This window comes from Dipodomys spectabilis, unplaced genomic scaffold (assembly GCF_019054845.1).
Source record: "Dipodomys spectabilis isolate Male_0828 unplaced genomic scaffold, ASM1905484v1 ptg000048l, whole genome shotgun sequence".
Taxonomy (NCBI): domain Eukaryota; kingdom Metazoa; phylum Chordata; class Mammalia; order Rodentia; family Heteromyidae; genus Dipodomys; species Dipodomys spectabilis.
In genome coordinates, this window is record NW_024870725.1 from 1,084,427 (window position 1) to 1,156,515 (window position 72,089).

Sequence of the window (72,089 nt, forward strand, 5' to 3'; positions counted from 1 at the left end):
TTTGAGTCCTTATCTCGGGGTTCATTTTACTCTATACCATTTATACTAATATTCATCCTTTTGTATTCCACCTTTCAAATTTCTAATATTCATATTTCTATAAAACTTTATGCCTGGAAGTTAACTAAAAATAATTAACACACTTTCATCTAGGAGCTGGTGGCTCACATTTATAATCTTAGCTACCTAGGAGTTTGAGATCTAAGGATTACCATTAAGAAGTCCAATTGGACCCTTATCTCCAATAAACTCCCTGCAAAAAAGTCAGAAGTGGAGATGAGGCTCAAGTGGTTGAGCACTACCTTGAGCAAAAGAAGCTCAGGGCCTGGGTGCCAGTGGATCATATCTATAATCCTAGCTACTCAGGAGTCTGAGACCTGAGATTCATGGTTCAAAGTCACCCAAGGCAGGAAAGTCCATGAGACTTTTATTTCCCATTAACCACCACAAAACTGGAAGTGGCACTGTGCTTCAAAGTTGTAGATTGCTAGCCTGCAGCAAAAAAGCTCAGGGACAGCACCCAGGTCCTGAGTTCAAGTTCTACAACATAGAAAGAAAGAAAGAAAGAAAGAAAGAAAGAAAGAAAGAAAGAAAGAAAGAAAGAAAGAAAGAAAGAAAGAAAGAAAGAAAGAAAGAAAGAAAGAAAGAAAGAAAGAAAGAAAGAAAGAAAGAGAGAGAAAGAAAGGAAGGAAGGAAGGAAAGAAGAAAGGAAGGAAGGAAGGAAGGAAGGAAGGAAGGAAGAAAGAAAGAAAGAAAGAGAAAGAAAGAAAGGAAGGATGGAAGGAAGGAAGGAAAGAGAGAAAAGGAAGGGAAAGAAACGGAAAGGAAAGGAAACAAAAGAAAAGAAGTTCAGGGACAGTTCCCATATCCTGATTTCAAGCTCCAGGACCAACACACACACACATGCACATACACACATGCTACATTTTACATATTTCTTTAATATCTCTTCACACATATATAATATATATAAAAGCATATATATGTATGTGTATATATATATGTGTGTGTGAAAATTGAAAAGATTTCATATGGTGCCGTGGTATCACTAGCTAAATCTTTTCTAAAAAATTTAATGTAGCGGTAATTTACATGAATCAGGTGATTAGTTCAATTATTTTTGCACCATGTCCCCTCTTGCCTCGGTTTCTTCCAGTTTTTTCCTCCTGCCCCTCCCACAAGATCAACAGTTCATTTTCCACATAATGTCTAGTAAGTATTTTTTCATCCTTTTTCTACCTTTCTGTAACCCCACTTACCCTCTCAAATAGAAACAAGATAGCAAATGATAAAAGGAAAAGAAAACAAAAGCAATAACATCAACAAATTAAAAAATACCTCTTGCTGGGTGCACGTCGCTCACGCCTGTAATCCTAGATACTCAGGATTCTGAGATCTGAGGATAGCAGTTCAAAGGCAGACTGGGAAGGACCATCTGTGAGACTCATCTCCAATACACCACCAGAAAACCAGAAGTGGCACTATGGGTCAAGTGGTAGAGCACTAACCTTGAGCTGAAGAACTGAGGAACAGCTTCCTGACCCAGAGTTCAAGTCCCATGACCGACGAAAAAAATCTCTTGCTTCTCTTGGAGTTCATTTCATGAAATAATATTTTATATAATCACATGCACATGGCTATTGAGCCTTTGTCATCTGCTCCTATTCATATCCTTCTTTGGCCTCAATGTGTGAATATCTAGAGACCTGTATCAATTTTACATATTGTTTATATTTTGATTAGAATTTATGTCCAACTTTAGCACAGTAAAACAGTCTAAAATATAGTTATATGCATACTGAAGTGTTCTATCCAGTTAATATCCAAATAATGAATCAATTCATTCTAACTGAAAAGTCCAATTAGGTTGCATAAACAACACAATTGAAAGTTGTATAAGTAGATTACACTAGTAAGGGAATTGTTTAATTCATGTAAGTGAAGCAGTCTATTTATAAAAGATCACCTATTTCTTGCTTAAGTATAAAACAGGTAACAGTAGAGAATTAAGTGAAATTCTCTTAAAAACTCATATCCATCTATTTCTTGAAATTAATTTCCAATTTATTTTTTTCTCAGTTTTGAGGCTTGAACTTGGGGCCTGGGTACTGTCCTTGAGATTTTCTGGTTAAGGCTAGTGTTCTTCCATTTTGAGCCACAGCTCCATTTACAGTTTTCTGGTGGTGAATTGGAGATGAGCGGCTGATGCTGAAAATCTAGTACCTGCATACGGAACTTGTTCATTGTAATATGAACCACATGATGAAATCACCTGCAGATTCTTAAGAATACTAACATAATAATTAAAATAATTCTAATTGAAAATCTTTTCAAAAGCAAAAAATTAACTGATTTTACTAGAGTATAAGTATTTAAAAAACAAATGATAAATACATTAGTCTATATAAAATTCTTTTTCAGAAAAGATGATCTTAAAATTTTGGTGCTAGTAATGGAGCTTTAGCTCAGGGCCTTTCCCTCTTGCTTGGCTCTTTCACTCAAGACTATTGCTTTTCTACTTGAGTCATATCTCTGGTTCTAGATTTTTTTCTGGATAAGTGGAGATAAATCACTCAGCTTTGTCTTCACAGGCTGGCTTTGAACAGCAATCCTCAGATCTCAGCTCAGATATGCCATTACACTAATTCTTGCTTTATCCTCACTGATTAACAAATTCATTTTCAATTGTGTTGATGAGCAGGTAGAACTTTGGGTTAAATAAATAAGTATGGGCAACATATTAAAATGATTTTGAATAGTTTGACAATTATCAAAGTCAATGTATCCGTAACAGTAACTCATTACATGATTAATGACCCTTTCACTCTCATCACTGAAAGGGAAATGAGAAGTCAAATATTTAAATACAAAATACATGCTATTTACTGTTTTAAATATAAAATTTAGGAATCAAACAAGTTTATTTTATTTTATTTTCCTATACAAAGAAATGGTAAGATCAAATAATGTACAAAGATTTCCATCATGATTCCAAAGACTCCCTAGCTCCTTTAATTTAAAATATAACTCACTTCCTTCTATGATATGGATTACCATAAAGAGAACTACTGTGTACACTAATTGACAGTTTGTCAAAGTACATCAAGGTTTCAAGATTCATTTTCAATAGTTTTTATTAACCTTTTAAGGAAAAGTATCTAAAATGACATTAATTTATTAGGATTAAAAAATAATCTCTTATTATAACTTCACTTGCCAGTTAGTCTTCATTCTCCCAAATTTCTATCTTGTTTGAAGGTGTAAAATTATTTAGCTAATAGAAGAATTAAAATTCAGAAATATTGAAGATATGGACAGTCAAGAAAGATTCAACTTTTGTACACTTTTCTTCATTGCAAGTAATTTTCACATGTGAGATTTCTAAAAGAACATGTTTCCTTTTCCTTATCTAGAATTTATATAAATTAAATCTATCTTATTTGAAATTATAAGGCAGCAGTATAATTTTTGCAGATTCAATAAAAATAATTTCAATTCTGTAAAATAATCCAACCGAAAGATTCAGCAGGCACATTATCCTTCTTTAATGTGGGAAAAAGACAGATAAGTATTAATTATATTATAAGGTACCCAGGCTCAAGGAGGGATGTGATTTCATATCTCTTAATTCTCTACTTGTGCTGTCTCTAAAATATTTCACCTGAAAAAATTTGTTTTTTAAATTCTTAGGTAAAATGCAGAAGAAATACTTCTTTAAATGTAGATGAGATACAGATTATGGTAAATGGAAAAAAATAGCATTCTAAAATTAATTTTATGAGGAACTTGAATAAAATGTACATGATCTAGCCTAACATGTTTAGAATTTATTTATCATTCACACAATAAAAATTGAGTTGACGCATCAATCCTGCTATAATTCTTAAGCTCATTTGACTTAGCCTATTGTCTAAATCCCATGTCCAATAATGCAAGAATGAAATAAAAAGGTCTGTTTATAGGCTTATTTGCCAATCATAATTATTGAACTCTGCTTGTCCTACACAGAAACATAAAATTCTGCTTGTCCTACATCGAAATATCATCTGATCCTAAAAATTAATTTTTTCTGTTGTTTTTGGGGCTTTCACTGAACCTGGATGATGTCTCTAAACCCTTCAGCTCAAGACAAGTGCTCTACTACTTAAGCCACAGCTACACTTCTGCTGGTTAATTAAAGATAAGGGTTTTACATACTTTTCTGTCAGGCTACCTTTGATCTGTGATCCTCAGCTTTTCTGAGTACCTAGGAATGCAGGCATGAGCCACCGACACCCACTAACTTATAACTTAATAGCCACATGGTTTTTCTTGGAGCCGGAATGAAAACCATACCTACATTAAGAATAAAATAGAAAGCTGGGCTCTGGTGGCTCACGCCTGTAATCCTAGCTACTCAGGATGCTGAGATCTGAGGATCGTGGTTCAAAGCCAGCCCGGGTAAGAAAGTCTGTGAAACTCTTATCTCCAATAAACCACCTGAAAACCAGAAGTGGCACTGTAGCTCAAGTGGTAAAGCACAAGCCTTGAGCTGAAGAGCTGAGGGACAGCGCTCAGGCACAGAGTTCAAGCTCTATGACTGACAAAAAAAAAAAAAAAAGAATAGAAATAGGTGGAGCAAGTTATGCCTTAGATGATTATGTTTAACTGTGTGCCTACGGTACTTCTTCATGCACTTTATAAAATACTATATTAAATACTTCCAATAATAATGATATCAGTATTCTTATTATCCTCATTTTATAGACATTTCCAAAAACAAAACAACTTAATTTCTATGACATTAAAAATACATTTCGAATCTAAATTATTTGACTTGAGATTTAGTTTTATCCATTATGGGTCACCATCTTCTTTGAAGTTATTTCAATATAAGGTGGGATATCTCCATATTTACAATTTCCATTACATTAAGTATAAGTCTATTTCTTTTTTCTTTTTTCTTTAAATATTTTTCTTGTGTGCTTATTCTGGGCTTGAATTCAGGTCCTGGGCACTTTCCATAAGCATTGTGCTCAAGCATAGTATTCTACCATTTGAGTTACAGGCTCCACTTTCAGTGTTTTGGTGATATATTGGAGATAAGAGACTCATGGACTTTTCTTTTTGGGCTAGCTGTAAACATTGGTCCTCGTATCACAGCATTCTGAATAGTTAGCATCACAGTCATGATCCAGCAATACCCAGATTGAATCTGTTTTACTAACATTTAAAATATAGTAAAACTGGAAGGTGGCGGAGGAGAAGCTGGAGGCTAAACAAGTTCTTGCATAGAAAGCAGTTGAACAGTCATAGGCTAGAGAATCACGCCAAGTGTGCCATCACAGTACAGAGAGTTTGAACAGAGAGGGAAAATCCAGGCAGCTTGGTCAAGGAAAAAGATCTGAGCGCTTGCCAGTAGCCACAGCTGTGGTGGTGGTGGCAGCAGAATTGGCTGCCATACCAACAGAGAGACTGGGACAAAGGTACCAGATGGCATGTGAGCAGATTCTACTCACCACTAGCAAGAACTGACAAGGAGCAGAAATCTTCATCCTACTGATTATAGACCTGGGACAACCCAGGAACCAAGAGTTTGGTGTGAGTAGGACCCTGACATTCTCACTCCTTCTCACAGAGCTGCAATGGGAAGGCAGCCCATCCCCCATCACCAGAGAAGAACTCCATCTTTGATATTGATAAAGACCCAGACAAGCAGCTAGCTCCAACTCAGGCCTTGGAAGGAAACAATTGAAGTCATTCAGCAGGTCACAAGAACCTAACCTGACCTGCCAGGCTCAGCTCCACTCAGGGAAAAGTAACCCCGCCTAGGCAGAGGAAACTCTCCACCAGGAGGAGTAACTTTCTTCACTGGTTAAACAGAGCTAGAGGATGCTCCTCCCTACTGCAACATAGACAAACAATTGAAACTCAGTAAACATAAACCCTGAGAATGGCTCCAAGCTGGGCTCTGTGAGTGTCTCAGGAGCTAACCCCTCAGGGAAAAGCTACTGATTGCTGATAGGCCTCAACACTACGAAGAACCTACCCTCACCACAGCAACTCCAAGCTAGAGGAACCAGCCATCTCCCTCTTTGGTGATATTCAAGGCAGATCTCTCTCCCACTGAACTAGCCTGAGAGGAAGATCACAAAGTGCTGTGTAACACAGAGCATTTCCTGCTTGCTCAAAAAAAAACCTGACTTTATAAACCAATCAAGCCACAGGAAAGCCAAACACCACAAGCAGACCAGAGACTACACCAAGAGACTGGTTACAGACATAGGGGATGTACAAGATCTTCCTCCCCTCCCCCCCACAAAAAAAAAAATCAGAGAACTCTTTTTTCTACCTATTTTTTATTATTAAAAAATTATTTTCTTTTTTTTTCAAAATTTTTATTTTAGGTGTGTGTGTGTGTGTGTGTGCTTTTTATTAATTTATTTATAATCTCTTTTGAGCTTTTGGTCCTCTTTTTTTTTTCTCTTTGTTTCTAATTTGCATGATTTAATTGCTGTTCTGCTCATCTCCAGATATATACTTGTTGTTGAATGTTAGACCTTATCCCTCATTGCATCCATACTTAATCCAGAAATTTATTACTCAAATTACAACCTCTTAGGCTTAACTTTAATAGGAGTATTATTTCTTTATAACTATATAATTTTCAAGTATTGCAATTTTAAGAAGTTTTATTTTTTATTTTTTCCTTTTCATCTCTCCCCTCCTCTCATCCTATCTTTTTCTTCTCTCAACATCATTTCTCTATACTTACATAATTTTTAAGTGTTTCATTGTTTAAATTTAAATTTTTGTTTGTCCATTTTCTCTCTTTTTTTTAAATCTCTTGCCTATCATTCTGTCCTATTCATTTCCTCTCTGAGATTAGGACTTGGTTGAAATCACTCATCTATTACCTCTCCACATCCCTCTAGTCTATTTCCCCCCACAATTCTCCCTAAACCTAATAATTTCTGGTTTGCTGAATTCCTTTGTTGTTCTTAGCCCATTAATCCATAGTTGTTTGATGTTGAATATATTGTATTTGTTGAACTAGATTATGTCTACAGCCATTGTTACTGTGCAACTGCTTTACTCTGGTTGATGATTGCCTTAAAATAGTGTTCTAGCACAAAATTGGTGTTACTTTCATAGTAATTGGGCAGAACAAGCTGGAGAACAACAAGAAAAATGGCAAGGCCAGGTATCTCAACTCCCACTCATGATAATCAGGTCAGGTGACAGAACACTTAATGAATAATCCAGGGGACACTTCCCATAAAGCTCTACAAACACTACTGATAAACATGGTGAATGAAAAGACTGAAAACCTGAAAAGGACTCCGTGTGAGCCAGACTAGGCAAACCAAAGATTAATACAGGAATTTCACAAGCATGATGAGGCTAACCAAAAATTAATACAGGAATCTGGTGAGCATGAAGAAGCTACTCAAAGATTAATACAGGAATTGTGTGAATAGACTGAGAACAGTCAAACAGAAACACAGGAATTGCATGAGCAGGCTGAGAACAGTCAAAGAGAAATACAGGAATTGCATGATCAGGCCGAGAACAGTCAAAGAAAAACCTAGGAATTGCGAGAGAAGGTTGAGAACAGTCAGAAAGAAACACAGGAATTGCGTAAGCAGGCAGAGAATTTTCAAAGAGAAAGACAGGAATTGTATGAGCAGGCAGAGAACAGTCAAAGAGAAGCACAGAAGTTGCATGAGCAGGCTGAGAACAGTCAAAGAGAAATACAAGAATTGTGTGATGGGGATGAGAATAGACAAATATCAATAGAGGCATACATGGAATCCAAAAACAGACAGCTGAAGGAAGCCAGGGAGACCACAAAGGGAATGCTGAATGTAGCCCGACAGAAGGCATAGTGTCCAAGGAAACCATAACCAATCAACTAAGTGATTTGAGAATAAACATTGAACATCAAATTAAGGAAGTAAAGAAGTTAATACAAGATCTAAAACAAAGCTCCAACAAAGAACTTGAATCCATCAAAACCAATGAACTAGAGGAAAGCAAATAAAAAACAAAGTAGAAAGTCTTGACAGTAGGTTAGACCATGCAAAGGATCAAATCTTGGGGATTGAAGACAGCCCAGATATTATAGAGAAAGAACATACAACTATTCAAGACGAAGCCAAGAAATATGATAGATCTATTTAACATTTGGAAGACACCATCGGAAGGCCTAATTTGCAGGTAATGGGGGCAGAGGAGCACCTAGAGACAGAAGTTAATGGCCTAGGAAATTTATTTAAAAGGATCCTAGCACAGAACTTCCAAAACCTGCAAAAAGATAGGCCTATTGAGATACAAGAAGCTTTTAGAACCCCAAATAGACCAGAACAGGACAGGACAACCCACCATCACATTATAATCCACACAGGATCAATTCAGACCAAGGAAAAGATCCTTAAATATGTCAAGCAGAAAAGATCAATCATCTATAAAGGGAAATCACCTCAGATTTCTCAGCAGAGACAATTAAAGCAAAAAGAGCCTGGAATGATGTATGCCATACCCTAAAGACAAACAACTATCAACCAAAAATACTGTAAATAGCTAAACTCTCCTTCATAACAGAAGGACAAATAAAAACCTTCCATAGCAAAGAAAAACTGAAAAAAATATATCTCCACCAAACCAGCCCTACAAAAGATACATGAAGATGTCCTAGACATAGAGAACCAACAAGACCACAATAAAGGCCAAGAAAATGCACCCAAACTGAGAATCCATAACCATAGGAAGAACACAGTTGTCACAGCCTCCAAGAAGGTGGATAACATGGCAGGAACTTCCAAATATCTCTCAGTCTTAACTCTCAACATTTATGGACTTAACTCTCCAATTAAGAGATAGACTGTCTAGTTGGATTAAAAAGCAAGATCTTTCTATCTGCTGCCTTCAAGAGTCACACCTTGCCCATAAAAACAAACACATTTTGAAAGTGAAAGGCTGGAATAAAATCTACCAAGCAAACGGCCCCATAAACAGGCAGGAGTGGCAATCCTAATATCAGATAAAATAGACTTCAAATTAGCATTAGTGAGAAGAGATAAAGAAGGTTGCAACATACTAATTAAGGGATATCTCCTTCAGGAGGATTTTAAAATTCTAAATATCTATTCACCGAACAACGAAGCACCCAAATTTATCCAAGAAACACTACTTTCTCTCAAATCTCACATAGATCCAAAGATAGTACTTGTTGGGGACTTTAACACACCACTAACCCATCCCCAATATATAGTTTTACTCGGCAAAAACTCAACAGAAACAGATCTAAACAACTGCATAGATCTTCTCGATTTCATAGACTTCTACCAAATATTTCACCCAGCTGCATCAGAATTCACATTTTTCTCATCAGCACACAAAACCTTTTCCAAACTAGTCCACATTTTAGGTCATAAAGCAAACTTGTCCAAATTCAGAAACATTGAAGTTATGTCCTGCATTCTCTCAGACAACGAGGGAATAAAATTAGAACTCAACACCAAAAGCCACCAAAGAATGTCCTTTAATATATAGAGGCTTAACAACACACTGTTGAATGACAAGTTGGTCATGGAAGAGATTAGAAAGGAAACTCAAATGTTCATGATATTCAACAAAAATGAACACACAAATTACCAGCTCCTCTGGGATACAGCATAAGCAGTACTCAGAGGAAAGTTTATAGCTCTGAGTTCCTACATCAACAAATTGGAGAGATCTGAAACCAACAATTTAATGAGACATCTGAACCTCCTTGAAAAAGAGCAGCAAGTTAAACCCCAATCCAGTAGATGGAAAGAAATAAAATTAAATCAGAATTAAACGAATTAGAATCCAAAAAAACCATAGAAAGAATAAACAAAACAAAGAGTTGGTTCTTCAAAAAAATTAACAAAATTTACAAACCCTTAGTAAATCTTATCAGAAAAAGAGAACACACTCAAATAAACAAATTCAGAGATGAGAATGGAAACATCACCACAGAAACAACCAAGATACAGAACATTATAAGGGAATACTTCTCAAACCTTTATGCTAGTAAGTTTGAGAACATGGAAATAATGGATGATTTCCTAGCAAATGTCGACATGCTGAAACTAAACCAAGATGAGTTAAACCAAATTAACAGGCCCATATTATGCAATGAAATAGAAACAGCAATAAAAGACCTCCCATCTAAGAAAAGCCCAGGACTGGATGGATTTACAGTGGAATTCTACAAGGCCTTCAAAGCAAAACTCATACCAATACTCTTCCAACTCTTCAATGAAATTGAAAGAGAAAGTTTGCCACCGAGCTCTTTCTATTAAACCATCATAACCCTTTTCCACAAACCAGGCAGGGACTCATCAAAGAAAGAGAAATATAGACCCATTTCTTTAATGAGCAGGCTCCCCATCAACATAGATTTTGAAGAATAAATGTTTCAAATGTACATTCTCCAAATGAAAGTACAATGGCACTTTTAAAAATGCCTTTCACAATCATAATAGAGTCAGCTGTGTACAGGTGATGTGTACAGAAAGCCTGTAAAAGCAGTTGTGCAGGTGCTTTCTAAATCATGGGATTTTGTCTTGCTATGCCTTCTTATTTTCAAATGGTTGCTCTATTTTATTTTTAAGATGAAAACTATATATGAAGTTGTATCTAAAAGGGAAGCAAAATGTAGAAATTCCAGGAATAGAAAGGTAAAATAATCTTTGGAATTTACAAAACCAAAGATAAATATCTTTGAGTAGAAAGAAAAACCATGAATACATTATTCAACACATATTGTAAATATAATACTGTAGCAGATATTCCTGTATGCTAAATATATACTGAAAATTTACTGCTCAATACTGTGAATTTTATTCTAAAGATCTTTCTTTACTTTCCTTCGTATATCTACAGTTTTTACTTATTTCCAACCATATATTAATTTCAAAGCTGTGAAAAATGTCCTGCTCAGATTTCTGGAGATAAATGGGATATTATTAAAATCTGTGACCAAGTTGGTAATGTGAGTACTTCTGACATGAAAATCGAATCAAATACAATCATATGGTATAAAAGAGCTTATTCCAGTAAATTCAAATAAATATATGTTGCTTAGATTTCCCCTAATGTCAATAATATAGTAAGATGATCAAAGTATCTAGGATGTGTTTTCTGCTTAAGAAAAATTTTAAACTAATTAACCATAAAACTTAAATTTATTCACATTGAACAGTATTTATGAGGTGCTTTATAGTGTGATACATAAATACTATTGCAATTGAATAGTATTTTCTGCTCAAAAAAACTTGTGCTTCCCTATCGTTTCACAAAATGAAACATTTTATTGCTTCAAAAATATCAGAAAATCCACATTAGATACCATACATTTCACATCCTTGCACCCCTCTGTAGTGTGTTGATAGTCATAGTGAACAGCACTGGAATCTCTTACATGCATACATGCTGAAGTGTTTCTTTTTTGTTCTTTGTTTCTCTTCAACATATTTAATAGTTAAAAACACTTTCCTCTAATTTTTTCTGAAATTTGAGTAGATAAACAAGGTTATAGGAAACTACAAACCATTCAGCTTGTTATTACTTTAAATTTGTGACTACAAACCTAAATGAGCTCACTGTAGATATTTAAGTTTTAAATATGGTGCCAAGAACCATAAAACACTTATGCTCTTAAAGAAGTAACTGCTAAAAGATTGAGTAAAATGTTTCTGCTTCTCAAGGCTTCAAATTTCCTTAAATGAATTTTTGTTTACATTGATAACTTTTCTATTATTTATAGAGATGGAAAATTTCTGTATATTTTTACCTTCTTATAAAAACACAAGCTATATTAAAATAATTCTAACACTGCAAAAATGACAGTCAAGGTCTTTCTTCAGTTTATAAGGCCAAGAGATTGAACAAGTTTTACATGAAGAAATATTAGGAATTTTATCATTCTTATCAAGCAATAAGCAATTTTTTCTTCTTTTTTATTGTGAAAATACTGTACAGAGGGATTACAATTACATGGGCAAGATAATGCGTACATTTCTTATCAAGCGTTGTAGCCTCCTCCTTTTTTCCCCTTCCCATCCCTTCCCATCCCTCCCCCAACTCCCCATCCAATCCTACCCCCCCGCCCCCAAAGTTATAAAGTTCGTTTTTTGACATAACGACTTGTACATCTCATTGTTGTAATGGGTCCACCTCTATCCCACCTCTATCCTTATTTAAACAATTTGGTTTTTTCCCTTCCCCTCCACAAATTATATCAACATCAAATACAGTGAAAGCAGGGCTTATACCATGGGGGAGGAACATACAAAGCAATAAAAATCATCTTATAAATAAGTTAGAAACATTCACATGAAAGAAAAACAAAACATTTGAATACATATCTTAGGGTTCATTTCCCTAACATTACCTTATCTGACTTTTTCTGCTTGACTCAGACATATACTAGTTATTGCAAATAAAGGAAACTATAGGACCTATGTTTCTTTGAGCCTGGCTTACTTCACTTAATATAATTTTTTCCAAGCCTTTCCATTTCCTAAAAAATGGGGCAAATGATCACAAACAAGATCACACTAAAGCTACCAGCACGACTATGTTTATTGCAGCATTATTTACCATAGCTAAGATATGGAACCAACCCAGATGCCCCTCAATAGATGAATGGATCAAGAAAATGTGGTATATATACACAATGGAATTCTATGCCTCCATCAGAAAGAATGACATTGCAATAAGCAGTTTTTTAATCTTATAGACTTTCAGATATTAGAGTTACCATTTATATCACATAGCCTGTACATTCCTTTTAATCTTTACCATATTTATACTGTATTTATTTGTACTATATGCCATTGTTGACTAGCTCCTATGGATCTATCCTATGTATATACATCTTTATAATTTAAATTTTATATAGATTATTTACAATAACTAACAAAATAGAAGTATTATATTATTAGATATAATATTTTAAGAAATATTGGCAAGAAAATGTGTTTTTTTGTTGAACATGTCATTTATTATTTTTCTTTTTTTATTGTGAAAATACCGTACAGAGGGGTTACAATTCCATGGGCAAGATTTACGGATAAAAAATTTCTGAATATTTTCAATCCATGTTTCATTCTTCACTTTGCAGATCCTGTAGAAATTGTGTCTATTGTGTTTATATTAAAAAATGAAAAATACTTATATTTGGCTTGCATTATTATTATTGAATTTACTTGTATGAAATTATAGATAATAATATAAGTAAAACGAATACACAACAGAGAAAGAAAAAAGAACAAAATGAATATAATTAAAACTCTCCTTTTTACATTATGAAATCAAAATAATTTCAAAATTATCGTTTTTTGTCTTTTGTTATTTGTGTTGACTTACAGATTCTTATAACCAATGAGACTCTAGATCTTTTTACATCTTCTGACACAGACACTACTCAAAGAATATGAGCTCTATGAGGTTCACAGTTATGTCTTCAGTATAAAGTGTGGTTATTCATTTATGTGCCTACAGTTATGTTTGTGGTTCCTTACAAGCATCTCTCTACTCTCTAGAAGAAAATAACAATAATTTTGAAAATAACTTCTTTCATTTTTTTGGAAATAAACCCACTAATAGTACAAAAGAAGAAAATGCAGTATCTGCACTATTCTACAATTTAAGAGTTACTTAATTCCTTCCATATACTAATGCCTTAATGAAAGTAACTTCTTGAAATATAAAAAATCAATCTCAATTTAATCTAGAAATGTTGATTATACACTCCTCATGGGTCTTTTATCTATTGAGAAGACAAAACACCATACTTAAGAATGCACACTCAAAAGTGACAAAATTTGGTTGATAAAGTATAATATTTTAAATGTGTTTAACATTTCTAAATTTGGTAGATGCCTTGAATGGGCATCAACTCCTCTCCTGGGGGAAAACAATTTTGAGGCCCTGTGGTAAACTCAAGTGTTTCTTAGGGATGATGGCTATTAAAGGAAGCAAGAAAACTAAAGTTTCTCTTAGTGTAGATTTTATATTCTTGTAGTTTCCAACATAATCTATATGCATTGTCTCATCTTAAAACAAAATTGCTGGAATTAAAAAAGTTACACAATGTCCCTAGAAGGTCTTGTAAATATTTACTTTAAAATTTTTCATTTATTAGACTCTCCACTCTAGAACACTTTTTTATGTTTGGATAATTATGCATAAATATAATATTTCCATATCCTGTGTGCCTGGGGACATGACTGAAGTGGTGATATGCTTGTCTAACAAGCACAAGTCTCTGACTTCATAACCAGTCTTGTCAAGAAATTTATAATTTTCTTAATTCATATTGTCCACTTGCCAGGCATTGTTAAATTTACCCATAAGAATTTATACACTCCAGAAAATAAAGATAAAACCAGGCATTAGTAGCCCATGCCTGTAATCCCAAATATTCAGGAAGCTGAGATACAAGGATCATGGTTTGATGCTAATTTGGATAGTAAAGTTTTTGAGACTCTTATTCCCAATTAAGTATCAAAAAATAAATAACCCTGAAAATGGAGTTGTGGCTTAAGTGGTAGACTGCTAGCCTTGAGAACAAAAGATAAGGAACAGTGCCCCCAATGTGAATTTAAAATTCAAGGGCCAAGAATGACATACATGCACAGACAGAGACAGAGACAGGTACGGGGGGGGGAGAGGGGGGGGGGGGAATTATCCCTATTTGGAGAAAAGCAATGGTACAAATTCACTTACCTAACTCACAAGTGATAACATTCAGATATAAATTAATGCTCTCAATATTCTATGCCCAATGGAGTATATTCCCCTTTGAGAAAGTTTCTATAATTGTGATCTGCTGCTTTTCTAAGTAATTTTATGATACTTATTATATTTATATTATACAGATTCTAGAGGGTATATTAAAATAGTCCTTTGAATTTATATATCAGAGTAACAGTCATTTTGCCTTTAAAAGATAAACAATGGAAAAGGATAACTATGCTTCAAGAGTAGCAGATATTTTAATAGCCCCTAGTGTTAGGGTAGAAAACCTGTTGGAACAACCAGAGACTTTTAATAAGAATGCTCTTAGGAGATTCTGACAGAAGGTAAAGCCACTTTGAAATGCCTTTGGTGAGGCACACTTTTGATTTGATTTAATGGTCTTCTTGAGTCTCTAACCCATGGGATAAAAATTATTTCTAGTGGCTTCTAAGTACAAAGAAAAATCATGCTTTACTTGTGGATCCAGAACAAACTCAATAAATATCCTTGCTAAAGATAGTATATATCTACATCATTTAAGACAAAAGTTGCACTGAACAAAGGCAAACATTAAGAGACAAAATACAATTTAACACATAACTTAATACTCAAACAAGTTTTCCTCCTTTTCCAAGCATATATTGGACAATCACTCTGTAACATGGTCTGCAAGAACATAGAATGTGATTTAGGAGAGGTAAGGACTTGTAACCTATGCACAAAGTAGAAATTAATTTTTGCCTCCCAGCCTCCACAATTAGTTTGTGAACCTACTCCAACCTCACATCTTTCTTCCAGAATCCTCCCCCAAGATTTAAAACATTTAACCTTCCACAATATGTTATTCTGAAAGCTTTGCCAAAAAGCCACTCAACTCAAAACAATTATCTCAATTGTGGACTCCTTAAAATCTCTTATTTCTTATTGGTTTAACTTCCTTTTATACTCTGTGACATATTCATAAATCCTGTTTTGTATTTATTGAAACTCATGTTTCCTTAATTTAGCTCAAAATTTTGAACGTAATGCCAATTGGTCAAAAATTCTACATATATTACCTACATGATTTTTGAATATATTTTTTTTCCAAAATCCATCTCTTCCACCAAACATATTTTGTATTTTAAGGCTCAACTAAAACTTGTCTCTTCATTGACATCCTTCCTTGCCCACAGAGCAAGAATCAGCCTATTTTCTTTTGAACTTGTACATTCTTTTTTCCATTAACTTTTAAAAACATTTTTATTGTTTTTATATCTTTATTATACAAGATAATTTCAAACAATGATGTTGTTACAATATCTAGTCAAATTCATCATTCTATTTATATTTCACTCAAACACAGTGTTATACATTTTAATTGTACCATAAATTGGCTGTTTGTACAATCTTGATTTTATTGATTAACCGTATATTTTCTAATTCTTGCTTCACTTAATTCACTGTTGTGCTGTACATTCTCCAGGCATTTCCCACATTTATAACCTTAACAGATAATCCAGCACCTTGTGCTTCATGATAAGTTTGGATAAACAAAAAACAGAGCTTCCCTATTACCCAGCAATCCCACTCCTCAACATTATTTTTTTTTTTGGGGGGGGGTTCTGGTCGTGGGGCCGGAACTCTGGGCCTGGGCACTATCCCTCAGCCCTTCAGCTCAAGGCTAACGCTCTACCACTTGAGCCACAGAGCCACTTTTGGCTTTTTTCTTTTTGCTTATGTGGTGCTGAGGAATCAAAACGAAGGCCTCATGCATGCAAGGCAAGTGCTCTACCACTGAGCCACCTCCCAGCCCCCCACTCCTCGATATTTATGCAACTGACCATAAACCAGGCCACACTAAAGGTACCAGCATAACCATATTCAATTCAGCCAAAATATGAAATCAACCCAGATGCCCCTCAGTGCACAAATGGATAAAGAAAATGTGGTCTATATATACAATGGAATTCTGTGCTTCCATCAGAAAGAATGGCCTTGCCCATTTCAAGGAAATAGAAATACTTGGGAAAAATTACTTTAACTGAAATAAACCAGACTCAAATAAACATAGGCTGAATGGGTTCTCTCATTTGTAATAGAATGTGTCTATAAATCCACAAGTAAACCCAGTGGACAGTAAAAGACAAATAATTACACTTGGACATAATTAATTAAACAGGACATCATACAGTGAGACCAAAGGAGGATATTCTTAGGAGAGGATCACAAAGGCTTAATTGCTATATGCATAAGATCACATGAAATGATGCTTATCAAAATGAACTCCAATAAATGGCAACAAGAGGTTTTTTTAGTGTAGTTTGTGGTTCTTTTTTATCCTTTTCATCTTTTTTCCCCCTGTGACTGTTTTTGCTTTCTGTACCTTCATCTTGTATTTGATTTGGGGAAAGTAAGGGGAAGCACAGAATGATGGGACAAATGGTGATCTAATTCCCAGTGATACTCACTGGACACTGTGTTGGAAATGAACTATACAAATTGGGGGAGAGAGGACTCAAGAGGGGAAAAACTGGGAGAAAATGAGGGAGGTTTTACACTGTTCAAAAAAAATATGCTCAATACCTGACTTATGTAACTTACCTGACTTATGTAACTTATGTAACATAACCCCTCTGAACATTACCTTTACAATAAAAAAAGAAATATTTGTGCAAGGTGAAAAAAAATCTCTAAGTTATAGCGGATTAGTTTGATCCAGGTAAACTTTCATTCATGAGCACTTCCATTTTCCCATATGCCTGAATATCATGTATCTCTATTGTTAATCAGATTATCTATACCATTTTGAAGCGTTTATTTAAAGCATGCTTTCAATGAGAAAATAACTGTCATTATAGTTGTTTTGGAACAAAAATGTGATTGATTCTTAATTTCACAAGCAGAGAGTGATTAGATATTATGCATCAAAATTTCTTATGTAGAATCTAATATATAACAAAGTTCAATGGGTTTGGTGAAATTTGACAACAAAAAATGAGTCTTCTTGCCAAAACCCATCCCAAGGCCTTTCTATTCCATAATTCTGTTGTTAAGAAAATTTCTACTTTAAAATATTTTTCATCTTATCTTCTTTAAAAAAACAAAAACAGAAAAAAGAAAGCTTTCAAGGCCATAATTATTTAATCTATTTATATAAAGCTCACAATATTATTAAGAGTGATATAAAGAATTGGAAAGTTTTAACAATTTTTCACTTCCTGCAGAAGTGCAGGAACCTATAGCCACATAGTCAAGAAATAATACTATCATAAAAAGTCCAACTAAGTGTAGGCCAGTAGACTCCAAAATCAACAGTACATAACATAATATATATTTAAAATCCTATTTCAGTAGCAAATATATAATAATTTGCTGCATAAGTATTAACTTTCATATTACTGATAATAAAATTGCATCAAAGCATCACAATATAGAGGAGTCGACCATTGAAAATAACATACATTTGGGATATATTTAGTTTTAGATAATCAAATTAAAGCTTATCAAAATATGTATGCCTATTTTCAAACACATCATTTGTCATTATTCTTTATCTGAGGAGAGGAACAGGATGGTATAGTACCTTTGTTTATCTGATCATATAAAATAATATTAATCAAAATGAACTCCAAGAAATAGAAACAAGAAAATTTTTCCATTGTTGCAGTTTTTGCTTTCTTTTCCATTTATCTTGTTTGTTCGTCTATCTTTGGGAGTGTAAGGGGGGGGTCACAAAAATACAGGGATAAAGCGTGAACAAATACAGCAGTAGCACTCACTAAACATATTGAAAATGATCTAAACAACTTGTGGGTGGAAATGAGAAAGGAAAACTGGGAGAAAATGAGGGAAGGTGTGACTGTTAAAAAAGAAATGTATTCTTTATATGAATTATGTAACACTAAATAAAAAATTCATGGAGAAAAATGAAAATCGTGTAATACACTTAAGAGGCCTTCAATACAAGAGTACAGTAAAAGAGCATATGATTTCTTTTCCTAAGATGAACATATTTAAATTCCATTTTGCTAATAAGTATGATTGCCTTTTATATTCTCATTTACTTACTGGGGACACAGATTCCTAAATGTGTTTATATTTGTAAAGTACTTTGGGAAATATATATGAAACACTCTCATTGTAGAAAGCACAATTATCTTGCAATGAACTATTTGAAATAATTCAAGTTAATTGCACAGGTATAACTGGCAAATTTGTCTGATACGAGTTAGTTAATATTTCAAAATGCATGTTTCCTATTTTTCTGTTTTGTCTCTTGCCAGTACTCTCCTGAATTTACACAGTCTACTGCTGTTGCTTTCATTTTGGTTACTGCAGTCTCTCAAGGGTCACAAAATCTCCATAAAATTAAGACTGTTTTAAGATACTGTAGTCTAATTTATATTAATAATGGAATTCATGAGCAAATTTCTTCAAAAATTGCATAACAGTTTATATATCTCTACTTAAAAATGAGATAATCAAATATGTTTGCAAAACTAAGCCTTGGAGGGAAGTATGAGGGATTGATTTCTTAATAATCGGTTAATGATTGGATATGAATTCCTTTCTTACATCAATGCATCTATACACTATAGTTTCTGAAATTTTACGTAACATAATTTATGATAGCCATCTAGAATACAGTTACATTTGCACATTCCAATAAATAATGGGTTTCTATAATTCATTCTCTTCTTTCTCTTTGTGCCAATTTCCAACAATTGTATTATATATAGACATATACCTTCTGTTTTTATTTGAGCATTTCAATGTAAGGCTATAGGAGACCAAGGCTGGGCATTCTCATCTCAAGTTAAAAATAACTAATGATATATTGACATTTTAATAGAAATAATAATCACTTAATAATATATGAACAGCTTTTAATTTATAAAAGAGTTTTAATTATTTTTTCAATCAACCATAGCAACTTATTTGAGACAATAATGCCAGATCGGCTTATGTTTTCACTTCACTGTCAAAAAACTGATATAACCATCAATATTAATGAAAGTTTGTGTACTTGGTAACACATATCTGCCAGGGAATAATGTACCTGTTCAACTACTGTGAGAATGTGAGGATCTGTTATGAATGTTTCTTCAGACAATAATGACAATAAATCCATATTTAAAATAGGCAAAAAAGAATATTTTCCCTGCTGCATAATATATCAGGCATAAATTCTTCCTTCTAATAAATGCTATGCAAAATCAATAACTTTATTTTTGATTTAATGTTTTATCGGTGATTATCTTCAACGTTTAGCTTGATGATGTTTGCACTGGGATTTGCTTCCTAAACATTGTTCAATATCTTTTGACATTTCCTGCTATTATTGTCACCTAAAGACAAATTAAGCACTATGTAAGAGAGTGAAAAAGGAATTGTCATTTCTATGCTGGGAGTTTATCTTTTCTCCTCAAATATGTGTTTATTTTTTTGGTCTCAACAGGAGAGTATGCTTATAACAAGTGTTTATGGAAAGTTACTTTGATGTGTATTTGTTGTCTCAACATGTGGACTAACACAGTGATTACAATGAAGTTGCATATAAAAGGTTATATAGGATTATAAAAGGTTACCAAATTAAGGAGATTTTTTATGTAAGTTTTTAATGGGGGCACCATTAATTCTACTAAAAATAAAATCTATCTTGATTTTGATGGAAACTAGCATAAATGACCTGGAAAAGGCAAACAAATACTAATGTAAAAGACAAAACGCTTTTCAGGTAGCCTTGCTGAAGAGACTATCTTTCTTCCATTCTAATTTTTTGGCCCCCTATCAAAGATTAGGTGGCCATAGGTCTATGGGTTCATTTCTGGATCTTCGGTTTTATTCCATTGGTCTTCAGGCCTATTCTTGTGCAATCCAAGTTGTTTTGGTTACTATGACATTTTAGTAGAGTTTAAAGTCTGGTATTGTTTATTCCTTCAGCACTATTCTTTCCACTAAGGATTATTTTTGCTATTCGGGGTCTTTTATTGTTCCATATGAATTTTTGGGTTGCTTCTTCTATTTCATTGAAGAGTGAGTTTTGGTTATTGATGGGTATTGCATAGAATTCGTAGACAGCCTTTGACAGAATTGCCATTTTCATGACGTTAATCCTCCTTATCTTGGAGCATGGGATGTTTTTTCCACTTCAGCTTCAATTTCCTATTTCAGGTTTTTAAAGTTTTCGTCATAGAAGTCCTTCATTTCTTAAGTTACGTTTATTCCTATGTATTTGATTTTTTGTGGGGCTATGACAAAAGGAGTTGCTTTCCTGATTTCAGGAGTGCTCTTCTCATTATTGGCATACAGAAAAGCCATTGATTTTTGAGGGTTAATTTTATACCTTGCTACTTTGCCAAAGTTTCAAATCAGCTTGAATAGCTTGGGAGTGGAGTCCATGGGAGTGCTTTAAAAACAAGATCATGTCATCTGCAAAGAGGGAGAGTTTTACTTCATCTTTCCCTACTTGGATCCCCTTTATGCTTGCATCTTGTTTTATTTCTATAATTAGGCATTCTAATATTAAACTGAACAGGAGTGGAGAGAGTAGAGATCCTTGTCTTGTTCCCGAGTTTAGAGGAAATGGCTTCAGCTTTTTGCCATTAAGTATAATCCTGGCTGTTGGTATGTCATACATGGCCTTTATTGTATTGAGAAATGTTCCCTGGATTCTTAGCTTCTCCAGAGCTTTCATCATAAATGGGTGTTGAACCTGTTCAAATTCATTTTCCGCATTTATTGAGATAATCATGTGGTTCTGATCCTAGCTCTTGTTGATGTGATGAATTGTATTGATTTGCGTTTATTGAACCATCTTTGCAACCCTGGAATTAACCCTGTTTCATCATGGTGTATGATTTTTGCTTTTTTATTTTAAAAATACCATACAAAGGGGTTACAATTACATGAGCAAGGTAATGAGTACGTTTCCTATCAAGCATTGTTGCCTCCTCATTTGTTTCCCCTTCCCACCTCCCCCACACCCAGACAAAGTTGTAAAGTTCCTTTTTTGACATAATATCAACATAACGACTGCTACATCTCATTGCTGTAATGGGTCCACCTGTATCCCAACTTAAAAAAAATTTGTTTTTTTTCCCTTCCCCTCCACAAATTATACCAATATCAAATACAGTGAAAACGGGTTATACACTGGGGGAGGGACATACAAAGCAAAAAAGAAATCATCTTATAAATATGTTAGAAACAATAGTAAGAAAGAAAAAAAAAACATTTGAGTTCTTATCTTGGTGTTTGCCTGACATCAACTTATCTGACCTTTTCTGCTTGTCTCAGACATATACTAGTTATTGCCAGTAAGGGAAATCATGGGGCCTATGTTTCCCTGCTTCTGGCTTACTTCACTTAATATATTTTTTTCCAAGTCTTTCCATTTCCTAACAAATGGGGTGATGTCATTCTTTCTGATGGAAGCACTGAATTCCATTGTGTATATATACCACATTTTCTTGATCCATTCATCTACTGAGGGGCATCTGGGCTGATTCCACTTCTTAGCTATGGTAAATCCTGCTGCAATAAACATAATTGTGCTGTCAGCTTTTGTATGGTCTTGTATATGATCATTCAGGTAAATGCCGAAAAGTAGGATTACTGGGTCATAGGGGAGCTCTATGTGGAGTCTTTTAGAAACCTCCATACTACTTTCCAAAGTGATTGAACAAGTTTACACTCCCACCAACAATGCAGTAGGGTTCCTTTCTGGCCACATCCCCTCCAGCATCTGTTGTTGTTAGAGTTCTTGATTATAGCCATTCTAACTAAGGTGAGGTTGTATCTCAATGTCATTTTGATTTGCATTTCTTTTGTGGCTAAGGAGGTTGAGCATTTCTTCATGTGTCTACTGGCCATCCTTCTTTCCTCTTTAGAGAAGTTTCTCTGTAAGACTTTAGACGACTTATCTATCGGGCAGTTGTTTCTTTGAGAATTTGTTGTGGGGGATTTAATTTTTTGAGTTCCAGGTATAGTTTAGATTTGATGTCCTTGTTTGTTGTAAGGTTAGTGAAGATCTCCCAATCCGTGGGCTTTCTATTGATCTTGCTAGCTATGTCCTTTGCCATGCAGAAGTTCTGAAATTTCATGCAATCCAATTTGTCCAACCTTTCTTTGATTTGTTGTGTTCCTGGGTCTCTATTAAGGAAATTTCAACCTGTGCCAAGGAGATCTAGGGTTTCTCCTATTCTGTCCTGTAATATTTTCAGGGTGTCTGCTTTGACTCTCAGGTCCTTGATTCATTTGGAGTTGATACCGGTGATATATAAGGATCTAGCTTTAGTTCTCTACAAGTGATTAACTAATTTTGCCAGCACCATTTACTGAAGAGGCTGTCTTTCTTCCATTCTATTTTTTTTAGCTCCCTTATCAAAGATTAGATGACTATAGGTCTGTGGGTTCATTACTGGGTTTTCAATTTTATTTCATTGGTCCTGAGGTTTGTTCTTGTGCCAGAACCAAGCTGTTTTGATTACTGTGGCTTTATAGTAGAGTTTGAAATTTGGTATTGATATTCTTCCAGCACTGTTCTTTCTGTTAGATTGTTTTTGCTACTCAGGGTTTTTATTGCTCAATATGAATTTTGGGATTGCCTCTTCTTTTTCCTTGAAGAATGAGGTTGAATATTGGTAGCTATCACATTGAATTTGTAGATAGCCTTGGGAAATATTGCCTTCCAATCCAGGAGCATAGGAGGTTTTCCCCTTTCTAAGTTCTGTTTTCATTTCCTTTTTCAGGTTTTTAAAGTTTTCTTCATAGAGGTCCTTCACTTCTTTGGTTAAATTCATTCCTAGGTATTTTTTTGTAGGGCTATTACGAATAGAGTTGCTTTCATGATTTCAACCGTGCTTTTCTCATTGTTGGCATAAAGAAAAATCATTAATTTTTGAGTTAATTTTATACCTTGCTACTTTGCCAAAGTTTTGAATACAGTTTGAGTAATTTGGGAGTGGAATTCCTGGGATTCTTTAAATACCAAATCATGTCATTTGTAAAGAGTGAGAGTTTTACTTCATCTTTCCCTTTTTTGATCACTTTTATGTTTGCATCATGTCTTATTGCTGTATCTAGGCATACTGGTACTAAATTGAAGAGAAGTGAAGGGAGTGGCCATCCTTGTCCCCTTCCTGATTTAAGAGGAAATGGCTTTATTTTTTCAACATTAATTATAATATTGGCTGTAGGTTTGTCATATATAGCCTTTATTGTATTCAGGAATGTTCCCTGAATTTCTAGTTTTTCCAGTAACTTCATCATAAAGGGGTGTTGGATCTTGTCAAATGCTTTTTCTGCATCTATTGAGATAACCATGTGGTTCTTATCCTCCCTCTTTTTGATGTGATGAATTAAATTAATTTATGTATATTGAATCAGCTTGCATCCCTGAAATGAATCCTGTTTGATCGTGGTGTATGATTTTTTTGGATGAATTGTTGAAGTCGATTGACCAAAACTTTGTTGAGAAGTTTTCTATCAATATTCATCAAAGAAATGGGTCTATAGTTCTCTTTCTATGATGAGTCTCTGCCTGGTTTTGGGATGAGGGTTTTGATGGCTTCATAGAATGAGTTCAGTAGTGAAATTTCTCTTTCAATTTCATTGAAAATTACGAGGAGTATTGGTGTGAACTCTGCTTTGAAGGCCTTGTAGAATTCCACTGTAAATCCTGGAAGGTCTCCTATTGCTGTTTCTATTTTAATGCTTGATAAGGGCCTGTTAAGTTTGTTTAATTCATACTGGTTTAGTTTTGGCATGTCGATATTTGATAGGAAAAGGTCCATCTCTACCAATTCTGAAGCTTATTAGCATAAAGGTTTTAGAGGTATTCGCTTATAATGTTCTGAATCTTGGTTGTTTCTGTGGTTTTGTTTCCATTCTCATCTCTGAGTTTGTTTATTTGGGCGTGTTCTCTTCTTTTTCTGATATGGTTTGCTAAGGGTCTGTCAATTTTGTTTTTTTGTTGTTGTTGTTGTTGAAGAACTAACTCTTTCTTGACTTTTTCTATGTTTTTTGGAAACTAATTCATTTACTTCTGATTTAATTTTAATTATTTGTTCCTGTTTACTGGATTGGGGTTATACTAGGTATCTATACCACATGTTCATGATCCATTCATCCACTGAAAAACATCTGGGTTGACTCCATATCATAGCTATTTTAAAGAACGGTGCAATGAACATGGCTGTGCTGGTAACATTTGTGTTTCCTTATTTGTGCACTATTAGATAAATACCCAAGAATGGAGTTGATGGTTCATATGGAAGATCTTTATTCCATCTTTTTAGCATGCATCATACTACTTTCCAGAGTGGTTGAAAAAGTTTGCTTCCAACAGACAGTATAATAGACTTCCCCTTTGTCCACATTTCTGAAAGCATCTCTTTTTGTTAGCTTTTTTTAAAAATATTTTATAATGGTGAAACTGACTGTGGTTAGGTGATAAGGAGAATGTTCCTATAAAACTACAAGTAAACACATTGGATGGTAAAAAATACAAAGTACACCTGGATATGTTAAAATATACAGGCTATTTATTCATTCACACAGTGAGACCAAGGAGGATATTCTTAGCAGAGGATCGCAAAGGCTTAACAGCTACGTGTCTATGCTCATATAAGATAATATTTCTCAAAATGAACCCTAAGAAATGAAAACTTTTTACTTTGTTGCTGTTTTTGCTTTATGTAACTTTTGTCTTGTTTGCATGTTATATGTAATGGGAAGGATAATCAAGGGCACAGAAAGTGTGGGACAAAGAAACAACTACAGTACTGGTACTCATTAAACACTATGCTGAAAATGAAGTATAAGACTTGTGTTTGGACAAAGGAGGGATAAACTGGGAAAGAGTGATGGAAGGGATTACACTATTCAAAAAGAAATGTACTCACTATCTGACTTGCATAATTTTAACTCCTCTATACATCATCTTCACAATAAATATATATATATATATATTGTTCATATATACACATATATATGAAACTATATATATGTATATATATATGTGTGTGTATATATGTAAGGATGTATATATATATATATATTATATATTATATATATGAATCCTATGAACTTTCCTTCTTGGACTCTCTTGTCTTCAAACTACAATCCTCACATCTAATGCATCTCAGTATCTAAATTACATTTCTAGCAAAACAATTAGAGAATGTGTGATTACTCTTTAAAGTTAAAATAAGAAGCCAATTCACCACTTATATAACATTTTTATCTCTAGGTTATTATATATGTGAGCATCATGGATTGGAGGATGCAAAGAATTTACCTAGTCATTTAATGAAAAGTGAATAATGATCTAGGAATATAAGGTATATCTTTGAAATTTCTGAACCTCATGCTCATTTTTTATTTTATTTTATTTATTTATTTTTTGTAGGTTGTGGAGCTTGAACTCAGCTGTCCATCAGCTCTTCAGATCAAGCCTAGGGCTCTATCAATTTGAGCCATAGGTCCACTTCCAGTGTTCTGGTGGTTAGAGTAATCACCCATACATACACACACACGTGTGTGTGTGTGAGTGTGTGTGCATATATATATATATATATATATATATATATGCACACACACACACACATACACACACATATATATACAGTTTCATATATATGTATATATATGAACTATATATATGAACTATATATAAATAGTTATTGTAAAGATAATGTACTTTATTCACATAGTAGATCTCAAATGTACTTTACTAAAAAAAAACACCTGGAGATCGTCATGTTAATGGGAATAATCTAGGTAAAGAAAGGCGGGGCTGGGAAGGTGGCTCAGTGGTAGAGCGCTTGCCTTGCATGCATGAGGCCCTGGGTTCAATGCCTCAGCCCCACATAAGCAAAATAAAAAAGCTGGAAGTGGCGCTGTGGCTCAAGTGTTAGAGCGCTAGCCTTGAGCAGAAGAGCTGAGGGACGGCGCCCGGGCCCAGAGTTCAGGCCCCACAACCGGACTAAAAAAAAAAAAAAAAAAAAGAAAGGCAAATTTCACACCTTCTCCAACACATTCACAATCTAGACTTTAATAAAATCACTGATTAAGGGTGAGAATCAGTGTGAGGTCACAGGACAAAAAGAGACTAGGGAGGGGAAGTGAAGAAAATAAAAGTGCTTTCAATTACCTATAAAAACACAATAATGCATCCTGTTAAAATCATTTTAAAAAGACCCAATAGAGTGGGAAAAGTAAGAATATTAAAAGGGGAAAATTGATCATACAATATTATATGCATATATGCAAAAATAAGAATTAATCTTTCTGTACAATTAATATTGTACAATAAAATACTCATCTGTCATATTATTATTCATATGACTTTCAATAAGTGTACTTGACTTTATATCATCCAAATTAAAAGTCAATAGAACAAACTTTTAATGAAAACAAATATTTTTTAAAAATCACTATTATTTACAAAAAGTTTAATAATATACTATGGCATATTATTTAACATATATTATACCATTTTCATTTATTCTTCTGAGATTACAATAATGGCCACTCACTATTATTTTCATGTTATTAAGAAGCTTTGAATTTACTACTTTTGATTCTTAATTATTGAAGATGAAGAAAAAATTTCAAGCATATACCAAATACTAGAGATGAGCTACAATCAAATTTGAAATAATGTTCACATTGAAAAGCTTGCCATCTTCTAAGACAGAGTTAAGTATAAAATTTCCAGTTCAAACATTAACATCCTCAGAAATGATTCATATTCTCTGAGATTATTAAGGAATTATTTGGAATAAATAGCATTGAAAACTTTCAAATCAATTCATAATACTTCATAATCAGAACTTGGAGTAAACTATCTTTTAATGACCAAAGATATTGTCTAATCTATGTTCAAATACCTGTAGAATTAATTATTGTAATAGTTAACCTTCATGTTATTGCTAGATGAATGTAAACTGGTTCAAATTAATAAGATGTGAAATGCTTTAATAATATATGGATAACAAGGTAATTGTTATTATCAAGTGATAATAAGTGAACTGTTACAAATATCCATAAAGCTAAAAGTAAATTTTCATGTAAAACAATAGGTCTTACCACATCCAAGCTAATGACTATACCATAGTAAGTATTCAAGTCTTAACAAGAATCATTGTATAAAATAGTCATAATTTAAATTACAATTCATTCTGGACTTTAACATCTTGTATATAATGTGCTATGTATGGAAGATTTTTCAGGCTCTTCTATTTTTTATCTTTTCCTCATATAATATTCTAATAAATAATATTTATTTTGATGACCTTTACCAATGTTGCTTTGTGAGAAAATATGACAATACTAAAATCAGAAAGGCAGTATTTTTCCACAATTTGATGTTTTTAGACATTGTACTATTTACTGGGTGCTGGTGTCTCATGCTTGTATTTCTAGCTATTCAAGCAGCTGAGATCTGAGGATTGTGGTTTAAAGCCTACCTGGTCAGGAACGGCCATGAGACTCTTATGTCTAATTAACCACCAGAAAACTGGAAGTGGCGCTGTGGCTCAAGTGGTAAAGTGCTAGCCTTGAACTGAAGAGCTCAGAGACAGAGACAGAGAACCTCCAGGTACTGTCTCTGAGCTCAGAGTTAAAGCCTAGAGTTAAAGCCCATGACTGCCCCCCCCCAAAAAAAGGAAATTGTACTATTTACATATACTAGCTTGGTATTTTGTATAAAGTAAACAATATGGAACAAAATTTATGAGTAAATGCAGATTACAAAACAATTTACATTTTTGCTTCTTAAATATTTTTAAAATTTTCGTTGAACTTGCTGAATATGTACAGATGAGAGTTTCAGTATCTCCCAATTTAAAAGCAAAGGACGATGGACATAAAATGTGTTTGTAGAGATTTGATGTATTAACTGTAAGAAGCTTAGTTGCCAAATAAATTTTGTAATAATAAAATAATGATTGTAGGTGTAAAGCAAATAATATAATTATCAACTTCCAAATTTTATTTTTAATATTTTCTTATATATTAAAATGATGTTAGAACATTAAAATTGTACTTTTATATAATGAGATATGCATTTCCATACTAAGCATATTTAACATACTCATAATAAATATGTGCACACACACAGTATTTTAAGCAAAATATGATTAAAAGTTTTAATCTCATACTCTCATATTTCAGATCCCCTACTACCCCTTATTTAAAAGTTTTCAGTGATACCCCTTTTGCTATCTTCATACATGCAATGTATTTGGTTATTGTTCACTCTCTAACAGAAGAACCTAAAAAAATCACAAATGTAGAGAAACTCCTATCACTTTGAAGGCTTTCCATATACAGATCCTTACTCAATTTGATATGGCAGGATTATTCCTGAGTTATGTGTGAGGAAGCTAATACTCAAAGACAAAAGTAGGGAACTAGGGAACTTGCTCAACAACCACACAGCTAATAAGTGGTGAAATTCAAATTGAAACATAATTATGTTCTTTTACTTCAATGATTACATTACTGCAGCCAACTATCAAACATCTGTCCTGAATACTTTTGGTGTAATGCATCTGCTGATGCACATATTCTGGTGGTGTTATATTAGTTTTGCATCCTAGATTCAATAGGTATTTATTCATATTCTTTTCATAATTGGCTCCATAAATTTCTTTACATAATAGTAATTCCTTACTTTAAGAGTTGATGTGAAAATTGAATGGATGCTAAGGTTTAGGATATTGTGTACCATACAAATCTGACATATAAAAATGCATTGTTTAGTGTATGCACTATTTTTATGTAATTCTACAAATCTAGATGGGTGTCATCAATAAAAATAAATGATAGCTCAAAAGAAATCATTTCCTTAATGAAGCTGTAGCACTAAAAGAAAACTTGGACACATTCATAATAAAATTGTTTATCAGAGGCATGTTTTACACCGTCAAATGATAGATTCTTTTATATTTTACTTGATTATCATATGCTTCACAGTGTATCATCAAACACAGAATACACAGGTTCCAGCTCGACCATTGGAATTAAAAATATATTATCCTTAAATTGGGTGTCTCAAAACAATAATCTCACCTACTTGACAGGTAGAGATTTGAAGGATCCATAATTTGAGGTCATCCCTGGCAATAAAAAAAGTAATAACTAATCTCAACAAATAAGCCATGAGTGTATGCACATGTCTATAAACATAAATACATAGGAGATATAGGTAAAAAGGTACAGTCTAATGCCAGACAAGTTAAAAAGCATGAAACTCTACCTTAAGAATAACTAATAAGGAAAGGATTGGAAGCATGGCTCAGTCAGTTGTGAATTTGCCTAGAATGTACAAGGCACTGAGTTGGTAACCTAGTACCACCAAAAGGATACTGCAATCTGGGCCATAACACCAGCCTTCTTGATTAAGTTGTGGATTCTAATTTAAAATTTTTGAGCATTATTGAACATCTCCTTCTACATCTATATTAGAACTAGTTTATAAATGTATCACCATCTGTGACAATGTTAAATGTGTCGACAATGTTAAATGTGTTGATAAATCTATGCGTCAATTATTATGGTGACGTATCTGTAGGGTTTCAGATCCAGAAACAAGAACAAATCTATTTAATTTTAAAAAGAATTAATTTTAGCCAGGCACTGATGGCTCACACCTCTAATCCTAGCTACTCAGGAGGCCAAGATCTGAGGATCAAGGTTCAAAGACAGCCAGGGCACGAAAGCCGTGAGATTCTTATCTCCAATAAACCACTGAAAAACTAGAAGTGGCGCTGTGGCTCAAATGGTAGAGTATTCGCCTTGAGCTGAAGAGTGCAAGGACAGCGCCCAAGCCCAGAGTTCAAGCCCCACGACCGATCAAAAAAAAAATGTCAATGGAGGCAAGAAAATCCGTGAGACTTATTTCCAATACACAACCAGAAACCTGGATGTGGCTCTGTGGCTCAAATGGTAGAGCGCTAACCTCGAGCTGAAGAGTTCATGGACAGTGCCCAGGCCCAGAGTTAAAGCCCCACAACTGACAAGGAAAAATATAATTTTATTGTCAAGGTGATGTACATAGGAATTACAGTTACATAAATGAGGTAGTGAGTACAATTTTTGTTGAACTTGTGACCCCCTCCTTCATTTTTCTTCCACTTTTTCTTCTCCCAACTGCCCAAGATTTACAAATTTTTCCAACATACTGCTTTGTGAATATCACTGTTGCATTGGTTCCCCCTCTATCCTTTGTCTCACCATTTTTTTGGTCCCCTTCCCTTCCCTAATTCAGATAAAGGTACATACAATGTCCAGGGTACCAAAATCAAACACAGTGACAACAGGGAGTTTGTGAATACAGGGATGAAGGCAGTAAGGTTTTGCAGGTATGTAAAAATAGGTTTTATAAAAAATATATTAAAACCAAAGCACCATGTTGTAGAGGAAACAGCTACCTATGATTGTCATGAAAACAAGGGGTCAGAAGCTGCTTTTAGAATTATTTACTTGCAGGTACTGTCAAGTTAGCATTAACTAGGAAGGCTTGTACTTGTCATTACCAACTTAGACTACACATGAGCAACTGAAGGAAAAAATGGAGTTTAAAATACAAGAATCTCCCAGAGAGGGGGAGAAGGAGAAAGAGGGGGGAAGGAGTGAGAGAAAGAGAAAGAGAGAGATGAGGGTCAGACAGAGACAATAACTTTTCAAGAATGTGATTTACAATAAGCGCTACAGCAGTGGCCAAAGGAGCATAGAAAGGTGTCTTGGTCAATTTTTCTCTCCTAAATTTCTCAGGTGACTCATACCTGCCTGATTTCTGTAATTTCATCTTCAAGGAGGTCAGCCCTCTTCTCCCCTTCCCATACCTATCCCAAGAAACTTCATTGTTGCATTATATTTTGATCATATTCACACTGTTTCCAGCTTTTTTACATGTACTTACTCTCACTAGTCTGCACAGGCCAGAAAGGGCTCTTAACATCATAATAAAACGTATTCTATTATCTACTAAGTGTAGCATACATATATCAGAGGATATGTGACTATCTAAGCTTGGCTTACTTCTTGACATAATGATATCCAGATCCATTCATTTTCCTGAAAATGACATAATTTTATTCTTTAAGGATGAATAATATTCAGTATGTGTGGATGTGTGTGTGTGTTTGTGTGTGAGCCTGGCCAGCATTTAATTTATATGTGTGGTCTTATTTGCATGTGCATTCTGACCAGGGTGAGATACAATCTCAGGGTCATTTGGATTTGCATTTCCTTTATGGTCAGGGATTGTTTATAGCCTTGGTTGCAGAATATTTGTTCATGTATCTATTGTCCATTTGTACTTTGTCTTCTGAGGATTGCATGTTATGTTCTTTGCTTTTTTATTAATTAGGTTATCAATTCTTTGAGATTTTATTTTTGTAAGATTTATATATAATCCAGTTACTAGCCTCTCTTCCGATACATAATGAGCAAAGTTTAGCTCCTATTCTGTAGGTTGTCTTTTTAACTTGGTGACTACATCCTTTCTTGTGCAGAAGCTATTTAAGTTAACACAACTCCATTTATCAAAGTTTGAACTCTTCTGAGCTATGGGAGTTCTACTCAAAAAGTTACTGCCCAAGCCCATAAGTTGTAGTGTTTTTTAATATTCTTTTCTATAGTAGTCAAGAGGTTTCAGGTCCTACATCAAGATCTTTGATCCACACTTAATTGAAAACATTTCCTTTTCTGTAGACTAGTGGTACTGGGGTTTGAACTCAGGGCTTCATTTTTGCTAGGCTGGTGATCTACCATTTTAGTAACAATCAAATCCCTCTTTCCCATCTTACATGTCATGAACTCTTATTTCTTAAAATTCTGTCACATTTTAAAATAGGTTTGTTATGACATTTATTTTTGCTTTATTTGTTCATGCTGAAGTTTGATACAGGGCTTTGTATTTGTTATTCAGCTGCTTTACTATTGAATCACACCACAGTCATTTTTATTTATTTGCTTTAGTCACTGTTTTTGAGATAGAGCCTGTGTTTTTGCTTGGCCGACCTTGGACCTCAATTCTTTTACTTAAACCTCCCACATAATGGAGATTACAGAAATAAGCCACCTATATTTCTCATTCCTATAACTTATGTTACAAAACTCATGGCTCATTCTCATACATGTTGAGATTTTTGTTCAACTAGCTTCTGAGTTTTATCCTCCAAACTTATACCTCCTGAATAAATAAGATCATACATGTGAATCACTATACGACTCCCCTTTACATTGGTCCCATTAACACTCTTTCTCAGGACAAGTGCCCCTGAAAGTACATGTGTATTTGCTTGCTCAGCTGGCAATATACCAGTTGATTCTTACCTCCAACCCAGCTATTTGCTGGTTATTTTTAAGACAGATTCTCAAGGACCTTTGTTTTCAGGCTGTAATCCTTCAGATGTCAGTCTCCTGAGAAGTAAAGATTACAGGAATGAGCCATCAGTGCTCAGCTTTGTGCCATACTTTATGTAAGATTCAGTGTATATTTTCTTTGTTAATACCTATGTTTATGTTTACAAAGGAAGTTTCATCAACTACAATTTTCATGAAATACAAAGGTTAGTTTACAGATTAAAATATAATTTTAAAAGAAAACTAGTATCATTTATTGCTTAATAATAAATCATCACTTAATCTAGTTTGTTTTTAATTCTCTTCAAATTCCTGGCCTTACTATGTGAGTACTAATAGGTTATTTCAGGCCAGATAATTGAAAAAGACCTCAATCCTGTGTACAGATTCAGGTGACACAGTACATAAATCTTGGAAGCCATGTTATCTCTATGTGGCTTGTTTTGCTTTGATATTCACAACATTTTATTTCACAGTTCTAAATTTGTAAAATTATACATGTTCCAAAATTGTAAAAAGCATATAGTGAAGAACTCATAATCTCAAGGACAACCATTCCTCAATATTTTATTAAATTAATGGATTTACAAGGCTAATTTACTTTGAGTTTTGTTTTTTGTTGTTTCTTTTTTATTATCTTTAAGTAGATGTACAAAAGAGAAGTATCATATAAAATGCAGTATGAATAGAATGTATCTTCATTTCTGTCACCCCCTTCAACATTCTTACCCCCTTTGGTCTACTCTTTCCCTTAACTTTTGTTAGTTTTGTAGTATATACAATAAATTCTTGTCTGCATTCCCTTCTCCTGTGCACCTTCATTAGTATACTTCTTTCCATTTGGCCCACTCTGTCTCTTGGATGTACCCATTTCCTGGTATTGATTTTATTGGGCTTTGAGCTAGCTTTTCTAAAGGGTTATACTATATTAGATCTCTATAGAGTCTATTATACTTCAGTTAATTCATTTGTAACTGCTTGCACACGACACAACATGTTTAATTATAAATCAATAGCTATATTCTACATACTACAAATGAAGGAAATCATGAAAACTTTGTTTCTCTGCATCTGGCTTACTTTACTTAATATAATTTTAATCTAGTTTTAATAGAAGAATAAATATATGACATTTCTTAATTTAAGAGATGCTAATGACCTGTTATCTAATAGGAAGAACAAAGAGACTCCATTTCTCCCAAAGAATGGTAGTGACATATTGTTATAAAAAAAAAAAAAAGGAAAAAAAGATGCACTGAGAGGATTGAAAGAAATCCTTGGCATATTTGACAATCTACTGTCAAAAGTATTATAATGGCTTTCCAATGATTCAGCACCTTATGAAATCTTGATCACTTAATCTTTTTTTGGAAATATTGAGGTCTACTTAGAGCATAACACAAAATGTTAGAGGAAGTGCATTTTTATTCAGATAATTTATTAATTTGGAAATTGCTAAGAACAAGTTATTTTGTTGCATAATTTATTTTATCAAGATTACTTCCCCAAATCATCCCTATCAGAATAACATATCTTATATTGTAGAGACCTTAACACACACACACACACACACACAAACACACACACACACATACACCATTACTGCAGTCATAAACTAAAATATCTTAACGTGGGACCGGTGATTCACATTTGTAATCCTGTGTACTTGAGAAGCTGAGATTGGCAAAATGAAGATTTCAGGCCAGCCCAGGCCAAAACAGTAACACAATAAAAGGCTTTGTCTGGTGTCATGCACTTGTAATCTCAGATACAAAAGGAAGGCTAAAATAAGTGGGTTGCTACCTAGACACACACCTGAGCAAGAAGAACGACCATCTCTCAAAAAAAATAAACAACAATAAAAAAGGATGGATTTGTACTTCAGAGGTGAAAGCACATACCATGTATTCTAACTTGAGTACTACCAAAGAAAGAAAGAAAGAGAGAAAGAGAGAGATGTAGAGAGAGAGAAGGAAAGATGGATGGGGGAAAGAAAGCAAAGAACGAAGAAAGAAAGATTACTAATGCATCGCATACTAAATTTAACTTTATCATGAGTTCATTTTTATATTTTATTTTGTTTTAATTTTGGATAATGGCTTATCCACTCCTTTTTCCCTCCCTGCACATATAATACATATTGATATAAATTTCATTGTATTAAGAACTCTGATAGTCTTAGAGAAACAAATAGCTGTTTATTCCTCCATATAAATATGAATTATGGCATTGGAGGCACAACTCAGGCGGTGGAGTGTTAACCACTGAGTGAAAGTGTCAGATCAAGAGTTCAAATCCTGGTTTCAGACATAAATAAATAAATAAATAAATATCATTTGGTGAGGTATATATTATAATATACCCACAGAAAATGCTAATAATGTGGACAAAATATTCAGTTACTGAAAATGCCTATGTGGCGATATGACAGAAAGGACAATGAATAATATATTGTAGGGAAAATAAGTTTATCCTCAAACTGAAGATAAATGTTATTTGAAATAAATGAAAAGGAAACTGGATGTAGCATGTGAATTAAAATATATCTTGAATAATGGCCCAATAGATAGATGTCCGGAATGACCAGCACATGTGTCATCAATGAGAAATAATAGGCAAAATTAGTATCATAAGTATACCTAGAGACAGTTGTGAAACATTGTTTTTGAAGACACATGCATCATTGAGTATTTCAGGTTGGATGGAGCATGAAGTTGATTGAGGGAATTGTGGGAGAACATTACTTAGGAATGTGTGCTGAAAGTTAATGATGCTTGCTTTTTTTTTTACTGTAACTCAAGATATCCTAACGAATTGTAATAAAATTGAGCTTTACAATGTTTTAGGACATTACTGGTAAAATTAGTGTCACTATACTATTGACACAGGAAGTAAAATGTAATGAAAAATAGGTAAAAGTAAAATAGAGACACCTTCTTTGTGCATTTCAGTGTGTTAAATTTTATCTTCTCAAAGAATATATACCTATATATCACATAGTTGTTATAGATAGAACATAGAGGATAGTTGGTTAAGAAATAAATGGATAATGTAGAGAGAAAATTGCAATACAGAGAGTCATTCAGAGAATTTAAGGACAGTATTGACAATAACTTCAAATGATTACACTTAAAATATATTGCTGAAATTAGAACATTAAATCAAATAAGGTATCTATTAATCATGATATTTTTATTAATAATAATTGATACTGAATCCTAAAGATACAATTATGTAATAAAGAAACTTCATTTCAATGCACTAATTATATAGGTTTAAGTGAAAGGAAATTTTTTAGCTATAAAATAGTAAATTATTTTTTGTGTTATAGTACAAAAACACAAACACACATATAAAATATTTTGTGTTGGCAACGAACAAACCCTCACCACCACAGATTATTTTCCTTACATATATAGTTAGACTAAGGTTATATAGAAAAAGAGATTTAATTTTAACCTTAATCTAAAATGTCCAAATACACATCAAATGAGGGAAAGGTCAATGAGCTGTGAAAGTTTGTTTTACTTGAAAGATTTTCTGCTTGAATGTCAGAGCTTCTTTGTAACTATAGAACTCCAAATTACAAATGGAATAAAGGGTAAACTTTCAGAAATATCAAACTGCATTCCAGTATCTGTGTTATATACTGGTAGAAGATTAAGCTCTCTTGTAAAATGATTTAACTCTTTTAATTGATTATTATGTAAGTAAATATTTTGGAGCAAAAAAGTGTTAATGTCAATTCTTAATGTATTTAATTTACACTGGAAAACTCATTTATTGGAAAACAATGACTGGCATAGGAGAAAATGAATTTAATTTGTAGTTTAGTAAGCAAATTTTCATCAGTTAATACTTAATCATTGAATTAGAGAGATGTCCCATCAGAAATGACTGAGAATTTGCAAGATAAAAAATACAGTAAAGATGGACTAGACAGAATGTGCAATAGAACAGACAAACACTTCATTTCTTCATTGTAGTGTAGGGAAAATGTTAAATGTAAATCTATTATTGAGTGATAAGATGCCGAACCAACCACAAAGAAAGATCATACCCAAGATGTTAATTCAAATTTGATAAAAATTAAATTCACTACTATCATCCTTTTCTACAAAGTAAATGTTCTTAATGTGTACAGACAAATTTTAACACATGATAGAATAAGTATGAGATTTTTTTCTCATAAACAGAATGATAGCCCTGCAGGTCATAATCATGAGTAGGTGTCTTTTAACTTTTCAATATTTGCTTTTACACCTTCAATGGAAAATGGCAGTTTCAGTGACAATATTCAATAAGATTCTCAGCAGGCACAGTAATTACTTGGATATTGTGGCAATTCCATGATTATAAATGTTAAGTATCTTCAACCAAATCTTCAATTTTATGTGAAATGGATCCAAAAATGCATTTTTATATCTCTATCAGAAACGTTAATAAGCACATATCATATAAATGTCACAATGTGTACTTTTGAAAATATACTTCTATTGCTTTACAGTTAATGTTGTGTTGAAAAAGCATTGCTCTTGTCAGATTTTGAAAATGCTGGATGAGACAATGATAAAATTTTGTTTGCTTTAGAAAAAATTCCCTTGTGTGTCTTCACAGAGCCTTCTAAATTGCAAATGTTTCTAATTCCACAAAAGGTCAAAAGCTATGTACATATGACCAGATAAGATGATGTTAAGCAAAATGAACCCCAAGATAGGAACACAAGTGTTTTTTTCTCTTTCTTGCTATTGTTTCTAACGTATTTATTATGTACCATGTGCTTTATTTTGTTGCTTTGTATTTTCCTCTCCCACAGTATAAGCCCTGTTTTCACTGTATTTGATGTCTGTATAATTTGGGGAGTGGAAGGAAAAAACCAAATGTTTAAATAGGGATACAGGTTGACCCATTGTAACAATGAGATGTGCAATACACTATGTTGGAAAATGAACTTTACAATTTAGGTGGGGCATGGGTGTAGTGTAGCTGTGGCGGTGGGAGGGAAGGAATGGTAAGGGAAAAACAGAGGAGGCAACAATGCTTGATAGGAAATGTACTCATTACCTTACTCATGTAACTGTAACCCCCGTGTACAGTATTTTTACAATAAAAATCTTATTACAAAGAGGGAAATACAGTACAAAGCATTCACAAATACAGTTGAACAGAAGCTTTATTGATTTGGAACTCACTACATGAAACATTGCTTGGGGAGTTCACACCTAATCAAAGCTGGTCACATACTGTAACCTAATATGGTCCAGATGAGGGAAATGGTATTACTCAAAGTCTCTTTATGATTAACACCCAGACTATTTGGGTGTCTATCCAATATTTATTTCATTATTTAATAACTGTTTTACATGGTAACATGATATTTATCTGAACTAAAAACATTTATAGGTTAGCTAACTGTAAACCCTAAAGAAAACCCAATCCAACTATAATTACTTAACTGCATAGTCAGAACCAACACTTTCTAGCAGTTCAGTATATGTCCATATATGCAATGGTACTTTTAAGTCATGTAGCTGAAACATTGGTCCAAATGTGGGCAGATAGGCAGGTTTTTTGTTTTGTTTTATCTGTTTGTTGCTTCATTTTCGCATGGCAGCACTAGCTGGGGTTACCTTGTCAGAATAGTTTACTTCTAAATATTATTAAAACCACAACAATGTTTGAAACAGTATACAGAATATGTCAGCTTACTTTGTGTAAATGAAAGATTTTCTAAGAAATTGTCTTTATGCATAAATGACATTCACAAAATGCCGTTTTAGAATTCATTTGTAATAATTGCTAACAATTTAAATCAGGCATTTGATTTCAAAAATATATGGTTTGAATATGATATAATGAACTAATTTAAACCAATACAAAGGGAAAGAAAAATGAATTCTGTAATATTTTATAAAAATTATATTAGAAGCCAGGTGGTGATGTTTTCTGCCCTATAATCCTAGCTACTCAGGAGGCTGGGATCTAAAGATCTTAGTTCGAAGCCGGTCCAAACAGGTAAGTCCACTTCATGAGATTATTCTCTCCAATAAACTATTCAGAAAAATCTGGAAGTGGTACTGTGGCTCAAGTGGTAGAGTGCTAGCCCTGAGCAAAATGAAACTCAAGATTAGTGCCTAGGCCCTGAGTTCAATCCCTGGGATTGTCACAAGCAAACAATATATTAAGTTAACATATTCAGATTCAAATCTTGCAACAGAAAAAAAAACCCTCCCAATAACACACAAAGCAATATAATTGTAAGTGTTATAATAAATTATGTACCCAGTGAATTACCCACATATTAAAATATTTTTTCCAGATTAATTAAAAAGCTCACAAGCTACACATAGCTAAAAATACATATTTGTTTCCAGTAGAAGAATTCTTAAGTGGTTATTATATGTTATAGTCAAATGCTCCTGTGGGAAAACACAGATGTGAAATTTTTACAGAAAATTACACTTTGTATATAATTATTCACATCATACACCATAATGAACACATTTTTGAAGCACATTTTATGTATAATTTAAGATCAAACTGTCTTGTTTCTCCTTTCTTCTTTTAGACATATATATTGAAAATAGGCCAAGAAGGGATCTTGAAAGGTCAATTATCCATCCATTGCATTTAAAAAAGACTAAAACTAAAAAGTGCTTAGCAATGTGAAATGTTTTGATTTTAATTTCTGTTATGAAAACAATCAACAAGGGAAAAACCTTTCTAGTAAGAAATTTTTCTTTTTTAAGATGATTTCTACCTCTTCAATTTAAAACATAAATCTTCTCTTTTTTTTTTTCTTTTCTCTCCTTAAAGGTACATTCTGTGTGTGTACAAAACATGATGTAGCTCATAGCAACTCTAGAAATCCAGCTGTGTTCCCATTAGTTAACTCCATATAACTTTATGCATTAAAATGTGCACGCTTAATAAAGAAATAAAGATTGAAAGTAGGGCCACAAGATATTTTACCATAAACGTATACAAAATACTTTTGAATTCATGTGTTTACTTACATCCTTTGTATATTTTAATTTTTTGGCACTTTAGATTATTTTGTTCTTATTTTTAAGTAGTTGTTCAAAGAAGTTGACATTTAACAAAGCAGTTTATGAATACAATATATTTCAATATATGTCACTCCTTTCAACATTCTCAACCATCCCTTCCTTACCCACACCTTCCCTCATGCTTATTAATTTTATAGAATATACAATGGATTATTGACTGCATCTCATCCACTTCTCTTCATTTTTCGATCTCTTCTCCTTCACCTCACCCTAAACTTTTAAAATATTTCCTGGTATTTTATTTTGCATCCTTTCTTATTACTTATGAATTCATAGGAGAGGTGATTATAGTTTTGAAATTATATAATTATAGAATGACTATATAGTTTATACATAACATAATATTAACTTAAATATGTTTTTGAACTAAAATAATTGGTCCTTTAATATTCAACATATTAGTTGCATGTTAATGTATATGTATTTAACTTATACTAATATTCATAAATTAAATGTCCATAATACATGTATGCATGCATCTATATGTGTGCATATTTTATATACAACATATATAAATGCAAGCACTTCCAAGAAAAATAAATTACATTATTTCATTAAGTAAATATCTTACTTTTTGTAATAAAGAATTCACGAAGCCATGCTACTAAAATTTCTGAATAACACCAAATTTCATGTGGCTCGCACCTGTAATTCTAGTTTCTCAAAAGGTGGATATCCAGAAAATTATTATTGAAAACCAGTCCAGAAAAAAAAATATTTGCTAGACTTTATCTCCAAAACAAGCACTAACAAGCATGACTGAACTAGTGGTTTGTGGGGCACATGGGCAACAAAGATGGCACTGAGAGGGAGTTGAGTGGGCAGAGCCCAAGTTGTTTATGTTAAAATCTGACTGGATACTGGTGAAGTGAGATCAGTACATGACAGCTCGTGGACAGCAGGGAAAGTAAAGAAAGCTTAGGCACATGATAGGATGACCTCTGCAGGGATTGGTTGGTTCCTTTTCCTCCTCTTCCAAGCCACGTGCTTTTTTTTTTGCTTTAAAAAGTGTTTGCTGTGAGGTAATAAATGAGTTCCTGCTTGACTTGACTCCCTGCAGCATCTGACTGTCTCCGAGGCTAAATGAGGCTGGGGAACTGGCAAGTGGCACACTTACCTTTCCTCTGACCCCGCCCATCTTCTGGGGGATGGACAAAGACCCAAAAGTGGTTCAAATGATGGAGTACCAGTTCTCAAAGCAAAGCTGAAGAAATTCAAAGTCCTTATTTTAAGGCACAAACAAAATGGGAATATTTCTGGATGAGCCTACTTTTCATGTATATATATATATATATAGAGAGAGAGAGAGAGAGAGATCTATATATAGATATTGATATATAGATATATATATACAGAGAGAGATATCTCTCTCTATATATCTCTATATATCTATAGATATAGATATATGGATATCTATAGATATAGATATCTATAGATATCCATATAGCTATATCTAGATATCTAGATATAGAGATAGATATCTATATCTAGATATCTATCTCTATATAGAGATATATATAATCTTGATTTTTGCAATGAATGTTTCACAATATCTGTCATTTACAAAATTATTTCCTAATCACAGATAGGTGATTTTTAATATAAATGCATATATTTAACATTTCTTTCTATATTTTGGTGACAATATATTATTTTAGTTTAGCTTCAGATTTACATAATTTTAAAAAAGAACGTAATGAAAGTTTCCCTACTTCAAGATATATTTATAACGACCTACTAGTGACCTTTATGTTTTTGTTTTAGTATTCTTTATTTTTTGCAGTGCTAAGAATTGAACTCAAGGTTTTTGCATGCTATTCAAGCAGTATATGACTTGGAACAACTCCTTATTGATTTTGTCTGTTTTTCAGATAAAGTGCCCTGGTAATTTTGTACTGGCTAGCCTCAATCAAAGATCATCCTATCTCTGCTTCTTGAGTAACCAAATGACAGACTCTCTTCACTAGGCCAAAGGATATCTTTTTCGTTGTCATTAAATTACAGAATATTTCAACAAAATTTCAGATTAAAGTTTTTTGTTTTGATGGCTTATTTGCAAGTCCTTTTTCATTAATATATGATAAACTGAGTTTCATCAAGAATCTAGTTTTTGACAAGATTAGACGAAAAATGTGGCTTTTGTTCAATAGTTCTAAGGATATATGTCAACAAAGCTAATTCTATCTATTCTCTCATTGTTTAGTAATGACCCAGGATCTAAAAGTTGTGTAGATACTTGTGTGCCTTGTCTTTGTAATTAGTGATGCTTTTATAAAAACATAATTAAAGAGCAATAATTTGATATATGAATTATGGGACAGTAAAAGAATAGGAACAAATACTTCATGAACAAAATTCTTATAATTGTGCTATATGTGAGTCACATAAGGCGCAGAATGAGAACATAGAACTCTATTTCTAGTTATTTAACTCTTCATGCTTTCTGTTACCATATGATATAGTCACATTAACTTCTGTGTTCTCTTTCGCTTCCATAGACAATTCCCAGATTTATATTTTATGCATATTCAAAGATAATAATACAAGATCTTCAACATATTTTTTAAAGTCTGGAACTACAAAATTTGCCTAATGATTGTATTATATATATAAAGTGAATGAGGAACAGAGAGACCCAGGGTGAAATCCAAACTCTTGAAAGATAATAAGGATGAATGTATTCATCCTAGTAGATGGAAAATTATTGAAATTTTCATTTAGCACAGGGTACTTGGAAATAATTTGCATAACAGACATAAACACAGGCTTAGGAAGCCTTATATATCAGTGATGATAACAGCTATTTACATTTTGCAAAAGTGACATTGTTAAATTCCCTAGTGTACTTAGGGAATGTTTCCATCACATTGCTACTTTTATGATATGCTAAAGTTCAGGTTTGTATTGTTTCATGAAGAATTGGACCTAATACTTCAAAAAATACTGGAAAATAAGACTACTTTCAAATGAGAAAAATAGTCTTTACAAGGTAATGAATTTTTACTCTACATTTGCACACCCACTTATAATATTAATTACTAGAGAGAAACAGGTAGAATTATTTCATTGGCTTATTTTATACTACTCAATTTAAGAGAAAAGAATGACTATTGAAAATTTGATTTGTTAAGATATTTCTTGAGTTTACTGATCAGATCACTGTACTGAACAGCACCACTTTATCCAAACTGTGGATTCATCCAAAATATTACCACTCATTTTCTGATGGAAGCATACACACACACACACACACACACACACACACACACACACACACACACACACACATATGCATTTTCTTGATCCAGTAATCTACTGAGGGGTATCTTTGTTGATTCCATATCTTAGCTATGATAAATAATACTGCAATAAATATAGTTGTGCTGGTAGCCTTAGTATGCCCTTGCTTGTTGTCATTTGGGTTAATGCCCAGAGGTGGGATTGCTGGGTCATAGGGGAGATTTTTGTTTAGTCTTTTGAAGACCCTCCATAATGCTTTCCAGAGTAGTTGAATAACTTTACACTCCCGCCAACAGTATAGTAGCATTCCCTTTTGGCCTTATCCCCTTCAGCATCTCTTCTTATTAGATTTCTTAATTAAAGCCATTCTAACTGGAATGAGGTAGAATCTCAATGTTGTTTTGATATGCATTTCTTTTATGGCCAGAGACGTTGAGCATTTCTTCATGTTTCTATTGGCCATTCTTATTTCTTCTTAAGAGAAGTCTGTCTTTTAATCTTTACCCCACTTACTAATAGGGAGGTTGTTACTTTGAAGATTTGTTTTGGGGGGATGGAAGAACTTGGAAAAAATCATATTAAGTGAAGCAAGCCAGACGCAAAGAAACATAGTTTCCATGGTTTCTCTTATTTGTAATATTTAGTATACGTCTAGGATAATCTTATCAGATGAGCTAAATAGCTCAATAGCTATGTACATATGACCCACCATATAAGATGATGCTAAGTGAAATGAACTCCAAGGCATGGACACAAGAGGTTTTCTTTGTTGTTGTTGTTTTAAAGGTACTATGCAACTTCTTTACTTCTTTTTTGATTTTCCTCCTATGGTTTGTCCCCTGTTGTCACTCTATCTGATTTTGATACCCTGGGTATCTTATATACATTTATCTGAATTAGAGAAAGGAAGGGGAACAACAAAATGTTGAGACAAAGGACAATGGGTGAACCCATGCAACAGCAATACACAAGATGATCTGTACAAATTGTTAGGGAGTCTGGGGGGGGGGAAGTGGGAGAAAAATGAGGGAGTATATGACAAATTTGACAAGAAATGTTCTTACTCCCTTACTTAAGTAAATGTAACCTCTCTGTACATCACTTTGACAAGAAATTTAAAATTATTAAAAATATATTACCACACAAAATGGTATGAACATATTAAGAATAGTCAATTCCATTATTTCAATGTATTTATTACATTAAAACAATTATAAATAAATTGTATTTCTAATTTTGATATAACTAGCAACGTCTAGAAAAAATAAAAGCAGCCATTACTGTATATCTCTAAAAACATAGATTAAGACTATTTATCATATAAAACATCAAAATAGCATTTTATTATTTTTTTCTGTAGAGTTGTTACATTCTATTAAAATTCTGTGACATAAGAAATTTCTGGAATCTAAAACGTTATAAGACTTACAATTTTTTTCCATTAGATATTTTACATTGTTTTATTTATTTTTTCCAGGTGCAAAAGATTTAGCCACACCTTCCATAAAGTAGCCATAGGGAACAAGCCTTCTTCTGCTCCGTATGATTTCACACTTGTACTGAGTTTATGTTTGACTTAATCATATAAACATTTCATGTGGCAACTGTCTCAACCACTATTCTCAAATTCTCCAAAAACTAGAAACTGTTAGTGAGAAGTGAAAGCACAGAAAACAGGTCCACAGAGCATTATAGGACGTGTGTGCTGCTGCCATTGACACTAACATCATATTCCAATAAGCAGAAAAGTTCATAATGCTATTCATCTGTACATATAATTATATTATAACACAGGAAAAATAGGAAAACATTTTTTTCATGCTGCCTGAAGGAGTAGATTCTGCAAGAGTAAATTCTGGAAAGATTATTTCTCTTTCTATTTGTGGTAGCACATATATTCATAGATTTGCACTGTAAGACATGGTGGACCAAAGGAAAGAAGGAAGTCAATTCTTTCATATATATATATCTATATATCTATATACGTATATATATAGTTTTTAGCACCATGTCTAAACTTAATTCAAAAATTTTCTTATTTATACAGATAGTGCCCATTATTTTGCTTTATAGAAGATTTGTATCATTGCAGAAAACGTGATTAAACAGTACAACTATACACTTCATATATATTTTTTAATATATACAAAATTAACCATGGAAACATTATGCTAAAAGGAACATAAGTAGAATTTCTATCATTTTCTCTTGCACCAAATGTACATTACATGGGTGTACATGGTGCTCTTTAGACATCGTTCACACTTTTATATGAATTTAAAGATCCACCTTATGAAATCTATGTTTGTCTAGAGAACAATTGGACTAAAATAGTGTAGTCATGATTACTTTCGAAAGGACTGCAATTTTGAAAATAAAATTGTGTTTATATGTAAGTGCATTCTAGAGGAAATCATGAAGCCCAGACTTTTCTAAATTTAAAATCCAGCTTAAAAAAGAAAGTGTGCTTGATGTCCTCATGTCCCAACAACATTATGAAGCTAAATATTAGCCAACTGGTTCAGGGTACATTTCCCCACTAACCATGGTAGCATCTTGTGTCTTGCCATAACCCAGGCCAGTGTCCCCATAAGCTACCACCCAGAGATTGTCTTTCTTTTCAATTAAACCAATCACCATCTGACAAATTGCCAAGAGGGAGAAGAAAAGGAGGGGAGGGAAAATGCAAAACAGCCAGTCTCTGAGCACGCAGTGGACAATTGACTTCCAGGTCCTGCTGGCCATTCTCCTGTAGTGTCTTTATTTTCTCTTTGCTGGTTAAAAATTTTTACAACTTCAAAAAAATAAAATGAATAAATAAAACCAACATAACTTGTAATTAATCAATTGCCTTTCTCATTGAAATTATTGGATTCCATATTATGTATATCAAAATGAATCTCATTGATAGATGCAAATACTTTCTACTGCTTTGTGAGCATGCATACAAGTTCTTGTATTCACAATTAAGACAGAGACTGTAAATCAGAAATAGCTGTGTTTCTGACTCTATGATTAGAAAATAATGCCAAATTATAACGACTGTTTTCATTATTTGCATTTTTAAATATTTTAATTAATTTTTTGGGGGGGGGTCCCGTCGTGGGACTTGAACTCTGGGCCTGGGCGCTGTCCCTCAGCTCTTCAGCTCAAGGCTAGCGCTCTACCACGTGAGCCACAGGCCACTTCTGGCTTTTTTCTTTTTGCTTATGTGGTGCTGAGGAATCGAACCCAGGGCCTCATGCATGCAAGGCAAGCACTCTACCACTGAGCCACCTTCCTAGCCCTAAAATATTTTAATTTATTAAGAACTTAACAATGGGCGTTTATTGTTGTGTGGCTTATTAAGATTGTAATCAACTGAAAATTTTATGTGTAAAATATATTTATTTACAAGAATCAATGATTTTCCTATATAACTTTTAACAAGCAAAAATTGTTGTACACTTACAAAATCCACATGTTTCCATGATTCACTATACAAAATATGTAACAAAAATTATCTGATTAAATAAGGAATGTAATGTAGGAATACAGAAGAATTAATATAATATTTATAATTTAGGTTCATGACAACTTAATTATTTGAAGCATAAATTTCTTCAATTGTGCATCATTTGCCAAAGGTAATGCAGTTCAAAATTATTGCAAACAACTAGAATTTTTAATTATGTTGTCGATTTTTCTACATATAAATATTTAAGACTGCCGGGCACTGGTGGCTCACGCCTGTAAACCTAGCTACACAGGAGACTGAGATGTGAGGATCATGGTTCAAAGCCAGCCCAGCCAAGAAAGTCCAAAGACTCTTATCGCCAATAAACCAACAGAAAACCAGAATTTATGCTTGGCTCAAGTGGTAGAGTGCTAGCTGAGGGACAGCACCCAGGCCCAGAGTTCAAGCCCCATGACTGACCAAAAACAAACAAACAAAAAACCTTTCTATTTACCCTTTCATATTAGCTATTTCCATATTTTTCCATTCATTTTATTTTTCTCAAAGTATTAACCACAAGAAAAAGTTTTTTTTGAAAAAAATGTTTTGATATAGTTAGCTATTTATTGTAAAATACATTGGAATTCTTCTAGCTTTGCTGAAGTAAAATCTTGAACTTAATATACATTTTTTAAAGAAAAAATAAAATGTTGGTGTCTTTGTAAAGCTACTTAATGTAATTTTTTTTTAAAAAAGGAAAATCTTTGAGAAAAAATGTACAGGAATGAATACTGCAGTCAAATTATTACTGTTGTAATCAAAATAAGTAAAAGTAAAAATAAAAAGTAATACTTTACAGTATGTGACCTTTCATATTACCACTTCAACTCCATCCTATCACACATCTTCTTGACAATCAAGGGAAGACAAAAAAACTGCAGAGAATAATATAGTGAGAGATGTTCAATGTTAATCAAAAGTCTAAGCCTGCTCTATAAAAAATTAGATTCTGTCAGATGCTGATGGCTCACTCCTTTAAATCTAGCTGGGAAGCTAAGATCTGAGAATAGCTGTTCAAAACCAGCCTAAGCAGGAAAATACTTGAGATTCTTATCTCCAATAAACTACCAAAAAGCCAGAAGTGGAACTGTAGCTCAAATGGTAGAGTGTTAGCCTTGAGCATGAAGCTCAATGACAGCAAGCAGACCCTGAGTTCCCATCCCCAGGATTAGAACAAAATATGTTCTAAATATGAAGGAAAAGTGGCATTTTTCTTTCTGAGTATGGCCTATTTCCCTTAATGTTCTGTTCTTCATTCCATCAGTTTTCTTGAAACCAGTATAATTTTATTCTTCTTCATGGCTGAATAACTTTCCATTGTGTGTGTGGTGTGTGTGTGTGTGTGTGTGTGTGTGTGTGTGTGTGTGTTTATACATTCATCCTTTGAAAGATATCTAGGTTGTCCCCATAGTTTGTCTATCGTGAATTGTATTGCTATAAACATGGGTGTGAAACGCAAGTACAACCCAGCTTAGCATCAGTCCAGGCGGCCAAGGGTCTGCCTTCAAAAATTCCACTTAATGGGTAAAAGACAAATACTTTAAATAAGGGTACAGGTGGACCCATTGCAACAATGAGATGTACAAGTTGTTATGTGCAAAAACAAACTTTACAACTTTGGTGGGGGCGGGGAACGGGTAAGGGTGAGGGGGGATGGGAAGGGATGGGAAGGGGAAACAAAGGAGGAGGCAACAGTGCTTGATAAGAAATGTATTCATTATCTTGCCCATGTAATTGTAACCCCTCTTTACGGTATTTTCACAATAAAAAAAGAAAATGTGATATATAAATATATATATGTGTATATATATATATGTGTGTGTATATACATATATATACACACATATATATACATATATATATATATATATATATATATACACACACACAATGGAATTTTATGCTTCTATCAGAAAGAATGACATCTCCCCATTCATAAGGAAACAGAAAGATGTAGAAAAAATCATGTTAATAGAAGTAAACAAGACACAAAGAAACATAAGTTCCATGGTTTTCCTCATTTGTAATAGCATATGTCTAGGATAGTTCTAGCAGCAGATCTCAATAGCTCAATAGATATGTACATATGACCTTATAAAATGATGCTAAAGAAAATGAACTCCAAGATATATTAGCAAGAATTTTTTCTTACTATAATGTATGCAGTTATTTCTTTTTTCTTTTGCCCCCGCCCCGCATTTTGACTAATCCCTGTTATCATTGTTTTCCTTTTATTTCAGTACCTTTTGTACTATATACAATTTATCTGATTTGGGGATGGCAAGGGGAATCACAGAAATTGTGAGACAAATCACAAACTGTGAACCAATGCAATAGTGATACAAGACATTATGATGGAAATGTACTCTACAACTTGGTGAAAGTGGAGTCAGGGGAAGGGAAAGTGGTAGAAAATGAGGGAGAGGGTCACAATTTTGGACAAGAATTTTACTCATTTCCTTACTAATGTAACTGTATACCCTTTGTACATCATCTTTACAATAAAATAAATCACTTATTGTTTTCAAGCTAAAAACATTCTCCACTCAAACTTTAGTTAGTCTGTTTTGGTACAAAACACCATTCACTGAGGGTAGGACAGGACTTTAAGAACAAATTTTGCTCTGAATCTTTGAAGTAATGTGGTGACATTTAACCTTGGGAAGATTCTGATATATAGTCACAATTCCAGGGGAAGATATATGGCTGCAATCTATTGAAATTCTTTTTTTAATTTTTATTTATTTTTTATTGTGAAAATACTGTACAGAGGAGTTACAATTACATGGGCAAGATAATGAGTACATTTCTTATCAAGCATTGTAGCCTCCTCCTTTGTTTCCCCTTCCCATCCCTTCCCATCTTCCCCCCTCCCCCGTCCCCCCTCCACCAAAGTTGTAAAGTTCATTTTCTACATAACAACTTGTACTTCTCATTGTTGCTACGGGTCCACCTGTATCCTTATTCAAATGATTTGTTTTCCCCTTCTCCTCCACAAATTATACCGACTTCAAATACAGTGAAAGCAGGGGTTATACTGTGGGGGAGGGACATACAAAGCAACAAAGAAATAATCTTATAAATGTGTTAGAAACAATCTCATGAAAGAAAAAAAAGCATTCGAATACATATCTTAGGGTTCATTTCCCTAACATCACCTATTCCAACTAACATCACCTATAGCTAGTTGTAATAGTTTCAAGTCTACTCTAATTTTGTATTGTTCTGGTCTGGTTGGCTGTGTGCTCAAGATATAACACACTTTGTGTATTTGGTGTCTATAAGTTTATTTCAGGAAGGTGAGGCATGTCAATTCGTAATGAATTTGTTCACAGCCTGAGTGAATTTGATAGCAGTTAAATATATTTATATATAGCTAGTAACTATTGGTATGGTTTTTCTGGGCCTACTGTTGCCTCAAGGAGAGTAATCTGGTGATGGGATACATTCTTAGTAGGTAATCTCTAATACTTTGTTAATAAATTAACAGTATTTGGATAGTATTGTGACTTAGATTATCCTCTAATACTGAAACATACACAAAGCATCAGAAACAGGCGTTCAGAAAATCATTTGAAATGGTTGAATTGACTATGCATCCAGAGAAAATCAGAAAAAAATCTGAATTTCTGAACAGGAAAAGAGTGTGTTAATAGAGACTTTTATGCCCCCATAATTTTTGTTCATTTGATTGCTTCAGTTTTTATCTTCATGATCATATTAAGGTGATACCATTTCAAACTATCTTGTTATAATTAATATTTTTATAAGCTACAGAGTAAACACAAAGGAAAAATATTTCAGAGATAAGATAAAACTAACAAGGAATCAAAGCACGCTGCTAGAGTAGTCAATCACCAATGAAAACTGTAAGAAAGAAAATGAATCTAAAACAAACCAAGAGAAATGTTACATAATGGCTTCAGTAAGAATATACTTGCAAAGAATTTCCTTGAACATTAATAGATCAACCTAACCAATTAAACTACCTGAAATCATTAGATGGATAAATATGGAACAATACAATTCTAAGCACTCAGAGACTGTCTTCATGTCTAAGGCACATGGAGAAATAAAAAGAATAGGAATTCCCATAGAGTTTAAGAACAAAAGCAAGAAGAGTCACAATTATATAAGATAAAATCAACTTTCAATCAAAGTTAGTCAACAGGAAAATAAAAACCCTACCTCTATTTGAGACACAAAAAGGACAGATAAGCCATAACTTTTTAAAATATTTTAGGAAATCTCTTGGTTGGGAAATATCTGGCAGCTCAAATCCTCCTCTGAAAACTGAAATTGGAGTGAATAATCCCACTCTATTCTCAATAACCACAGAAACCAATATATCATATAAAAACCAAGTGAGACTTCCTACTTCCTTTAGGTAATATCATCAAGGATGATACTCTTTTTCCCTTTTCCTTTCAATTGAGATCTAACTGTAAGATGTTAAAATTTAAGTGTTCATTTTTGAGCCATATTTTTTGTCCCTAGTTGATACTGGAGCCAGGATCTAAAAGTTTCAGTTGACTATGTTTTCAATCTCAGAACCATATTTGAATTACTTGGAAAGTTGAGGAAATAGACTCGTGTCATAGAATGGCTGGAGCAGAACTTCTCTTACCTGTCCCTTTTCTACGTGTCTCCCTCTACCACTGTGTCTTTCTTCAGATGACCAGTCCAGAAGAGGAGGCAACTTACACCATTGCTAACAGAGGTTTGGATACAGAAAAGTTTCAAAGCTAAATATTTTCTATTATGAGATTCAACACCTCAGTCGTGCTTACTTTCTGTCACCAGATGGTAGTTGATGGATTTCCTCAGCTTTCTAAGTTTCACTCACAAACCCAGGCCCCATTCACATCCACGTTAAGAAATGCAATTCAGGGTGTCTCAAAAAATAACTATTGCCAATATACATATGTGAAAATGAAAGTAGGTAAACTGAGATGAATATTGTTGGGAAAGACAGAGAGGAGCACAAAGGAAGGAGTGACACTGATCAATATCCTTTGTAATCATAAATTGAAACCATTTTGTATAACTGCATAAAGATAATAAATTGAAAGACAAACAAAAAAGAGAGTCTCATAAAGAAAACATTTTAGAATGAATCTATGTAGTATAACTAGGTTAAAGTCAAGAGAAATGGAAACAAAAGAGAAAAAGTTCCTTCTTTCCATACAGAAATGGTAAAGACTCTTGTCTAGATAATATTTTGAAAGATGAAAGTATAAATATGTCCAGATGGCTCATAAAAACATCATTAGTTTTAGTAGACAAAACTATTGATAATATAAAATATGTTAATTAATTGGATCAAAAATGTAATGTGGTAAAGGAATAACTAATATGAGTATATGAAATATTAAGAACATTCTAATTTTTGTTCATTTGAAACAATAATATTAACTATTTCAGCACCTGCAAGTACAAATTATTTAACTTTTTGTGTTCTAATGGAAGTTTTTTTTTATATGAGAAAATTTATTGTTGAAAGAAAAGAAGGATTGGAGAGTGGCTCACCAGGGTAAGTCCTGGCCTGAACACTTAATTGCAAAACTACCGTACAACAATAAACAGATGAAAATTGGAAATGACCAAACTTTAGTTGGAAGCAGTATTACAATGTTGTGAGCTTCTTAGTGTATGCTAAGGGAAAATAATTTAGCCAACATCTTTCATTACACAGAAAACTTATATAAAGTCTTAAAATCGAAATAATTTGTACAATATACATTTGTAACTGAAATATTTCAGTCACATGAAAATCACACAGTTGAAATGACAGCACTAATAAATTTTCTACAGCAGAGAGCCTTTTTTGTTTGTAAGCAGTCTTGAAATTATATAGTGGCAAACCTTTACCTTGTCTATCAAATTTTTTTAAGTATATTATTTATCAGACACTAATGAAAATGTAAATCCCTTTAGAGTTCTGTGGAATATCATAGTGGCAGAGTTCATCTTATCATGCACAATGCTGTGGATTCAATCTAAGTACATGAACAAAATTATTTGAAATTTAGCACATATTTCAACATTAATAATTAGAACCTGTGTTGGTAGAGGTGAGGGGAGGGGTCAGAGTATTTTGAAAACTACAAACATGAAATGTGCATTTTTTCTAAATAATCATTTACTTTATTAAAATTTATCCAATGTTTTCATTTTGTGTACCATGGTGAATACAGTGACATTTTCATAGTAGATCCTTATAACCAATTTTAATCTAGTTTAATTTCATTGACCAGTTGAAATGTAATCACACTAGTAAATCATACAGAGGTGTTCTTTTTGTTTACTGACTGTAAACAAAACTGAAGTGCTCAAATAATTAAGACAATTATATACCTATCTGTATAATTAAGCAAAGTATAAAAATTTAAAATACAACATAGAATGAGATTCTATTGAAAAAATTGTTAACTGTAATCCTAGCTACTCAGGAAGCTGAGATATGAGAATGGTTGTTTAAAACCAACCTGTGCCAGAAAATCCATGAAACTCTTATTTCCAATTAACTGCCAGAAAGCTGGGAGTGGAGATGCAACTCCAGTGGTAGAGCACTAGCTTTGAGGAAAAATGCTCCAGGCCAGGTCCTAGGCCTTGAGGTCAAGGCCCGAGGCACAAACAAAAAAAAATAACTTGTTCACAAAATACATAAATTACAAAATTCTAACCTACATTTGTGAAATTATTGGAGCTGATTTATTCAGCTTCAATGCAAACCTTAACCAATATAATTTAATGCTTAAATGAACATATTGTATTGTATATAATATATAATGTATCATGGTATATAGAGTACTAGCCATATTAATTATATGCTAGAATTTTGTACTTCATTTTAATTATTCTCCCATATAATTTGTCTTATATTTGAGGGCACAGTCTATTGCTTCTTTGTATAAACTCTTTTTTGCTGATGATATTTTTCTTTTGAATTGATTGTCAATACTTTGATTTTTTTATTTACTGAACAATTCTATAATCTACAATTCAAGAAATGTTATGGGAAATGATAGAAATCATCGAGGCAGCTGTGTTATAATGTACATGTAATTCCATTACTTGAGAGTTATAGGAAAGAGGATCATGAGTTTGAGGTCACTCTGGACTGTATTGTGAAACTCTATCAAAAATGAAAGAAAGGAAGAAAGAGAGAAAGAAAGAAGAAGTGAGGAAGAAAGAAAAGGAAGGAAGGAAGGAAGGAAGGAAGGAAGGAAGGTAGGGAGGGAAGGAAAGAAATGAAAATGAAAGGGTGAAGAAGGAAGGATGGTACAAAGGAAGGTGAGATAAGGCATGGTTTTTATTATTTAACTGAAATTTTCATTTTTTGTTTTGATTATCCTGTCTATAAGATAATTTATTAATTAAAATTCCTCTTCAAAGTTGTTTTATGAAAACCAAGCACCAGTGTCTAATACCTGTATTTCTAGGTATATAGAAGGCTGATATTCTGAAAATTGAGTTGTAAAGACAGCCAAAGTAAATTGCCAGATGAACAAGCAAACCAAGCAAGTGTGAATCCCATAGTTCAAACACTTATCAGAAAAAATGGAAGAAAGAAATGAAGAAAAAAGTCATACAGAATAACATCTGTAGGACTATGTCCAGAATTAAGGGTACTTTTAATCTCTTTGAAAATGACTCTGTCTCTGTGGAATAGTTTTCTAAAATAAAACTGTTTCTCCAAAAGAAAATGTTTAAAACAGAATTGAATAGGCAAATATTGGGAAAACATTACAGGATTTTCCAAACAAAACTGACAAATAGATAATTATCTTTGCATCATGCTTGATTGCACTAATCAATATTTACTTGCTGCTTTAATCAAATAGGAAAAGAATCTTATATATCATATTCTCAAGCACTTTAATAAATGATACATAAATAAACATTACTTGAATAGTAATGATCATTTCAGCTTTTCATGTAGAGCCAATTAAATATTCTTTGTCTTCTAAACATCACTGATTTTAAGTAAGTTCTTGAGTTTGAATATTTTCCTTAGGCTATCAAGTTGTCAAAAGTTGATTTTTTAATGTATTTTTCTCAGTTTCTTGCAAACTCCATTCCTCATCATAGCAGGAGCTGGCAATATATTTTTTAAATTTTTGTAGTGTCTAATTTTATTTACCTGCTATAATATACAAGATGTAGGTGTTTAGAGGGTTGGAGAAAGATGATGATGAAGTTTTTATGGCAATATTATGCCCACAGAAATAACAAGTTTAACAACTATATACACACAAAACAACTATATATCCTACAAAACATCATGGAAGTTAAAAATACCAAGTAAGGTAGCACAATGTCTTTTCTTAGGGCAATAAAATAAAACGATACTTTGAAAAAGTTAAGTAGGAAGGCATTCATATATCATCCCTTCCCCAACTCCTAGAAGTATAGTTTGAAAATTCTTGACTCTCAATTTCATAAGGAGAAGAAATGAAGTACAGTCCATAGAATTAAAATCCATTCACAGTAATAAAAAGATACAATCAGAGTGTGCTGATCCCTGCCTCTAGAACAACACTTTGAACAGGGCTTCTGAAACTATTAGCCAGAAGACAAAGAAGATGCTGTCTAGATAAGCCCCCAAGCTCCAGAGTAAGGATTAAGTATCCATTCAATGGGAAACAAAGAAACAACAGTAGCACAAGTCTTTCCCTGCTCAAGTATAGTGACAATCAGCAATGAGAAGAAACCTAAATTCTTATGCACATTTCAGAGTTAATGGACAGAGCCTTCAGTCATAGTTAGCATTGGGTAAAATCTTGCTGGTAAGTGGGAGATGTCAGGGTTTTGTTCTGTATCATAGAAAATCTATGAATTAGCTAGCAGCCCCAAATTCTCCATAAGACTCTATAGGTCGTTCTGCTGGTGGCAGGTATGCACAACCCAGCTTGATAAATACAGGACTCTATTCAACCAATTTTCTCCTATACTATAGCAACATAACTTCTGCTTTTCCTGTGTTTACATGTAGATGGTCTTGAGTAGCTATGACATTAGGAAGAGACCTATGTTCCAGTGGGTCCTGGTAAGGACTTGAGACTGTTCTAATCTGGACAGTTGTGAGATTCGGGTATCACAAGATAGTGTTTTCACATCACTATCTCAATCATAATAACATAATGGTATGAGTACCTATCAATTGTGGTGAGAACACTGAGGTAAGTACAAGACTGATATGAAACTTGATGCTTCTGAAATCTAACTCTAAGCAGATCCCAATGGTAGACATACTTTGTTTGCCAGCAGGTAGAAACTCTGAATAGCTCCTAAGCCAGCGAAAGAAACAGAGCCCCGTTTTACTAAAATTTTACTCCACTTCACTTTACCTTTACCTGATTGTAATACTCTTGGACCACAAGTCTACCATAGAAATAGGCAGCCTATAATAGTATGGATATTTGTCTAACTCAGTGCTATTTTGGTTGAGGTGGGTGGTCACATGCATTACACTGAAGCTTGAGATGTCTCTGCCCAGAGTTAGGGAGAATCTTGCAATATTGGGCACAAGTTGGTAACTAAGGTTAAGGTATTTAGGCATACCCTTGTTCCTGTGAAGTTTTCAGAGACAGACAACTCTTTGTAGGTAGTCTACTATCATTTCTGGGACAATACATTAACAAGGTATTTGAGGTCTGCATTGATCTCTAGTACAAAATAGTAACAATAACCTGTGCAAAATCTGTATTTAAGAAGTAATCACTGTTCAAATAGTGGGAGTATAAGCTCAAAGAACACAAAAGGCCTGCTTACAATTTCTGTAAATACAGTAAATTTTAATCCTTGTTTAGAAAGACTGAAATTAACACCCCTTCTTTCAAGGCAGGCATGTCAATTAACAGGGTCTTTCTAGACTCCATGAGTTCACAAAATTGTCAAAATAAGACACCAAAACTAACCATATAATAATAAGCATGGTTAAGACATTTGATTAAACATTTCAAATAATCACTTGAAAGAAACTCAATGATCTTCAAGATATCACAGAGAAATAATTTAATAGTCTAACAGAGAAACTAATCATAGGGGCAGAATCGATTTAAAATAATAGAGTCCATCAAGTTAAAAATAAGCAAAATCTGAAAAGTGATAGAATACTTCTGCAGGAAGGAGGAAGAGAAACATTAGAACTTTTGGGCACAAGCAGGAACTTTATGAGTAAAGGTCCAGGAGATGAGTTAATGAAAAAAAGATTGGCAAATGGGTTTGCATAAAACAAAAGATCTGTACATGGCAAAAGACATATACTTCTTATAGAATAGCAGAACTATTTCACTATTAGTCAGACAGTGGTCTAACATGCAGATTATAGAAAGAAAGCAAGAAACTAAGCCCTCAAAGAATCAAGAACACAGATAATAAATCAGTAAGCAAACAAAAGAGAGACTTCTTAGAAGAAGTTAAAATGACCAATACCCACATGAAAAACTGCTTTACATTTCTGGCCATAAAAGAAATGCAGACAAAAACATTAATGAAATTTCATCTTAACTAGTTAGAATGGCTGTCATCAAGAACATAAAGAATAGATGGTAGTGTGGATGTGGGGGAAAAGAAACCTTTATGTACTGTTGGTTAGAATGTAAACACATTTGATCACTCTAGAAAGCAATTTGGATATTCCTCAAATAATTAAACATATAACTACACTATAACCCAGCAATACCCATTTTGGGGCAATTATCCAAAAGGTTACAAATCAGTATACAACAAAGCCGCTTGCACAATATTCAGCATAGCAAAAGTATGGAAACAGCCCACATTCCTTCAATGAATCCATAAAATGCTATACATAGATATACACAAACGCAATTCTATGCACTCATTACAAAGAATGATATAACATAATTTTCAAAGAAATGGATGGATCTTAAGAAGAGTAAGATAAATCAGTCAAGAGAGAAAAGACACGTGTTTTCTTTCACATGTGAGATCTAGATATAATTTACAAATATACAAGTATATATATATATATGAAGTTGTATGCAAGTGTACACAAATATATTAATGAAATATGGTATTTGCAAGGGATAATTCAAATGGCATAATTTCACAGAAAAATGACCTCATATTCCAACAAATTGAAAACCAGAAAACTGGCACATAAAGTGTGTAGGAGATGCTTAAGCAGAGTGGGTGACAAATAAAGAGAGGAAGGATAGGGAAAATGCAGTCATAATATTCAGTGCATATCCTTTGAAACTAGGAAAATTGAGGGGAGGTTTTAGGTTGGGTTGGATATGAGAGAATAATAAAATAAACTATGTTAAGCAGTACAAAGTACACTTATAAACTGATTTTCTTGAATAGCAACCATTTTGTACAATGATTAAAAATAACAAAAATATATTTGAAAAGACAATAAAATAACTGAAAATACTAATAGTTTCATTAATGTGTTAGATAAAGAACAATATGGAAAGATATAAAATAATATAGCAAAAATTCTAAAATGTGAAGAGGAGTGCAGCACAAATGGATATTGCTCTTTTTTCATTTTTCAAGCTTTATTTTATTATAAAACTTATGTACATAGGGGTTACAATTACATAAGTAAGGTAATGAGTACATTTCTTTTCAAACAGTATTACTCTCTCCTTCATTTTCTCCTGCTTTCCTTACCCCAACTTCCCTTCCACCAATGTGTAAAGTTAATTTCCATGATAGTGTCTTGTGAGTATCACTGTTGCATTGATTGACACTATGTCCCACGGTTTCTATGATTCCCCTTCCCTTTCCCAAATCAGATAAACTTATATACAAGGCAAAATATCATTCTTTTTTTCTGTCAATTATGTAGTTTGATCTAGGGACCTGGGCACTATCCCTCAACTCTTCAGCTCAAGGCTAGCACTCTACCACTTGAGCCACAGTGCCACTTCTGGTTTTCTGAATGGTTTATTGGAAATAAGAGTCTCACAGACTTTCCTGCCTGAGCTGCTTTGAACCATGATCCTCAGATCTCACTCTCCTGAGTAGCTAGGATTACAGTTGCAAGCCACTGGCCCCAGGCTAAAATATTGCTCTCAAGAATATATTATTTTTAGACTTTCTGCAGACTTTAAGCAGAGGAGCACCCAAAAACTGAAGAAAGCGCTCAACACTAGACCCACAAAGAGTTAGGAAGGAATCTGGTGAAGATCTCTGAGTCAGCAAACAGTCCACACCCCAACCCGACCAAGCCCCAGTGAGGCTACAGGGAAGGAGTGAACTCAGCAATACCTCCATTACAATCGCCAGAAATTGGCACCACCAGGTAAGCTCCCAAAGTCAGCCCGTGCCTGCAGCACTGGCTCCTCTGCTTAAAGTCTGCAGAAAGTCCAAATATAATATATTCTTGAGAGCAACATTTTAGCCTGGGGCAAGTGGCTCTCAACTGTAATCCTAGCTACTCAGGAGAGTGATATCTGAGGATCATGGTTCAAATCCCCACCAAACCCACACAAGGACCCCAGGAAACCACAGCCACAGCCCATCCCTCCCTCTACAGGACAACTGCCCTGCTGACTGAGCACACTGCTGGGACCTGCTCCCGCCTTGCTACCACTGGGTGCAGACCCCAGGCTCTCACAGCCACTGCAGCACCAAGCTGCTGCAGGCACCTCTACTGAAAAACCTAGCAGCCACAGGCACCCAACCCAAGGCTGCCCGTTACTGCCCACCACCTCCCATCCCCTCTGGTACAGACCAGCACAGCCATCTGCTGTCCACACCAGCCTGCTGTACCAACCTCCACACGGTCCTCCCAGCACCAGGACTCCTTATGCCACCACAGAGGAAACCCTTCAGTATCAACAGAGCCACCCCCCCCCCACCTGGACCTGCCAACACCCAGACTCTCTGATTGAGAACCTGCCAACTCCATCTTACCTGCCACAGCACAGGCTGGGTGGTCCACTGCACCACCAGCTATAGACCTTGAGTAACCCAACTGGGTCCACTCCCTGGGGGTGGCAATTTCCTGCAGGATCCCAAAACTCTCTGACCCAAGCCCTCTTCCAAAAGGGAGGGATCACACAAGAACAGAACACAGAAATAAGATCTGTTCCTAATGCTCCTATGGCTACTGGGGAAAACTTGGAAACACAGCTCCAGGCCTATGATGGCAGTCTACAAAACTGAAATCCCCAAAACTCCCTGCCACCAGGCCTGAGAGTGGGATTCTAGATAGCAGGCACCCTCCCTCATGAAAAGGCCATCTCTTCCCAACCAAGCCACAGGGAACATGGACTACAACAACGTATACAAGGTTCTATCAGGAATAGGCTTTGAGGACTACAGGAAGACTAAAGCTCCCCCAAAGAACCCGAAAACCTACTCCTTAATTTTTTACTGTTTTTGTCTTTTTTTATTTCTGATTATTTGTTGTTTGATTTTATTTCCGTGTTACTTATGTGTATTGTGATTTAGGATTTGCTATTCTACTTAAAGTTTCTATTTTTCATTATTTTTTCCCACATTCCAATTTCCTAATTTGTAAAGTATTTTTCTTTCTTTTCCTCTCACTCTCCCCTTCTCGTTTCTCTCCACATTATACTACTAGTTCATCAGAGCTACCCTGTCTAGTTCTATACACAATGTAAGGCCTCCTTCTATGTGCCTAAACAATAATTACAGGGTTATCTTAGATTAAGCGACTTTCCATTAATATCTGAATAAATTTTTTCTAATCTCAGCAAGTCTCTCAAATACACACACACACACACACACACACACAAACACACACACACACACACACACACACACACACACACACACACACACATAAAACTTCTTTTTCTTATCTTCATGAAGATCTCTAAGCTACTACCTACTTAACCTTTCTACGAATTCTTTTCCACAGCTTACACTTCGTGACAAGGTATTTATTCTCCTCTTGCTACATATATCCCTCTTCTAAGCTGTTCTTACCCCTCTACTATCATTATACCCATGTTCTCTTCTGAACTTAAATTCATATCTCTCCAATCTTAACCCTTCACTTCTCCATCTGCTCCAGTTCATTGATCTCTAATGGTTTATATTTGACCCAACTTACAGCTGGTTCTATTTTAACTAAAAAATTGGTTCCATTTGACTATTTTGAGTACAAGGGGTCCATCTTGTTAACTCTAAGGAGCAGACTACTTATCAGCCAATCCCAGATTGTCTCAAAAGTTACAACTATATGTAATCTCCACCCTGGAACAACAATATCCCTCTCCAAGCAAAGAAAAAGAGAGCTAAATTGGAAAACACTTACCCATAATTATGAAACCCTAAAATCTATACATCAAAAGGACACTGGGTTGGCTCCAGTCCTAAAAGACTATCCTATAGTCATACAAGTGTAGTTCTTGTCTACAAATGGGTAGGACTAACTGGAGAAACAGAAAAAACATGTTCAATCAACAAATCCCAACACCATCTCCACATAAACAAGCTACAGAGCAGTCCCAGAATGACCTAGATGATAATGATCAAGATAGATTAAATGCATGTCTGGAAAATCTGCTAAATGAAAAATTGGACACCCTGTACAGGGTTATCAGAGAACATGATGAGGCCAACCACAAGTTAATAGATGACTTCATGGATAAAGGAACTCCAGCAGAGGGAGAAAGAACCTAAAAAAAAAAAAAAAAGATAGGAACCCAGATTAAGAAGTTGAAAGAGAAGTCTGAAAACCAAATCCAGGAGGTAAGGCAATCTATTCAGTTGGTATAATTTGTGGAGCAAATCATTTAAATACAAATCATTTAAATTGGGATACAGGTGGACCCATTGCAACAACGAGATGTACAAGTCGTTATGTTGAAAAACGAACTTTACAACATTGGCGGGGGGGGGGGGGGGGGGGGGGGGCGGGGGAATGAGGGCAAGATGGGAAGGGATAGGAAGAGGAAACAAAGGAAGAGGCAACAATGCTTGATAAGAAATGTACTCATTATCTTGCCCATGTAATTGTAACTCCACTGTACAGTATTTTCATAATAAAAAAATAAATAAAACAAAAGACTTAAAAGAAAAACCTTAATAAAGTTCTGGTCACCGTTTAAAAAAAAGACTTAAAAGACTTTTTAAAAAAGACTTAAAAGAAAACATTAATAAAGTGCTGGCCACCAATAAGAAAGACCAGCAAGAAGGAAAGGTGATAAACATCAAAGTAAAAAGCCTTGAAAGCAGAATTGAGGACGTGGAAGAAAGAATATTGGAAGCTGAAAACAGTTTAGACTCCATAGAGAAAAAGCAAACAATGATTAATTCCAAAACTAAGAAGCATGACAAATCACTGCAGGAAATACAGGATACCTTCAGAAAGCCTAATTTAAGAATAATAGGTATACAAGAGGGCCTAGAGAGAGAAGCCAATGGATTAGGAAATATATTCAGCAGAATCCTAACAAAGAACTTCACAAATATACAAAAGAATATGCCCATCCAGATAAAAGAAGCTTTTAGAACCCCAAATAGACCATACTAGAACAGGTCATCCCACCGCCACATTATAATCCATACCTACTCAATAGCCACTAAAGAAAGGATTCATAAAACTGCCAAGGAGAAGAGAACAATCACATATAGCAGTAACCCAATCAGAATTATTCAGACTTCTCAGCAGACATCATAAAAGCAAGGATGGCCTGGAAAGAGGTATGCCATGCCCTAAAGTCAAATAACTACCAACCAAGAATAATCTACCGAGCTAAGCTCTCATTCATTGCAGAAGGACAAATAAAAACCTTCCACAGCAAGGGAAATCTGAATTAATACATCACTATCAAACCACCTCTTCAAAAAATCCTCAAAGACTTTCTACATATACAAAATCAAGAAGAACAGAATATAGGCAATGAAGCAGTCCACAAACAAAGAAACATGTAATCACAAAAAGAACAGCTAAGGCACAGCTCCCCTGCAAAATATGGACAAAATGTAGGGACAGACAAGCACCTCTCAGTCCTACCCCTCAATATTAATGGACTCAACTCTTCAATTAAGCGATATAGATTGTCCATTCAGATCAAAAAGCAAGATCTAACTATCTCCTGTCTTCAAGAGACACACCATGCCCACAAACATAAACATATTCTGAAAGCGAAAGGCTGGAATAAAATCTACCAACCAAACAGCCCCCATAAACAGGCGGGAGTTGCAATCCTAATATCAGATAAAATAGACTTCAAATTAAAATCAATGAGAAGAGATAAAGAAGGTCACTACATACTGTTTAGGAGATCTCTCCTTCAGGAGGATATTACGATTCTAAATATCTACTCACCAGATAATGGAACACAGAAATTTATCCAAGAAACACTACTTTCCCTCAAATCTCACATAGATGGGAAGGCATTAATTGTTGGGGCCTTTAACACACCACTATCCCCTCTGGATAGATCAACCCGACAAAAACTCAACAGAGAAACCTCGGATCTTAAAATCTGCATAGATCATCTAGACTTAACAGATATCTACCAAATATTTCAACCAGCACATCAGATTGCACCTTCTCAGTGGCACATGAAACATTCTCCAAAATAGACCACATCTTAGGCCACAAATCAAATTTGTCCAAATTCAGAAACATTGAAATTATGCTTGCATTCTCTCAGACCACAAGGGAATAAAAGTAGAATTCAACACCAAAAGCCACCATTGAAGAGAATAGAAAGGAAATTAAAATCTTCATGTTATTTAACAGAAATGAACACACAAACTACCAGCTCCTCTGGGACACAGCAAAGGCAGTACGCAGAGGAAAGTTTATAGCTCTGAGTTCCTACATTGATAAATTGGAAATATCTGAAACCAACTATTCAGTGAGATACCTCAAGCTCCTTGAAAAAGAACAACAAATGAATTGCCAATCCAGTAGACAAAAACAAATAATTAAAATTACATCTGAATTAAATGAATTAGAGTCCAAAAAACTACAGAAAGAATCAACAAAACAGAGAGTTGGTTCTTTGAAAAAATTAATAAAATTGACAGACCCTTAGCAAATCCTAGGAGAAAAAAAGAGAACACACTCAAATAAAGCAACTCAGAGATAAGAATGGAAACATCATTACAGAAACAGCCAAGATTCAGAATATAATAAGGTGATACTTCTCAAAACCTTATGATAATAAGTTTGAGAATCTGAAAGATATGGACAAACTTCTAGCAATGATTGCCATGCCCAAACTAAACCAAGATGATTTAAAACAACTTAACAGACCAATATCAAGCATCGAAATAGAAACAGCAATAAAAGACCTACCACCCAAGAAAAACCCAACACCAGATGGATTTACAGCTGAATTCTACAAGGCCTTTAAAGCAAAGCTCACACCAATACTCCTCCAACTCTTCAATGAAATTGAAAGCAAAAATTCACTACCACACTCTTTTTATGAAGCCAGGATAATCCTCATCCCAAAACGAGGCAGGGACTCATCAAAGCAAGAGAAGTAAAGACACATTTATTTGATGAATATTGACACAAAATTATCAACAAAATCTTGGCCAATTGACTTCAACAACTCATCGAAAAAAGCATACACCACAATAAAACAGGATTCATTTCAGGGTTGCAAAGGTGGTTCAATATACACAAATCAATTAATACAATTCATCACTTCAACAAGAGCAAGGATAAGAACCACATAGTTATCTCAATAGATGCAGAAAAAGCATTTGACATGATCCAAGACACCTTTATGATGAAAACTCTGGAAAAATTAGCAATTGATGGAACATTCCTCAATACAATAAAGGCTGTATATGACAAACTTACAGCCAGCATTATACTTAATGGCAAAAATAAAAACCATTTCCTCTAAATTCAGGAAAGAGACAAGGATGTCCACACTCTCCACTCCTCTTCAACCTAGTATTAGAATGCCTAGATGGGACAATAAACAAGATGCAGACATAAAGGGGATCTAAATTGGGAAAGATGAAATAAAACTCTCCCTCTTTGCAGATGACATGATCTTGTACTTGAAGAACCCCATGGATTCCACTCCCAAGTTACTTTAGCTGACTGGAAACTTTGGCAAAGTTGCAGGATAGAGAATTAAGCCTCAGAAATCAATGGCTTTCCTGTATACTAATAATGAGAAGAGCATGGCTAAGATTAGGAAAGCAACCACTTCTGCAATAGACCCACAAAAAAGTAAAATACTTAGAAGTTAACTTAATAAAGGAGGTGAAGGACATGTATGATGAAAACTTTAAAAACCTGAAAAAGGAAACTAAAGCAGAACTAAGCAAGTGGAAAAACCACCCATGCTCTTGGATTGGGATGATTAACATCATGAAAATGACAACACTGCCAAAGGCTATCTACAAATTCAATGTGATACCTATCAATATCTTAACGTCATTCTTTAATGAAATAGACGATGCAATCTAAAAAGTCAAATGAAACAATAAAGTACTCAGAATAGCAAAAACAATCCTTAGTAGAAAGAACAGCGATAGAGGAATATCAATTCCAAATTTCAAACTCTACTACAAAGCCAGAGTAATCAAGACAGTTTGGTACTGGCACAAGAACAGACCTGAGGACGAATGGAGTAGAACTTAAAACCCAGAAATGAACCCGTAGACCTATAGCGACCTAATCATTGACAAAGGAGCTAAAGAAATAGAATGGAACAAAACCAGCCTTTTCAGTAAATGTTGCTGGCAAAATTGGTTAAACACTTGAAGAAAACTAAAGATAGATCGCTATATAGCACCCTGCACCAGAATCAACTCCAAATGGATCAAAGACCTAGAATAAAAACAGACTCTATGAAAATATTACAGGAAGGAATAGGAGAAACTTTGGGCTTCATAGCACAGGGCGAAATTTTCTTAATAGAGACCCAGAAATACAACAAATCAAAGAAAGGTTGGACATATGGGATAGCATGAAATTGTAGAGCTTCTGCAAGGCAAAGGGCATAGCTAGCAAGATCAATAGAAAGCCCACAGATTGGGAGGAGATCTTCATTAGCAATTCAACTTACAAGGGTCTCATATCTAAAATGTACTTAGAACTCAAAAAACTATATCCCCCAACAACAAATCCTCAAAGAAACAACTCCCCAAAAAATAAGTGGGCTAAAGACTTAAAGAGAGACTTCTCTGAAGAGGAAATAAGAATGGACAATAGACACATGAAGAAATGCTCAACTTCTCTAGCCATAAAAGAAATGCAAATCAAGACAACAGTGAGATTCCACCTCACCATAGTTAGAATGGCCATGATCAAGAAATTTAGTAACAATAGATTCTGGAGGGGATGTGGCTAAAAGAGAACCCTACTGCATTGTTTGTGGGAGTGTAAACTTGTTTAACACTCTGGAAAGCAGTATGGAGGTTCCTCAAAAGACTCCACATAGAGCTCCTCTATGACCTAGCAATCCCACTTTTGGGCATTTACCCAAATGATCACAAACAAGAGCATACTAAAGCTACCAGCACAACTATGTTTATTGCAGCATTATTTACCACAGCTACGATATGGACCCAACCCAGAGGCCCCTCAGTAGATGAATGGATTGAGAAAATGTGACACACACACACACACACACACACACACACACACACACACACACACACACACACACACACACACACTGGCATTCTAGGCCTCCATCAGAAAGAATGACATGGCCCATTTGTTAGGAAATGGAAAGACTTGGAAAAAATTAGATTAATTGAAGTGAGCCAGGCCCAAAGAAACATAGGTCCCATGGTTTCCCTTGTTTGCAATGACTATTACATGTGTAGGACAAGCAGAGAAGGTCAAAGGATATATACATATGACACATGAGATAATGTCAAGCAAAATGTATACCAAGACAGGGACACAAGTGGTTTTTTTCTTTCTTGCTGGTGTTTTTAATGTACTTACAATGCACTATGTGATTCTTCTATTTTTTTTTTTCTTTTGTATGTTCTTCCCCTACTGTATAACCCCTGTTTTCACTGGATATGATGCAGTGTTCTGCATCTTGCATATACATTTTTGTAATTTGGGAAGGGGAAGGGATATTGTTGAATGCTTAAATCAGGACGCAGGCAGACCCACTGTGACAAAGAGATGTACAGGACACTATGTTGGAAATGAACTTGGAGAGGATGACAGAAGGAGTTGGTGAGTTTGGAAGGGAAGTGATGGTAGGGGGAAACAAAGAGGAGGTAACAATGCTCGCTACAAAATGTACTCATTACCCTACTCATGTAATTCTAGCCCCTCTGTACAACATTTTTACCAAAATGAGAATATTGTCTTAAAATATTCTCATCTACTGCAGGTAATGCTAATAATTTATCATGGCTCAGCTCTAGTATTATTGCTGATTAACTTCAATAAGCATATATTCAGAACAGTACCTGGATCTGAATATATTGTTTATGGTGCTCTACAATCATCTACATAATTCATGTAATTTTTAAAACAGGCTACTGAGTTGAAATGGAATATTATGACTCATTTTCCATATTTTCTACAGGTGTGTTATGATGACTTTCTCCTCCATCATCTTTTCAATCATTTGATATTTCTACTGATGTAATATTTTAGCCTATGATCTTGAAGTGGCATAGTTTCAGGTTATTTCACATACTCTCTCTCTCTCTCTCTCACACACACACACACACACACACACAAATATACAAATTGACTTTGACATTGAAAATAATAGAGAGAATGGAGTAACTTGACTCAATGTATTGACAGCATTAATTCAAGAATTATGATAAAATTTAATATTTAATCTGATAGTTCTTACTTCATCTTCAATGATTTTCCAAATGACTAAATGCTTTTGCCCAAAGGCAGATGCATGTTAACAATTGTCCACAACAGATCTGATGGAAACCTGAGAAAAAACTGAGAAGGTTAGTGTTGTCAGATGTGGGACTGAAGGTGAAATGTGGGTTCTCAGGTAAATATCTGATACCTAGTGATGCAGATAGGAGCACTTACTCTCTCTTTGTTTCTTTTTTCCAAAACCCAAAGAAATTTTCAACAAAGAGAAAAGAATATAATTCAGATATTCCTCTGCAATTATCACTACATCACCATATGGAGAACAGAAAATAATTATAAAGAGCTATTTTTATACAGACGATTTTGTATCCTGTAATATACTAGGCCTGAAAACTATTTTATCATTAGAAATAATATTAACTAATTTTTAGTTAAGGACTTACTACATAAAAATATATACACATATATCCATTGATGTTGAAATAATTTCATAAATTGGTTTTTATTATACTGCCTTTCAAAGCCCATGAGCAATATCCTTGAACACATATCAATATTATATAGGTGTCATTGACTTCTGATGGGTTAATATGTAATTTTACAATTTTATGAGTACATATTACAATTCAAATTTTGGGCTTTTAATTTAATCCTTATCAGGCTAACTCTATATAATATGATAATCTAACAGGACTCTGTAGAGTGTCATTAAGCCAGAGCAACCAGGTAAGCAACTGATCCCAAAGGGAAGTTACTGATACCCTACTGTGTACTGTGTTGCTAAAATCTGCTACTTAACAGATTAGGCATATTAAATTTATCTTCAAGTTCAGATATTTTCTTTTTAACAATAAGTTGATCAGGATATGGCCCCATCATGGTTTAAAGACCATCAGTACCAATAATAGTAATGCATATTTATATTCCAAGATATTCCTTAACATGCTTTTGACTTTCAATTATTGATATCAGAAAATCAACACATAATATAGTGAATATTATATAAGCATATGTTTTGAGATGTCATGATATAAAAATATTCCTAAAGGGCTGGGAAGGTGGCTCAGTGGTAGAGCACTTGTCTTGCATGCTTGAGGCCCTGGGGTCGATTCCTCAGCACCACATACGCAGAAAAAAAAAAAAGCTGGAAGTAACGCTGTGACTAAAGTGGTAGGGTGCTAGCCTTGAGCTGAAGAGCTGAGGGACAGCACCTAGGCCCAGAGTTCAGGCCCCACGACCTGACCCCCCCAAAAAAAATTCCTAAAAATCTAAGGTATAAGTTGTTAAAGGGCCTAATTTAATCACTCATAATGTTAAAAATGTGGGTTCCTAATACTGGTTAGATGAAGTATTGTTAATAATGACAGTGATATCCCTAACTATAAAAAAATATAATTTAAATTATGATTTAAGTTTGCATAAAGTCAGTTGTGCTACTGTTACACTAAAACAAAAGTTATATTCATGACTAGCCTATTTTCACCTATATCTAAAAGAGCTACAAATGCATAACCATAACCATTTCACTACTTTTTGTGAATATAAAGTTAAGTTGTACAAACATATATATATATATATATATATATATATGCATTCATACATACACATACATATATAAATAGTATATAAATACATTAATATATATGGTTTCAAAGTAAAAGTAAAAGATGGCCTGCAGACACATTGGTGTCTTCTTATGTGTGGTTTTCTTACGTAGCATTTCTATGTTTATGCTATGTTTATTTCTAGTACTAGTATTATCTGTTTTTTCTTTCTTTTTCATCAGTTTTTGGATTGTGGGACCTGAACTCTGGGCCTGGGTGTTGTCCCTCAGCTCTTCAGCTCATGGTTAGCCCTCTACCACTTAAGCCACAGTGCCACTTCCAGCTTTTACTGTACATGTGGTGCTGAGGAATTGAACCCAAGGCCTCATGCATGTAAGGCAAGCACTCAACCACTGAGCCACCTTCTGAGCTCCAGTACTAGTATTTTCTTTGTGTGTGTGTTTTCTTAACTACAATCCTTTCCTTTGTATGAAAATAGTCATGCTAATGTATTATCTGAAAAAAATCCTAATATACGATAATGCAAAAAAAATCTTCTATAAATGTAAAATTTTCCTGTGCTCAAAGGTGTGAAAAATAGTTTCTAAATGACATTGTAGATTTCCCCTATTTTTCATCATTCTTATCTAAAATATATTCTTCCAAAGCAGAGCAGGATGCCTCTGGCTTTCCCTTACGTATTATTTTCCCTACAGTATTAAAAGAAGCTAAACTATTTTTCTCTTTTGCCACAAGTAGATCAAGCATATCTTTAGGGCATCACCAAACACTTCTATCACTGAATACAGGAACTTGCATGCAAAAATCATCTTCTTTGGTATGCTTTCCTGTGTTAAATTTCAACATAAACAAGGACAGGTGATTATCTCATTAAAAATTATCATATTCCATCATTCTATTAGCAATGGGTTGACTATTTTATTATGTTATCACTATGCGATAGCTTAATGAAATTAGCAGATTTTCACTTTTCTAGTTTTTTATTTGAATGACATTAATTACATAGGTGTTCCAATTATCAACAAAACTCTCTGGTAGTTTCATTGTTAATTATGAGCTGAATATAATTTCTTTTGCATGTGTTTTATTCTCACATGGCTTTGTCTCTCACCTCTACAGCTCTATCACTTGAACCAAACCTCTAATACTGCTATTTTACTAGCTAATTGGAGATAGATTCTCACATAAAAAAATTCCAGGCCAACTTCAAACTAATACTCCAAGACTCAGCTTCTGAAGTTTGTAGGATTACAGTATGTGATACTAGTGCCTGATTATTAATTCACTATAGTTTTTAGATAAATAACCCCCCAAAGATGTCTTGTCTACAAACATTAAAAAAATAACATCACAAAACCACCCATTCAAGAAAAAAAAATTGAGCAAAGATGTAAGGCAAAGATGTAAGGAAGTCCTATTATAGAACTTTAGCATCAATTTTTGAACCAAATGGAAAAAAGACTACAGTTATGAAACAATTTAAATCAAGAAACAAATAAGTCATTAAAATATACTATACCAATAACAATACAAGTTTGAAGGTGAAAAGAAGGCAAATAAATTAGACTTTCTATGCCCAATTTTTGTCTTGTTGTAAGGAAAATTCTGGTTGAGAAAGAATTGAAATGAATGGGTTGGTAAATTTCTTGAGTATTTACTGTTAAAATGAATTTTACAGGAAGAGAATATCAGGAATATACAGACATTGAAGCATGAGCTTACTTGTCCTGTTGTTGACATTATGTTATGACTGGATATAAAATAAGAGAGGTGGAAGAAATTTTAGATCATGTAAAATCTTTTAGGCCAGTGCCAGGACTTCAAATTTTTAGTTGTAAACAAAGGAATAACATTGTTTCTTCTGTACTGAAAAGATAAGTTTAAGGGACATATAGATAAAAGGCCCCATTGGAGCTAAGACAGAATAGGACAAATATTAAGTAAGCTATTATATTTCAAGTAAAATATATTGGTGCTATCTTGAGCAAAAGTATTGGAAGGTGGTAACATATAGTCAGATTCAAAATATAGTTTAAAGTTGAGCCTTGTTAAATTTGGTTAATAATGTGGTTGAAGGTGTTGTGGCATATATCTATATTCTTAGCCATTGCGAATGTGTAGCCTCAAATACATAGTGAGACACTTTCTCAAAAGGAGGAAAAGATGGGAAGGAGGTAGGATGGGAGCAAGAGAAAAAGGAAGAAAGGCTGGGCGCCAGTAGCTCTCACTTGTAATCCTAGATACTCAGAAGGCTGAAATCTGAGGATTGCAATTCAAAGCCAGCCCAAGCAGGAAAGTCTGCTCAGAGACAGCTCCCAGGCCCAGAGTTCAAACATCATGACCAATCAAAACAAAAAATAAGAAGGAAGGAAGGAGGAAAAGAAGGATGAAAGGAAGGAAGGAAGGAAGGAAAGATGGCAGGAAGAAGGAAAAAAGCTGGATAAAGGTTATGAATAAATAAGAAAAAATCATTGATAAATTCAGGGTTTTAGATGGTCATTTATTAATGATGGGGGGAAGCATTTAGCTACAAGAGAGGAAAAGCTTTTTTGAGTACTTTTTATTTTTGTCGGTTGTGGGACCTGAACTCTGGACCTGGGCGCTGTCCCTCAGCTCTTCAGTTCAAGGCTAGTGCACTTCCACTGGAGCCACAAAACCACTTCCAGCTTTTATTTTCTGCTTATGCGGTACTGAGGAATTGAACCCAGGGCCTCATGCATGCAAGGCAAGTACTCTACCACTGAGCTACCTTCCCAGCCCCTTGAATACTTTTTAAAATGCTCAGAAATCCAAGGGGAAATATTGAGAAATGAATGCTTTCATTCCTGTACCTGAATTTATGGTAG